This window comes from Coptis chinensis, chromosome 4 (genome assembly GCF_015680905.1).
Source record: "Coptis chinensis isolate HL-2020 chromosome 4, ASM1568090v1, whole genome shotgun sequence".
NCBI lineage: Eukaryota > Viridiplantae > Streptophyta > Magnoliopsida > Ranunculales > Ranunculaceae > Coptis > Coptis chinensis.
Genome location: NC_141459.1, coordinates 30844259 through 30916347, shown reverse-complemented (window position 1 = coordinate 30916347; position 72089 = coordinate 30844259). Strand labels below are relative to the sequence as shown.

The 72089-nt window shown below is 37.2% G+C and overlaps 3 protein-coding genes and 1 pseudogene across 6 annotated transcripts; 1 reads left to right on the top strand and 3 right to left on the bottom strand.

The window, feature by feature from the left end:
• Nucleotides 1-21471: 21471 nt before the first annotated feature.
• On the bottom strand, nucleotides 21472-23117 carry LOC147503169 (putative F-box/LRR-repeat protein 23; annotated as a pseudogene).
• LOC147503168 (putative F-box/LRR-repeat protein 23) lies at nucleotides 23113-23868 on the bottom strand. The gene has a single exon (XM_086604728.1). The coding sequence runs from the start codon at nucleotides 23866-23868 to the stop codon at nucleotides 23113-23115; it is 756 nt and encodes a 251-aa protein (XP_086460854.1).
• Nucleotides 23869-26270: 2402 nt separating this feature from the next.
• Nucleotides 26271-31557, bottom strand: LOC147503167 (uncharacterized). Of its 3 annotated transcripts, XM_086607952.1 has the most exons (12): nucleotides 31533-31557; nucleotides 31302-31418; nucleotides 31150-31210; nucleotides 31016-31086; nucleotides 30386-30450; nucleotides 30057-30101; nucleotides 29852-29932; nucleotides 29533-29600; nucleotides 28496-28544; nucleotides 27156-27313; nucleotides 26550-26637; nucleotides 26271-26453 (listed from the first exon to the last, which is right to left on the bottom strand). In XM_086607952.1, the coding sequence occupies exons 2-11, from the start codon at nucleotides 31405-31407 to the stop codon at nucleotides 26568-26570; spliced, it is 774 nt and encodes a 257-aa protein (XP_086464078.1). In that variant the 5' UTR covers nucleotides 31408-31418; nucleotides 31533-31557; the 3' UTR covers nucleotides 26271-26453; nucleotides 26550-26567. The 3 variants fall into 3 exon arrangements, with proteins under 3 accessions (XP_086464078.1, XP_086464076.1, XP_086464077.1); XM_086607950.1 differs by having other exon boundaries at nucleotides 26271-26637; XM_086607951.1 differs by lacking the exon at nucleotides 31533-31557 and having other exon boundaries at nucleotides 31302-31498.
• An 8306-nt stretch (nucleotides 31558-39863) lies between these two features.
• On the top strand, nucleotides 39864-59141 carry LOC147503166 (serine acetyltransferase 2-like). 2 transcript variants are annotated; one of them, XM_086607949.1, is made up of 10 exons: nucleotides 39864-40234; nucleotides 41161-41358; nucleotides 41479-41538; nucleotides 54836-54931; nucleotides 55021-55045; nucleotides 55875-55973; nucleotides 56856-57018; nucleotides 57282-57355; nucleotides 58278-58340; nucleotides 58872-59141. In XM_086607949.1, exons 1-10 carry the CDS (start codon nucleotides 39974-39976, stop codon nucleotides 58907-58909), a joined length of 1077 nt encoding a protein of 358 aa, XP_086464075.1. In that variant the 5' UTR covers nucleotides 39864-39973; the 3' UTR covers nucleotides 58910-59141. The 2 variants fall into 2 exon arrangements, with proteins under 2 accessions (XP_086464075.1, XP_086464074.1); XM_086607948.1 differs by having other exon boundaries at nucleotides 39865-40234; nucleotides 55875-55969; nucleotides 56852-57018.
• Nucleotides 59142-72089: the final 12948 nt, after the last annotated feature.

Genomic DNA, 72089 nt, shown 5'->3' with positions numbered 1-72089 from the left:
AAACCGGTAACAAGTTAAATATATTAAGGGGAATTCAAAAATCCCCTACTAGGTCTGCAAGAATGATGCACGACTTAGGGCCATCGTTTAGTGCTTTATAAAAATCAGAGAGAGGAGTCTCTGGTTCTTTAGCCATTGATGTAGGTGTAGTGTGTGAAATTCTAGATAGGCGTGTGGTATGACATTTACAAAAAACAAGCATGATTATACTAGAATTAAAACTCCTCTGACAAAAGAAACGAGGAGCGGAAGAAGGAGTACCTGAATGCCTCCTTGCTATGCGTGTGAATAGCGTCTTGTATACGCAATCCCAGTTTATTTAAGAAGATAGAAACACTGAATATATATATAAATATGAACAAAACAAGAGCTGGTGACTAACTTGTGAAAATCATGCTTCCTTGGCGGAAGAAGCTGGCACGCTTCAAGTATAGGGTAAACAAAAGCTGGCAAGGTATCAAGGTCTTGTTAGCAAAAAAAAATTCCATAAAAACCGAGTAGGACACTCTCAAATAATAGGGTTAAGAGGGTGCGGGCGCGCTCCAAAAAATTTGAACTTTTTACAATAGTTTGCTAAGACGTCCAATAAATCTCCTATAAAATTTCAGATCAATCAGAGTTATGAAAGTCCTTCTACTGCCCTGCAAAGTTTGTGAAACAGTTTTCGGACACAACACAAACAACCAAATGGTTAACCAATCAAAACAGAGCCAAAAATCGCCAAAATTTTATTGGAGACTTCTGACAGATCATGTGGGTTCCTATAAAATTTCAGAGCAATTAGATTTCTACAAACCCACCTTATCGGCTGTTGTTCAAGAAATTAAGTGTTGCAAAACTGCAGAAACACATTGAAAACAATCAACTAGTTAGATGGTCAAAGAAAATAAAAAACTCTTCAAAATGTTACTGTAAACTCCTAACTTATGATAGATACTCCTGTTAAAATCTTAGAATTTTTGAACTTGCCTAAGTAACCTTATTCGTCATTGTTTCCCGGAACTTACAGTGTGGAAGCTGAAATACAGCAGTGTAAAGATGGTAATACTTCACTAAGTAAAATAACTAGGAAAAATCTGAAAATATTCCAGTAAATCAACAACACCTTAGATATTATGTCTGAAAATTTTCAGAATTTTTGGAAATTTAGAAATACCTTTACCATAGTATTCTTCACTATGCTCACAATCTTAAGGGAGCACGTGCGCGCTTTGTGCAAGGCAAAAGGGAGGGCTGGCGCGCTCTATGATTAAAATAGTGACCAGTAACGAAAAAACGAGAAACAAGAATGAAAAAGTAAAAGGATGGGTGGGTTGAGAATGGGGGATTGCCCCTTGGATTCAAGCAATTGAATTCTTGTCCTAAAATAGTTTAAGATGGCAGCGGCGCCATTTGATAACCCGTAAAAACTCTACTAGATTTCTCTAACTTTATTCTTACGTTATCAATTATTTATTTCCTACTCTCACATATATATTCATGTAATATATATAGAGTACGGAATCGTTCCACTCTTAACTCTCTAAACTTAACGAATTCAATTATTCAAACACAAGGAAACAATGGTGAGAGTAATATTATGTTGAGAGATTTCTATTCTACGATTATACTACTAATTGATCTTATACTAATATTAACTAAAGTAATTATTTATAGATGAATCAAATATGGAGAAAAACTAGAGAGATATTGAAATCCACTTTTTAATTTCTTAACATGCTAGAATAAATTTGTATAGAAAACCCTAGTCTAGATATTCTCACACAAGGTTAAAATATAAAGACTAGATAGACCTTTAATGATCCCTAATTACTTTATACTATCTCTAGTCATAAACTAATTAGCATGAGAGAAAGCTTGTTCCTATTCTCATGGCAAACTCACTATTCTCTAGTTTAGGTTAAACTCTTCTTATCTCTAAGTCAAGAAAAACCTAAACTTAAAACCCTAAACAACAAATCTATAGTAACAAATCAAGTCCTCTCAAAGCTTCATTCAAACTCCCTCTAATGGGAATTTAGCTATGAATCATGGGACTATCATAGACATAATAATAGAAAGAAGAAGACATAATGAAGAACTACTTTATTAAAGAATAACTTGAATTGAATTAATGGTGTCTAGGCTAATTAACAATAACTAGGGTTTAAAACTTAAAGAAGGAAACTAAATTATTATCTAATGGGGAGAGAGAGAGAGAAAGAGAGAGAGAGAGAACCCTAATTTACAACTAAACTAAAGAGGGGAGTAGCCAAGTTTTGTTTAGCCTTAACCCTCTTTATATAGGAGAATGTTAGGTTTACAATTTCGTGCATGGCCTTTGGAGATATATTTTGGGCCTTTAAATCAAGCCCAAAACCTAATTACTTATGTCCAAAAAGTGTTTCACTATTGAAAATTACTGAAACAGTCTTTTTGTCGACTTTTACTCCTTTGATTGGATCAAGGCCTACACCATTAGAAAGCTCTTTCCGAGCCGGTCGTTTTGACATATAGTAGGCCTAATTCCGAGTTCTTAGTCCAAAGAAACTTTTTGCAGAAGTTTTGTTGACTTTTATGCTCTATTTCTGCCCGCTTGGACTTTGAATTTTCAGCTTTTACTGGGATTTAAAAAGGCTTTTTCTCCTTGAAACTTGGGCTTTAATCATAGAACTTCTTAGCAACCAACCTTTGCTCTTTTCTCTTGCAAAAGTAACATATTTAACTCCAATACCTAAAATATACAAAAGCACGTAAACAGTACTAATTCTTATTTATTATACATATAATTGGTCTAAATGTAATATTATTAAGGGGTTAAAACTACAATTTTGGGCTCTTATCATCTGGTAAGAAAATAAAGTTTTGCCCTATCTCTGTTAATGAAGAAACACTTTTTAAGGTTCCTGTGACTATTCCTCGTTCTGATTTTGAGAAAGTAGTTGTACCCTTCCCAGTTCTAGATCCTCCCACAGGTTCTGAACAAACTGGTGACAATCACTACACCAGAAAAGGCGTTTACTAATGGTTATATCCGTTAGCTCTAGGGCGTCACTCTCAGTTAGGCCAAATTTAGTAACAGATATAACCGTTACTGATAATAATTTTAGTAACGGTTATATCCGTTACTAAAATTCTTTGTAATAGATAGCCAACAATTAATGGCCCGATTAAATTTGTCATTTCTAACGGATATATCTGTTAGTAATGGATGTGCTATTTACTAACTATTGTTTTAACGGAAATATTCGTTAGTAATCTATAGCCAGTAAACAAAAAAAAAGTACAAATTAAATTTCATGGGTCAAATTGTTTCCCCCTACACATCTAGTTCTAGCACATACAATTATTCTCTTATAGAGATATCACATTCGACAAACCTGATCAACAAATGAATAACCAGAAACAAAACCACCAATCAATTAAACATCATCAATTAAATATTATTGTGAGAACATAGCCACCAATCCAAATCCCAATTTACTAATCAAACTTACAAAAAATTGAATTCACCAAGGCACGTGGGCTTCTGAGACACTAGAAAGAGAGTCCTTACTCAACTCTTTGTTGGGGATGTCGTCACATGACATACAATTTTTAGAGAAAATGCTTGTGGACTGCGTGTTTCAATTTGTTGTCGGGTTCCAAGAGCTATATCTTCATATTCAGGTTTGTTAATGCACCCTTGGCATGCACTAGGTTCAGTACAATATGTTCCAGTAACAAAACACCCACAATCACTCTCAAAAAAGAATCATTCAAAGGCATTAGGCGCCTAAATATCTGCATAAGGCACATAGCAAAGAACGTGCAGTAAACTTGCGCCAAAGCTTATATGAACATCGTAACGCAAACGAGGAAGAAGAAAGATCACAAAGCCATTACCCAATTTTATAGGTTGTAGGTCTACCCAGCTCAGTAACAGTTACCCATGAGTCTCCACAAAAAACAATCCGACCTCCAATAACAATTGCTACCTAAAGTGTGTAAAAGAGGTGTTAGATGCAGAAGTGGAAGGGGGAATTGTACATAGAGGATTTTGGAAGTACCTTTACACCAAGGCGACAAGCAATTACAACTTCACTAGAAATCAGCAAGAACATTTATATCAGTTCCAGCATCTAATCAATTACCAACAACAAAGCATTTATGTTTACCTTCTCTCCTATAGTAAGACCTGAGCAACAAAGAACCCACTTGTTAGATAATCCTTTCCGCAAAGGATTTGTATTAACACCATGGTGAATCACTACTTCTGCTTGGTGAGCTTGTTGACTCTAAGTATGTTTTCTTACTCTTTTCCTTTTCTGTTTTATTTAGATTCATTTATGTGTTTTGCACTAGCTCACACTGTCACACACTTACACATCAGTAGACAAAGATGCAAATGGTAATCTTTAATTTGAAATGAAAGGACTCCCCTGACAATCAAAACATTTGCAAAAAAAATAGTAATTTTTTGTTGAAATGCCATAGAAAACAAAAACAATACTAGTAGAGCATCAATGATTTCAATAAAGAGGTCCTTTTAAGAGATAACACTTATGTATAACGTACAACATAACTTTACAACTGTATACTCTTCGGTTTATATGCGGGAATCAGTTTCTTTTTTTTATATTAATAAACATTGCATTATCATAACAATAGAAATTGGCAATGAATAAAGTGTACCACTTTCAGCTGCAAAATGCAATGCACAGTAGCCACGATTGTCATTAGAACTTAAGTTCACAAGGGACTCGTGAAGAAAATCGACGACATTCACATGGCCATTTTTTGCTGCTAGAAGCAAAGCTATTTCTCCTACAACCAACAACAAACCCTTTTCAACATAACAAACACACAAACACAAACAAACAAACAAACAAACAAACAAACAAACAAACTATAATTAAATGAAATTTTACATTCATTGTTCTTCATCTCAATAAATCCCTCAAACTTCAAGTTCCATGAACACCTTATATCATTGGTAAGATCAATTAGATATTCAATAATTTCTAAGAATGTGAAATTAAAACCAATCCAAGAAAGTGGTGCAGATTAAAGGTATACAACCATAAGGCTTAAATTCATAAATTAACAACTGCACTAATCATTAATTCTTTTTAAAGCATAGACAGATCAGAATGAGAAGGGATTTTTCAAGAGTATTTACTAGCATAATGGCACTATACATCATATAGCCCAAACGTGTTCGTTAATTTAGCATATATCTTATCCATTTCATAGCATAATGGCACTATACATTTTACACTGCTTAAAGTTACAGACTTACATTGATGCATATGGTCCTTTTGTTTAAACAATAAATACATATAGTCCTCATTGTGAGTAAGGAACTGATAAAGATGTGTATAGTCATCACCTGAATTTTCCGAGCCTTGATGTTGTGTATGTAGCTTGCGTTAGCAATCCAACTGACAATCCTTGCTCTAGAGTTCTCAGTTCAACAGGAAAAGAAGTGCAATAATAAAACAAAACTACATATGAACTGAAAGAAGACTAGTAGTAAAATAAAGGGGTTTTTACGTTTTAGTCCTACTTATAATAGCGATATTAGGCTTTGATACATTTATACTTGAAAATTAGACTTTAGTCCAACTTTTGCCTTGTATTTTGCTTAATACCTAGAATACCCTTACGCGTGCGTCTCATATGTTTCATGAATTTTAGGACCAAAGCCTAATATCGCTATTATAAATAGGACCAAAGCCTAAATACCCCTCATTTCAGACAGACAAAAGGGATTAATACAAAAGGAAATAATTCTGATTCTTCCCTTTCAATTGCCCTTTTCTTGCATGAGAATTTATCAGTAGCGATATTAGGCTCTCAAGTGTAATATTTGTTGGAGTTCGTTTAGAGCAAGAGTTTGGGTCATGTGAGTTGATAAGAGCCCAAAACTGTAGTTTTAACCCTGTAACAGTCATACTATTAGACCAATTATGTGAGTAATAATTAAGAGTTAACACTGATTACGTGTTTTTATGCATTTCAGGCTTCAAAGTCCATTATGTGCAGAAATGTGCCACTTTAGCGAGATAAAGGAGCAAAGGTCGGTTACTAAGGAGTTCTGTGACTAAAGGCTAAGATTCAAGAAGACAAAGCCTTTCTAAAGCCCGATCAAAAGCTGAAAAGTCGACGCGGGCAGAAACAACACACAAGTCAGCAGAACTTCCGAAGGCCATATCTTTGGACTCAGACCTCGGAATGGGGCCTATCTTATGTCAAAACGACCGGCTCGGAAAGAGCTTTCCAATGGTATAAGCCTTGATATAATCAGAGGAGCAGAAGTGGACGAAAAGTCTATTGAAGACAACTGCAGCTGAAGAGGCCTTTTTAGACTGAAAGAATTGGGTTTTGGGCCTGATTCTCTGGCCCAAAACATGGCTCGAAGCCCATGCACGATTTTTGGATCTGAAAGGATAAAAACGAAAGCTTCACTCTTTGTTAATGGTAGCTAGTTAGACCTAAAACTATAGATAATTATGGATCTAGTTTTCATGTAATAAAATTAAGTTTAGTTTAAATTCAATTCTTATTTTAGATTAAACTCTTAGAATCATTATTCTTAATTAGTTTGATTAATAAAATAGCTAGTTTGTCAATTTCGATTCTTGTCATTACAATTGTGTAGATCTAAATTCCCTTATTACGTAGATAGCTAGACTTAGATTAGTTAGATTATTAATTTAGTATTTTGATCATTGTTTTATTATTCATTATATTAATAAAATAGTGTTCTCCATAAGTTAGTTTCATTTCCATTAATTGTTTAGTTTCAATTCGTAGATTTAAGTAATTGTCATTATTAGTTTAATTCAATTATTGCATTAGTAATGTTGAATTGGGTTTAAACAAGCAAAGTTTCAATCTTTCTATCATGTCTTGTTTGAATTCCATTGGGAATGATAGCGTGATGATTCTCGGCTAAACCTCCGTTGAGGGGGTTGAGAAGCCTTGATGAAAGCTTGGTTCCGATTATCGTAGAGTCGTCGTAATTTCCTTTCCAATCTATAAACGATTAGTTCACCATGAGAATGGGTTTAATAGTTCACATACTAGTTATGAATTGGTAGAAATGACATGTGTAATTAGGGATTAGGAGTAACTATATATTGTTTTGAAGCGATTCAATTCGGATTACTGACGATTAAATTCGTTAGTAGGATTAAGTCGAAGTTAAGGTGGAATCAATCCCCCTCTAACTCCTTATCATAGAATCAACGTAGCATTCCCATAGTTGTTCTGATAGTCGACTAGTTGCATCTTGTGGGTAGTTGCATCGTAGTCTAGTTGCCATTTCGTAAATCTCTCATTAGACTTTAGAGTTAAGTTTACTTATACGTTGAGAACATTACCATGTGGAAGGACTAGGAGTGGAACGAATCATCTACTCCACTATATCTCATAGGATATGAGAGTAGAATCTTTGATAAAATTTAGGCACATAATATAGTTTTAGTTTACTTACGTTTTGAGTTTTATAGTTCATTCCGTAAGTAAACTAAAACTAGACTTAATAGTCTCAATTATCAAAGCTTCTACTCTCGATGCGAATTGCACTAAGTGGAGTAGGAAGTTCGTTCCACTCCTAGTTCCCTAGCATGGATTGTCTTCTAAGTCTAAGAAATCAGTCTTAAGTCAATGAGAGCTTTTTACTTAAATGTTATGCTAACAAGACGCGTTAATTTAAATATCCTAAGATATAATAAATAACAAGATAAAATATAAACTAAAGTTAATCTACGAAGCTACGGAAATACGATTGTTTGAATCTAGATAAATAAATTAGAGGGGAATTGAATCCACCTCGACTCCAACTTAACAACCTAGCGTAGAATGTTGTATCTCAATTCTCACGTTCTTACTGCGAGAATTTCGAGTTCTAATCCCTAGTGTTCATGGCATTCCTACCGGATACTAACTAGCATGTGAGGTCGTCCACCCATTCTCATGGGGAAACACGACCTTCTAGAGTGGAATAGATTCTACAACCAATTCTATACTAAACAACTAAGTCTTCATCAAGGCTTCATCAACCCCTCTAATGGAGGTTTTAGCCTTGAGCCATCAAAACATCATTTCCCATATTATTATAACTAAACATACTATCAAGATTCGAAATTTACTTAATTTAAACAATAATGAAATCTAATTTAATGACTAAAATGAAATAAGGACAGGAATTGAAATTAGATCTAGAATTGGAAATGACAAAATCGAAATTGATAAAGAATACTACTTTATTTATCTAATCAAATTGAAGAGCAAGATTCAAAGGTTTAATCTAATACAATAATTTAAATGGAACTAAACTTAATTAAAACAATTAAATCTAGATCTAGAAGCTATTCTAATGGCTACTTTCTATATAAGCTATCTACCCTAATTCTCTACTAAATAATCTACCATTAACAATGAGCTTCCTAACCTAACTGCCATTAACAATGAGTCAAGCTTTTGTTTTATACATCCGGATCCAAAACCCAAGCCATGTTTTCAGAAATCGGGCCCAAAAAAGGCCTCTTCAAAAGGCCTCTTGACTAGATTCGGTTTCAACAGACTTTTCGTCCACTTCTGCTCCTCTGATTGGATCAAGGCTTGGACCATTGCAAAGCTCTTTCCGAGCCGGTCGTTTTGACATAAGGTAGGCCCAATTCGAGGTCCGAGTCCAAAGATATGGCATTCGGAAGTTCTGTTGACTTTGCTCCTTTATCTCGCTAAAGTGGCACATTTTCGCACATAATGGACTTTGAAGCCTGAAATGCATAAAAACACGTAATCGTAAGATTAACTCTTACTTATTATTCACATAATTGGTCTAACAGTATGATTATTAAGGGGTTAAAACTACAGTTTTGGGCTCTTATCAAACCACCCCCAAACAGCATTTTGCTTGTCCTCAAGCAAAGATGAGAAATTAGAATAAGTGACCAAAATGGAGTTCTAACTACTCGTTTCATTTGAGTGCGATTGCATTGACCATATGCAACAAGGCCTTAAACCACTAGGAATTCCCTAGTGGATGAGTTATAGCCTCATGAGAGTTTTCCAGTGAAGGTACTCACAAACTTCATCTATACTACAACGACTAAGAAAATAAAACTATTGTTTCCTTATTCATGCTCAACTATCTATACATCTCTCTAGCAATTGAATAAGAATAACCAAGTCAGAAACCTAAGTTAATATATGCATAATAATCTATCATCTACAATAAACATATACACAATGAGTAGTACTATAAAATGTTTAGCGAGGTTTGTTTCGAGAACTTCGGAATAGCGTCCTTAAGTAGGTTCTCACAATAATAGTCAAGAAACAACACTGATTTTTCCACTCAAGTTTAAGCTACTCCGATTAATACAGTGGGCACACTTTACCTTACAATCTCAATGACACACAGAAGTTCGAGTCGATCAAACACATCCGCCACTTACTATCACACTAACATATTCCTAATTGAGCTAGAGGTCTTTATTAGGTGTTACGGGGATTAGGAGATGGTTTAAGAAGGAAGGAAATGGATATTCAAAAGGACAAGTCTGAGATAATAGAGTCTTCATATTATGTAACTAGAGAAAACCTTGTTATTTACTTTTGCTTCTACACTTTGTTTCCATCCTTAGCCATATTTTTTTTTTCTTTTCTTTGGCTTTTGACTCCCTTTTATTCTATTTTTTGGAGTTTTTATTTTATTTCTATTTTTATTTTTCTTTTCTTTGGATGGAAACTTATTTTCTTTATTTTCTGAAGCACTAACTAATTTTTGTTTACACAGGTTTTTCTCTTCTTCTTTCTTCATCATTCTATTCTCAGACTTATTCTAAATTGGGTAGGTTGATTTATTTTTATTTTTTATTTTGTTTTGTTTTTGTAACAAGGTAAAGGAATTGTGGTTTATGGAAGGGCTAATGAAAGGCTCAGTGGGGCGACTAGCGGAAAATAATTCATAGGTTTGAATTTCTGGCTATATCGATCCAAAGAGGGCCTAAATTCTCGCTTAGGATATGGTTTAGTGATCAAGCAAGTGGACGTGTGAATTCTCTATCCGGATTTTACTTCTCCCTTGTGTCATTTCTCAAATGTTTCACTCATATAAGACTTTAGGCTATATTCTCACAGGATTTGTAGAATAAGTACTCTAGCCTAGATTTCAGAAACTTATTGCTAACAATCATAGATACTCATGTAATATATTTATAGATAGATGTAAAGATTATTACCTATATATTAACCTAAGTTTCTAACAATTATTCGACGCAACAACTTCCGTGAGACTTCTAGATTGTTAAGAGCATGGAGAAAGAAACAATACCAATATTCCTAAGTGTATAGCATAACTTATTTATTTATATTTTTGAATTTTTGAAATTTTAACTATAAAACAAATGCATATTATACATATTTATATCCTAGCAGATGTCTTAATTACACGTGTTTCTATGCCCCAAATAAGAAGCATGCTTTGTCCTCAAAGCATTTAAAAAAAAAGAGGGTAGGAAAAATACCATTGAAGCGTGAAATTCAGAAACATCTACAAAACAAGGTTAGAGCGTACTAATATAGGAAATAAAACCGACGAACTCTATAAGAGTTCCACCCATTATGGGGTTAACAGAATTAAATTGCTTGGGACATAAGCAGACACTAACAAGAAACTAAAATTTACCTCCACTCCGCTGTTATTCGTCATCTTCATCATCCTCCACTTCTATAAAGAAGTGAGGCTCCTTCGGCGTCTGCCATGCTATGATAATTTGCCAGGCTTCACGCCATTTATCATCTATGGTTGCTAACCTATTAAGTGCCACTTGGTCTGATGGGGTGTAGGGTGCAACCTGGTGAGGTTGTATCCGCCACCCTTGCCAAGTCATTGCACGGAAAGATCGAATAAGACTATTGGTGGGTCGCACCGTGTCTACCCTAATCCAATCCGTGAAACGTGTACAAAAAAAGAGGGAAAGAAAACATAGCATAATACGTGAAATTAGAGCGGGCATAAGAAGGTACTTATGCCTCATGGTATAGGCTCGTGCTAAACTAGACATCAAAGTTACGGGAAGGTCATAGAACCCGGCGTCCCCGTGGCTAAAGCAAGGAAAACGCTGCAAGTGGCATCATTCACGTAAGAAAAGCCATTCCCCTAAAATGTTTAGCATAATCCAAAACATAACAGTTCCTATGTTCATGGGACGGGCTACCGCGGCAACGCGTTATAGTCCCCTTGGTCCTCAATCTGAGGAAAATGCCCGCCCCATAAGCCTCGTGCAAAGACTCATAAGTGTAGACATGCATATTATCGACCCAATAGCACCATGGGTCTTGTATCTCAGCGGGCATAGCAAGTCCAAGAACAAATGCTAGCAAGAACCTGGTAATTTCCATTGGTTCATCGTCAATGTTGATGGAGAATACTTGTTCTCCATCCGGTCTCTCAAAGAAAATGCAGTTATTATAAAAATAAGATGCAAGTGCTGGAGAATAAAGTTCAGCCGGTCTTACCATAAGAGGTTCCCAGCCAACGTATGTGATCACCTCGCGAAACCAAGCACCGTAAGTAGTGCTTTGGAACAAATCTTGAAAGACTGTTCGGTATTATTATAGGAGATGTCATCTCAAAACTACGCCTCTGGAACAGCTGCAAAACAACCGGGCACAACTTCGCGGAAAACTGGAATTTTTCTAGTCCACGGAAGGGCGAAGGCGGCTTCAACTAGAGGCTGAAGTTTTCTTTGTATTTTGGAATTCCGGTGTTTGAGCGAAGTCGCTTTTGACTTGAAGCTGGGCGGCGCCTCGAGCAAAAATTTTCTCGTCGAAGTTGTGCGCTGGCGGCCTCCCCTCAGAAGGTAGGCGCCCGGCCCGAATTCTGAGATTTGCGAAAATGGAGGCGAAAGCGTGGGAATCGCGGGTGTGAAGGGGTGAGTGATGGAGTTTAGGTGTAGTGTGAGTTGTGAGGATAGATTGTATCAAGTTTATATAGGTTTAAAGTTGCTAAAATGGATCGGGAAAGTTCCCAAAACTAATTACTGGCGGTTCAGGAAATCCTAAAATTTCCAAACCAAAGCGGAAACAACTCATTTTCTTGATTCTAATTCAAACCCGATTATCTTTTAGGTTGATTTTATGATTGAATGTACCTATTTAATCTAGATTTCATCCTACAATGATTCTCAATCCTAGATATGCCTAAACGGCCATCATTTCACCTTACTCCGCAATAAATTCTAACACTAGGGTTATATATAAAAATAAAGCTTGAATTGATAAAACCACCCCCAAACAAGTTGGGAAGGTGGGATCAATATGAAACAACCACACATACTGAAAATAACCCCTTATATTAAAATTTCATTGAGTACCTACCTTTCACTACAAAATTCAAAATACGAAAATAAAAATTACATTACAATAAAAACAACAAAAATAAATAAAACAACAACCACTATCAAACCTCAGACTCTCTAAACACCTCGCCACTGGTGGCGGAGGGCACACTCTCTAGTGGTGGCTCTCACGGGCTCGAAGGTCTAGCAGCAGTCGTCCTTCGCCGACGACGGCTCATGCCTCTAAATAGGCTGTGTCCTCGAAGCGAGTCGTATGAGGTGGGAAGCGTGCAAGCATATCCACTCTAAACGGGCTGGGCTTCCATCTCCCTGCGCTGTTCCCATCTCTCATCTCTCTGCGGGTGCGGATCTCGAGTTGTGATGAATAGTCGCGTCGAGTCGGAGGGAGGTCACCAGATAGTGTTTAGTGAACGCATGCCCCTATGAAGCATAGCCATGCGTTCTGCATCAGACCAACACCTCTGGAAGGCATCCGTATCAAAGCAAGTCACGTCCTCCTCATCCTCCTCCGAATCATCCTCATCCTCCTCCTCTATCTCATCCTGTTCCCTATCCGCGGGCAATATCCAGCGTTGTTGGACACACTCCTTATAGATACGCGGGTTACGGTGCAGGGTAATGTAAATCCTATCAGACGCCGGAGCTGCTTTCATCTTCAGCATGATCTTGGTAATTAACACAGGAAGAGGTGCCAAAGACTTTCCGACCCCCCTAATCATGCTCAGCAAAAACTCCAAGATACAGAAATCATACTTACGCTCCCGGAGTACCTATAAGATGTGGAGGCAGGCAGACCGATGTCACCGACCTTTGTCCTTCCCTAGGACATTCGACTAATCCATCGAAGCGGTAGCCCACCGGTTGGTCCGAGGGATGCCTGGCGTACCACAATGGGAGTTTGTATTGTAGCTCCCATTGATGGCGATCCACGCCCATCAAAGGCTCTACCCGTCAAACTGGGGCTCTGTAAAAGTGGCATCAGATGGATTCTAGGCGGAATGCCTAGAATCTCATCCAACGATCCAAATGGTCAACTCCTTCCTCTTCTTCCTTACCAACACAAAAATCCTACTCCCCTCCAACTCCCCGGTGTTGTAGAACCGTCGGACCAAGTCTTCGTGGTAGAAGGCTTCGGTCGAAATACCACAAACTACTCCGGTCTCTACTAGCCATTTCGTCACCGTGAAAACGGCGCGAAGTGGTCGGCGATGAAAACTTGCTCGGTATAATTGGCGTTGTTGAGCCATCTAGTGTTTGGAATGGAGTGGGGTTTAAATATGATGTGGTGGTGGTGGTTTAACTTGACCCACCTGAAAGAACAGTGGTGGTGGTGGAGTGGTGGCGCGGTAGCACCAAAATTTGTAAATTTCGGTGGTTTTTAGTGATTTAAATCGGTGGGGGTTGTGGTGGTTTGGTTTTAGAGAAGATTTGGGGTTAGGATTTGATTTTGGGCGTGGGTTTATTGTATTTTCTTTTTAATTTTTATTTTGTTTAGGTTTGGAGCTTTGTTAATGGCGGAATGGAGGAAAAACGATGAACTGTTCGTGGAGGTAAGGGCGCGGTCGCGCTGTCGGTGGGCGCGGGTTGGGCCCAAGCCCAAAATCGAAATTTTTGATTTTTTTTCGATTTTTTCGCGAACTTCAAATCAAAATTGCCGCTTCGTTACCGGTCCGATTTTTGCGAATGAGATATGGAAATGATCAGGAGAGAATTTCCTATCCAATGATCTATAAAACACTCTATTCCGACTTCAGATGACATACGAGATAGTGGAAAACGCCTCAAAGTCGTGCATGGCGTAAGTTATCTTAACGAATGAACTCTAAATTAATAGATTATGTCAATCCGAATCGTAATACAATAAAAACGGCCTAAGCAACTCTAATGGGACATAAAACATTTTAGTATGCGAAACATTTAACACACCCCACCCCCAAACAAATTTTTACAACGAAGCTTAGAAAATTTGTTTTTAGCAGTGGGTCTTTTAAAGTCAGATTCCCGAGACTTCCTAGATTACTATGTTTATTTTTATTTTTTATTTATTTATTTATTTATTTTTATTTTTTTTTTTTTTTTTTTATTAGAATAGAACACAATAAGCAATAAAGACATAATTCACACCATAGAGAAACATGACTCAAAAATCCGAGAAAAACATGCAAGAGTGGAAAACGTGAACTATGTGAACCGTGGACTTAGGATCCGGTACTTACAGCCACACACTCCATAGGGAGGGCCCGGTTACCTTAATGGTGCACTCACCATTATATTAAAGTGAAAGAAAGTGCACCAAACACAGAAATTGAGTCGTTTATAGTCAGATACTCGAGACTTTATCTAAAATATATGTATGAACATGCAGTTGATCATATATCAACAACCAAAATAGTTGTGGATCATTCCATAAATAAATATCACAGAAAACATATCCAAACACAATCAAGCACCAAGATTTCCTACGACGCAGCCTAGTGGAATGAAAACGAAGTCGGATAACCCTATTGTGTAACCTATCATGCACCTTCTTTTTAATTTTTGAATGAGTGGGTGTTTTAGTAAATAAGTGTGGAAAAGTGAATGGTTGTGGAGAATATGGTGGATATGGATAAGTTGTAGAAAAGGCACTGCATTACACAATGAGGATGTGGTTTTAGCACCGAACTCATTCATTGTGTGTGTAGGATTTGCATCTCAATTCTGAAAATGAAGGTGTCAAATAGTTTGTCCTTCCAAGTATCCGTTTGCTAGGAGGATTTAAAAATTATGAAGCACTGGGGAGAAACAAAAGGATCGAAAGTGCAAACTTCGAGATTCCTTTGAAAGGGTGGAAGGAGGGGAATCGAGGTGGATGTTGTGCAAGGTAGATCTTGATAGGGTGAATCACCACCTACTCGAAGAAACTCATGAATTCCTCATCTAGATTGGTCATATCCACATTACTATGGTAGTCCTCTACATCTTTGAGAAAGTCATCTATCCCGGCCCTCATCAATAATATGTGTATCGACTAGTGTAGGGATGAAAATGTTGGAGTCCGACTTTCCAAAGGAAAGAATTTTGGGCATATGACTATCGGGGAGCGTGTTGTTGAAATAATCTCGGCGAAGCTCTCGATCATACTTACCTCTCCATCCATAGGCGAATCGGGATGCTTGTGTCCTTGTTTTAAAAACATTGACTTCAACAAACAAGATGGCCAAAAGACATGGACATTGAACCATCACGGCAATTAATGAGCGCATTGGCGGTTGCCGAAAGGAAAGGCCCTAAAATGATCGGAATGAGTCGTTAGCGACTTACTCAGATCGAGGACTACAAAATCAATAGGATAGTAGAAATCACGAACTTTTACCAAAGACATTTTCGACTACACCCTTAGGATACTTAATAGACCGATCGACTAATTGCAGCGTCATTTTAGTGGGTTGCATCTTGTCTAGACCTATTTTGTCTATACAAATAAAATGGGAGTAAGTTAACACTAGCCCCCGTGTCTAATAACGCGGTCGTCAGATAGGAATCTCCTAAGGTGCATTATGCTGATAGGGCGACCGGGGTCCCTTGTACTTAACAATTCCATTATTTTCAGGATAAGGTTGGGAATTGTTTCGTTAAAAGGCGTCTTTTGGTATATTTGTCTTCGCCTAGTAGTACACAATTCCTTAAGAAACTTAGCATGATGTGGTAGCTTTTAATAGCTTCGAGGAAGGAAGGTTCATAGTTAGATTCTTAAAAACGTCCCTAATCTCCTCGTAATTTGTATCCCTAGTTAACATGGCTAATTTTTGTGGAAACGATGGTTTTCGTCTATATTTAGCAATGGTATCACTGGATGTTTAACCGTGGCTTTACGTTTCTTAGGTTGTATTGTGGCGGTACCTCTACGGTGGTAGGCTCTTTGGTTTCTATTTGGGTATCTAGTAAAATAGTAGGTGTAGGGAGACTCTTGGTGGGGGTAACTATAGGCATAGTTACCTTGTTATCAACCACTCTGCTTTAAGCGGAGTGTGGTGATGGCATTTATCTCACCTACATTTTCATATTCATTACTAGTATTATCGGTTACCTCAAAGGCTGTGTTTGTTGTTTTAGGATTAGGTATTGCGTGACACGGCAACACACCTTTGGTTTTGGGCTTTATCTTGAGCCAATTTGTTGGGTTAAATTATTAACGGATTGTAGAAATTTGTTGGTTAGATTGAGCCATGGTTTGGAAAAGTTTTTGGCTCACTTGTATGAAGGTGTCAAAGGCGATCCGGTTGTGTGGGTGTAGTAGTCACGGGTGGTGTGGTGGAACTATTTCCGTGAATTATTTATGGGTGGATTTTGATAATTATTATTGACCGGAACGATACCTCTATTAGCATTATAATTATTATAATTACCTTGACCTTGTGCTTGACCTTGTCGAGGTTGCACTTGGTTGTTATAATTATTAAAATTACCCTGACCCTGTCCTTGTCGTAGTGGAGCTTGGTTAAAGCTGTTCGTTGGCCTAACATATTGATTATTGTACCCTTGAGGTGTGACGTGTTGGTTATTTCTCCAACCGGAGTTGGGATTTTGTCTCCAAGGGGCGTTAGGTTCACTATTAATGGAACAAGCCTGTTCATAGGCTATAGAGACGATTGGGAGTCGGGATGCTCGGGACTCAACCGAAACTACATGGGTTTGAATTTACATTCATGACGGGGATAGGCTTTTGTTGTACAGAAATGGCCTCTACCTTTTTAGTGAGTGATTCGATTAGAGTTTTAAGCTCGGAATCGTGTTTAATTTCAAACATACCGGCGGCCTTAACTGTTGAAGAAGAACTAGCGGAGCGGGAGTAATCGTCACTACCCCCAATTATTATTTAAGCTTAATTTGGTCCTCTAAAAATTTATAAGCCTCGAGGCTCCTTTGCTTAAGAAACTACCCCATTTATTATGTCAAGGACTTCTTTATGGTGGTGTAGAAGTCCTTTGAAAAAGGCACGAACTAACGTGTCTTTCGCTAAGTTATGGTGTGGACACTCTATAAGCAGATCGGTGAAATGATTCCAAGCCTCTGAAAATGATTCATGAGGATTTTGTCAAAAGAAATGAATCTTGGAAAGCATCTCATCCGTCTTTAGGGGTGGGTAAAAATGTTCCATAAACAGCTGAACAAGTTTAGCCCACGAGTCCACAGAATTAGGCGCTTGGAATACCCTTAATTTAATTTGTTCCGTACCAACCGTAGGATGGTGGAATGTTGTTAGGACTTGTTCAATCCTACGCGTGTAATGTGATGAGGTTTTTCATGGTCTAAACCATGAAAAGCGGGTAACAAATTAAAAATATTTGGAGGGATTCTCAAAATCCCCGGTCTGCTAGAACGATGCAAGATTTGGGGCTATCGCTCAAGGCTTTGTAGAAGTCCGAGAGAGGAGTCTCTTTCTTCCCCATTATATCGGTGGGTGTGTGTGAAATAGTAGTTAGAGGTGTAGTGGGTGGTATACTAGATAGATTTGATTGTTGATGTTGTTGTGTATTTACGTTCGGTGTTTTTGTTGGCCGGACCTTAATCTCATGCAAGACTAAGTCGAACTTAACTAAACATGCAACACTCCAAACAATTCGATATACTAGTATAAACCTCTAAATGGGGAGATCGCGAGGTGTGGAAGAAAGGAATACGAAGCGTCCTTGCCCGGCTTATGAATAGCGTCTTGTTTACGCTTGTTCGGTGTATAGAAGCAGGTTAGAACACGAAAAAAATATGAAAGATCAAAGTTGAATCAAACCGGCCGAAATCCGATAAATTTAACACGTGTAGCTTCGCATAGAAGCCTTCGGCCTCGGTAATTTTCAAAAATTACGGTGTTTTTAAGCGAAGTCATGGGGCTTCCGTGTAAAGTCAAATTCAATTAACTTAGCTGGTCGCTTTGGTTAGGGCGCTGGTCGCTTCGGTGTAAAGTCAAATTCCAGGTAACTTAGCGGCGGTCATCTCCTGGCTGGGGCATCGCGGTGTATTTTCTCGCGGAATTTGTCAAAGCTGAAATGGGCAACCACAGTATGAAACAAACAAGGGTGGGTGGGTTTAATGGGACTTAAAAATGATTACTTCTACTATGAAAACAATGCTAAAGTGCAACTAAGATGGCAACGGCGCCATTTGATAACCGTAAAATGAATAGTTTACCTACGAAATGAACGATGAATTCAATCCGTAAATAAACTAAAACTGGACTTAATAGTCTCAATTATCAAAGCTTCTACTCTCGATGCAAATTGCACTAAGTGGAGTAGGAAGTTCGTTCCACTCCTAGTTCCCTAGCATGGATTGTTTTCTAAGTCTAAGAAATTAGTCTTAAGTCAATGAGAGCTTTACGAAGGGAATTATACTACGATGCAATATGAAATTGATTATTTGAATTTAAACTACGAATGCTATGGAAATATGATTGTTTGAATCTAGATAAAGAAATTAGAAGGGAATTGAATCCACCTCGACTCCAACTTAATAACCTAGCGTAGAATGTTGTATCTCAATTCTCACGTTCTTCTTGAGAATTTCGAGTTCTAATCCCTAGTGTTCATGGCATTCCTACGGATACTAACTAGCATGTGAGGTCGTCCACCCATTCTCATGGCTTAAACACGACCTTCTAGAGTGGAATAGATTCTACAACCAATTCTATACTAAACAACTAAGTCTTCATCAAGGCTTCATCAACCCCTCTAATGGAGGGTTTAGCCTTGAGTCATCAAAACATCATTTCCCATATTATTATAACTAAACATACTATCAAGATTGAAATTTACTTAATTTAAACAATAATGAAATCTAATTTAATGACTAAAATGAAATAAGGACGAGGAATTGAAATTAGATCTAGAATTGGAAATGACAAAATCGAAATTGATAAAGAATACTACTTTATTGATCTAATCAAATTGAAGAGCAAGATTCAAAGGTTTAATCTAATACAATAATTTAAATGGAACTAAACTTAATTAAAACAATTAAATCTAGATCTAGAAGCTATTCTAATGGCTACTTTCTATATAAGCTATCTACCCTAATTCTCTACTAAATAATCTACCATTAACAATGAGCTTCCTAACCTAACTGCCATTAACAATGAGTCAAGCTTTTGTTTTATACATCCGGATCCAAAATCCCTTGGAGCCATGTTTTGGGCAGAATCGGCCCAAACCCAATTCTTCAAAAAGGCCTCTTCACTAGATTCGGCTTCAACAGACTTTTCGTCCACTTTTGCTCCTCTGATTGGGTCAAGGCTTGGACCATTGCAAAGCTCTTTCCGAGCCGGTCGTTTTGACATAAAGGTAGGCCCAATTCGGAGGTCTGAGTCCAAAGATATGGCATTCGGAAGTTCTACTGACTTTTGCTCCTTTATCTCGCTAAAGTGGCACATTTCTGTACATAATGGACTTTGAAGCCTGAAATGCATAAAAACACGTAATCACTATTAACTCTTACTTATTATTCACATAATTGGTCTAACAGTATGATTATTAAGGGGTTAAAACTACAGTTTTGGGCTCTTATCAATATGTTGATAGTTGGCCCAAACATCAACAAGATATCCAAGCTGAAGAAAGACTTGAGTAAGTCTTTTGAGATGAAGGATTTGGGTCAAGCAAAGCAGATACTTGGGATGCAGATCACTCATGATAGAAAGAGTGGGAAGTTGTGGCTTTCTCAAGAAAGCTACATTGAGAAGGTGTTGAAGAGATTCAACATGGATCAAGCGAAGCCAGTCAGTTGTCCGCTTGGTGGCCGGTTTTGCATGACCAAAGAGATGTGTCCAAAGGGTGAGCATGAGCAGAGTCAAATGGAAAATTTTCCTTATGCATCTGCAGTGGGCAGCTTGATGTATGCAATAGTGTGTACAAGACCGGATATTGCTTTCTCCGTTGGGGTTGTAAGCCGATTTCTGTCAAATCCGGGGAAGGAGCATTGGGAAGGTGTTAAGTGGATATTAAGATATCTCAAGGGCACTTCCAAATCGTGTTTGTGTTTTAGTGGCAGTAAGCCCTTACTTGAAGGCTACACTGATGCAGACATGGCAGATGATGTTGACTCGATGAAGTCCACCTTCGGTTATCTAGTTACTTTTGCAGAAGGAGCGGTTTCTTGACAATCTAAGTTGCAAAAGTGTGTTGCCCTCTCCACTACAGAAGCCGAGTATATTGCAGCCACTGAGTGTTGCAAAGAGATTATATGGATGAAAAGGTTCTTCGACGAACTAGGGCTAAAGTAGAAACAGTTTGTAGTTCTATGTGACAGTCAAAGCGCCATCCATTTGAGCAAGAATCCGAGTTTTCATTCTAGATACAAACACATACACGTGCGTTATTATTGGATTAGAGAAGTACTCGAAGACAAGCATTTGTGTATCTAGAAGATCCATACCGATAAGAACGGGTCGGATATGATGACCAAAGTCTTACCAAAAGGTAAGTTTGATGTTTGTTGTGCTACTGTCGGAATGGTAGCAGACTCCTCCTATTGATTTGAAAATCGCATGGAGGTATCCCCCCTCATTGTTCTGGAGGGGGAGATTGTTGGAGTTATCCATCACATGAGGAGATGAGAGAAATCAGTTTAGCTTGTGTGGAAAAGCAAGACCGCGCCCCACGCCCTCCACAAGCTATTCTGAAGTGCGCCCCGCGCTCAAGTGCCTGGACATCGACTCAGGCAAGAGCGCACCATGCGCCCTCCACAGGCAAATCTGAAGCGCGGCCCATGCCCGTTGTAGAACAATTCTGAGCACGCCACGCGCCCATGCCTAATTTGGCAGGATTCTATTTTTGCGGAAACGCGAGTTCTGTATTATATGTTGGGTTTTTAGCAAAACCTAACACACGAGAGACAACACAGAAGTCAAAGAAACCCCAATCTTGAAAGTTATCAAGATTGAGAGATAACTTTTACAGAAATACAAGCCTGTAAAGAGAGAGGATCTAGTAAGGTAAGAGACTGCAAGGAGTGATTGTAATCTTCATTCCCACTTTATAAAAGGACAAGCTCTTGTGGAAGTAGGCACCATTGGCCGAACCACGGTATATCTTTGTGTTATGGTTTGTTTTTACTGCTTTACATTATTATCTGTTATTAATAGTTGTTTAACGAGTTGGGCATATTAGTTTGGTTGTAAGAAATATTTAGATTGTTGATTGGAGTGGTTATTGTTCAAATGCAAATTATCTGTGTAGTGGGGAATCAATTGGTATCGGTGATTAACCCCAACACATCCATCAAGAATGGCTTTCAATCCATCATTTGACAAACCGTTTCCTATGAGACTAAGTTGACGCAATTGAGGCATGCTTTTTGCAATGGCAAACGCCTCACCATCGTAATCAACCCTTATTATCTCACTTGGTTTCTCTTCTATCTGACTTGGTATCAATCGTAAACACTTCAATTCCGGGCAACGACGACCAACCTCTTTGAGCACCTATGGAGGAAAAGAAAACCATATTAGTTCAAGCTCTTCTAATAAAGGAAGTTTTCTTACAGCTTCAATTACTGTTTCAGCAAATATAACTGCAGATATATTGAGGAAATTTTCTAAACGAAGATGTTTCAGCACATTCGGTTGATCTGCAACATAAAGTAAAAGCTTATCCAGCTCCCAACCATTATAAGATAACGCCTCCAATTGTCCACGGCTTCTAGCCACGGCATCCTTGGCGGAACTTAGAAAAGCAGCGCCGCTTTTATAATGTACCCATACATCTCTAAAATCTATAGAGCGAAAGAGCTGAGGCTCTTTGGCTAGTTCGCGCCACAAGGAGCAGACCCTTTGCGCATTATAATGAATATCAAACGCCCCAAGTTTCTCAAAGATGATAATCATAAGGGACCCTAATCATAATATCGTTGGGCACATCAAGCCAGTTCCTCGTAACTCCTCCTGAAGTTGCAATTGTCATTGTTCTGCTGGAAGAAACTGAACGGTTTTTTTTCTTTTTAAGGATTCAAGGTTCGACGGAAGCTATACCTTAAAATCAGTTTGATAATGACCCGCCTCTTATTTATAAATCATCTGGTAAGTGTGTTGGGTGTTAAATTTGTGGAGCCTGATTCCAAATAGGAATCGGAAACATTAGCACTTGCACAAACTAAACACTAATAGATGTTATAAACACATTACTTAGTTTTTAATATGTATGAAACATGTCCTTGGTTGGGTTTGAGCCCATGAACTTTACTTTTTTTTCTACACTTTGTGTGACTTTAGTCCTATTGGAGAAAAAACTTGAAGTTCTTATGGATTATGTCTTTGCATAGGTGTAGTGGTGTAGAGAGATATAAGGGTGTTCACGCACCCACGAGGCCACATGGGTTTAGAGTCTCCCAAACCCGGGGAAGCTCCAGAAAACTTTAGTGTGCCGGCATGTGTGCACGCGCAGGCAACAACCCTTTTTATCGACTTGCGGGGTATATCCCCTATCTAACCCTATGCATCAGCGCATGTTTATATCTGCACTAGAGGCAAAGTTTCAAAATTTTCTAGAACAAATATAGTGATATTTGACTGTAAATGACGATATATTATGTTAAGTATGCCCACCATTTGTTTGAATCGTAAAGTTAAGCCCAATAAAGATTTTCTTAGTGAAAGATAGAATACTTCTTTGACAGAAAATTCTTTGTGACCCTTGAATTTCATGTTATCCAATGAGATAAATGTACCATCTGCTTTTGTAACAGAGGTTTGTGAGTTGCACTTTCGACAAATTCTTAAAACAACATGTTAAAAGTAACTTCAGAGGAATTATCTAAGTCTTACATCTCTAATTCTGCTTACACATTTCTCTATCAACTCTACTTCAAATTTAATGTGCCACTGTCGAAGCTCAAGATATTCAAGGTAGGGACATCCATCAATAATGGCTCGCAATCCATCATTTGACAAACAATTCACAAGGAGAGTCAGATGACGTAGCTGAGGCATGCTTTCTGCAATGGCAAATGCGTCCTCGTCGCCGGTGCATTTTGCTTCTCCGAATAGACTTGCCAAATTTTCTTCCAACCGTAAATACTTCAGTTTCGGGCAACAGCGACCTAATTCTTTGATCTCCTCTCTCGAAAAATAATATCTTTTCAGTTCGAGCTCTTCCAATAAAGGGAATTTAGTGACATATTTAATCAGTAGAACATCAGATGTCTTACTCCAGTGTTCCATTCGAAGACGTTTCACCATGTTTGGTTGATCTGCAATATATTGTAAAAACCAGCAGCAGTCCCAATCCCAACCGACAAAAGAGATCTCCGCCACTTCTCCACAGCTTCTATCCACTGCTTGCTTAGCCAAATTTGGATAATACTTTCCGAAACGTGACCATTGTCTTCGAGAAATAACTATAGAACGAAAGATCCTAGGCTCTTTGGCTAGGTTTCGCCAGGAAGAACAGACCCCTTGAGCACTATAGAAAACTTCAAACGGCCCAAGTTTCATAAAGATGGTAATCATAACATCTTCAGGCAAATCAAGCCAGTTTGTCGTCACTCCTTCTGAAGCTGCTAACATTTTAGTCATTGTCTTGTTTAAAGAATATATTAAGTAGGGTTTTTAAGGTTTTAGTAGGAGTTTAAGGATTTTGCGGAGTTGAAAAAATAACTATAACAATGGAAAGGAAACAAAACGAAAAAAATAGGATGTAAGGTTTTTTGCTTCACGGGTAAGTGAAGTTGAAACTGAGCTTGCGTGTTTTGTGAGGAAAGAATAAGAAACTTGGAAAGTTATGCCGCACTAAGTTAAGTAACTTCAGATGTTTAAGTGTTTAACCATGCTTTCAACCTTATGGTGCTTCGAATCTTCTATACCCACAACAGCAGGTAGCCACTATCTATAGGGCCAGCATACATGCACAGCATGAAGTTCACCTAGGCAATCTTTACCTATATATCTTGAGTTCTAGATACGAATTTAACTTAGATTTTTAATTTCTAGGAGTGTTTCTAGTACGTGTCAACGAATGCTTATATCAAGCAAACGACATAGAGTTAGCTCTTCATTTTTGGCCAAGATGATCTCAAAACCGTGGAGTTAAACACACGAAAAAATCAGCTCAGTTATGATCTTGCTGTTAAGAATATACAACTTAATTGTACTTACTCTTTACCAATTACCAAACTATACAAACCTTTTGTCTTGTAAGTGTCTTGTACTTTTTAATTAAATCCGAGCCTAATGTAGAGACACTATGTCCTTAAGATGATTTTCCCTCACCAGCGGTGCTTGAAGGTTGATGGGAAACTATCTCCCAAGATAAAACGGATTTCCTTCATAGAAAGCCAAGACTTCAATTCTATGACTCAATGAACACAACATAGTATTTGACTAAGAACAGAGGGAGAAGAGAAAGATCAGAACTCTGTGTGATCTGGTGTCTTTTCTCTCTCCAAATTCATCCACTATTTATAGGTGAGTGGTGTCTTTTCGAAACAACACAGTGACTCTTGGGAAAAAGTAAGCAACTCTTTGAAAAGTCACATGTTTGAAAAGGACACACTATTTCAAGATATAACATCTTTTTTGAACCGGTGCTTATTTCGAAAGGTTGCAGACCCGGCATGATCTGTTGTTTCAAAACCAATGCGACATTTCGAAAAGCGTCGCGACCTTTTCGGCATAATGCACTATTTCAAACAAATGCATCATTTTGAAAAGGTTTTTCTCACATTACGTACTGTTTAAAAAAAAAACCCATTTCATTTTAAGTGGGGTAATTTGGGAGACAAACTACTCATTCATATTTAAATGGATTTGAGCAAATCATTTTTCTAACACTTGCCACATCGATCTAAATCACAGCTTTCAAAAACTTTCATTTCACTTTTCGCTGTCAATTTCAAATATGTGCAGAAGTTCATCCCCTGAATTGAGTTCCCAAGGCTGATATTTTTAGTTTTATTTGAATTTTAGCAACTTCTTCATCCTTAACTTTCTGCCGAATTTTTTTTTACAGCAGAATCATTTTTTTTAGCTCACAAGTAAAAACTGACAAATCGCTAGATTCATAAATATCTAGAATGGAACGCATTTTTTCTTTGACATTCAATATCACTCTTTTCCCAGACGTGTTTTGTTACCAGTTTAGCAATTCAAAAGTTTGTGGTTCCGCCCCTGCTTTTAGGACGACTTTTATGTTCATTAGAGACACAATCTTCCTGGATGTGAAGGTAGTAGGTTGCCAAAAACAGAGCTTAAGGGACGTTGTGATAACAAGATGCACTTGAACAGCAACATCTTAGAAAGTTGGCAGAGTGGAAAGTAACCTGAAAAAGGCAAAACGGGAGAAGACACTTTTAAGAATTTGTCCCAGATCTTCGTTTGGCATTGCCAAAGAACTAGAGTTGTTGAAGCTTTTGTTTGCTTTGTGGTTTTGCTTACAGTAAAACCTCGTTAGGTTAATTTGCGCCGCTTTAACAATTGCCCTTATGACAAATTGCCCTTATGAAAACAAATTTTGTCGATCCCGTCTTCAAGGTACTAACTTCCTTTTTCCATTTTCTCACTCAAAACTATTTCTTAGGCTGTTAGCCTGTTACAAGTAGGAGAAACCCTGATACAGATGTACAGAGTCGATTTGACAACAAATGTATTCTTAAGGACTACCTGAGTAGTTAAATAAATTTGACCCTTGCATGGAAAAGGGACCTGACCCCTATGCCACTGGAGAAGAAGAATGAAGGGACATGTAGGTAGGAATTTAGTACATTGGATGCACTGCTGAAGAATGTGGGAGAGAGTTTTCTGTTTGCTTACTGGTTTTACTACTTTGAAGTTGAAACAGAAGACAGTAATAAGTTCGGATCCACTTGCTCTGTCCTGCTACTGGGGTATGTATTCCCATAAAATTCCTATATCACCTCTAGGGCAAAAATGCATAACCAGTAAAAAATTGAGGAAAAAAACAACTCTGAGAATTGGATAAAGTTCATCAGTTTCAAATTCAAAAAGTGTTTGACTAGTTATATGTTCTTCCATCCTTGCATTGCCTCAAGTATAGGGATACATACATAGTAAACAATCTGTGAGAATTTTTATTCCCACAATATGATCATCTAATTTACAGAACTCCTCAATGTGAACATACAAACACTGTACCACTGCAAAAAAAATATATTAACTGCGCAATAAAATACTTTCCAGATGATCAGTCATTAATTTTGTTGATGTAATGGCGTTAAAGTGGAATAATCAACCTCTGGAGTCTGGAGCACCTAAAGATTGATCTTTCTAAGCGTGTTAACGTAAGTGTAGCTAGAGAATATGACAAACAGTTTCCGAAACCTGCAAAGATGATAGGAAAAAGCCGATCAAAAGGGAGGTAAAAGTAAAACCTTCAATTTTTTACTGGGTTCTAGTGTTCTACTAAAGGCTACAAACATATGAATGCAGTCAATAAAGGCTTACACACAGATAACTAACTAGATTGAAATCGGACAAACATCACAGAGCAAGTTCAGTTGACTCAGCTCAATATATGGGATTCTTTGTCTCATCGGCAAAAATAAAAAATTCATCCCCAAGAAAACAAGAATACAACCCAATTTTAGTTAGATCCACCTTAACGAGGAGCTGGAGAAACAATCTACCACACCATCACAATTTGATACTTAAACATACCACCTTTACACAACGAATTGTTCAAAAGAAAATAATGCATTGAACTTCAAATCCCTAAGAGCCTCCACTTGAAAACTCATATATGGGCTTTCTGACTTCCAACAATGTACAAAGAATGATGAGGATGGAAAACAAACAAGTAAATCTACAAAAACAAATAAAAAAATGAAAAGAATACGTACCAAATCCACTGGCTCTGGTGTTGTGCCATCGCCATGAAGCTTTTTACAGGATGCTCATTAAGCAGGCAATGCATCTGCCCTCTCGAGCTACTAGCAAGTAAGGCGGACAACCAGAGATCCATGGGTCCACTATACTTGCGTATGATGCTTGTACTTAACTGGAAATATATCAACAACAACCAGATAACCAATGATCATTAGCCAAGATCATAAACATTTATTTCACTATTATCAAGAATATACAGGTACCAAAACAAATATAGGTCATTATTGAAACCACAGTTAATCGGTTAATCAATTTTTCATGGAAATATGTCAACCAAATACTTCTATTCTTAGTAACGTGATCCTCCCTCGAGGAGTGTCGCACCTGCCCTAGAACCTCACTCCAATTAATCAAGATCACCTTGTCTAATCTGCCTATCTACTACATTCACTGCTTGTATTGCCAATATGGCAAAGAGGCCTGAGAACATTATTCATGACTTTTTACGGCAGTCCACAGACGAAAACTCGCTTGATTACGTGGAACCAGTTAGCAAGTGAAGTCCAAAGGTATTCTCAACCTTAGAATCCTCAAAGAAATAAAGTATGTTCTTCTAGGGAAATGATTATGAGATTCACCAGGGTCCTAATGCACAATGGAGAAGGTGACAAACGCAAAAGGTCAGCTTCCTTAACATTAAGGCATATTGAAGCAAATATGTGATATTATGTAGTTTTAATCGGAATAGCACATTGGTCGTAAGACCTATTCATGGTTGTAAGAGCAATTCATCTTATTGCTCTGACATAGAGCAATATTACTGATACATCATAAAAATTTCAAGCAACAATTTACATATAGAATATAATAATGTGAGAATACGATTATTATTTGAAGGAAAGATGATTTATTAGCTAGTGATAGACAAATTGATGAATTTACTAGATACTTGAATTAGACAGAAAAAATGAAAAAGGTAATTCAGACTACTAAAGAGTTGACGCAGGCTCAAAATTATTCCATAAACCTCAGCAAACTCCTGAAATAGCTAGAGCTAACTGGAGTTGTGCTCTAAGCTAGTGACAACTTAATGTGACTATTGGTCTTAGAAAACTAAGGTTGAGTGAAGAGGAAGCAATCTACGAACTACAACAGTAGTCTGACATCTTCTTGATCAAGACCAAATTAACTAGTTGCTACCAAGGGGAGAAAAAACTAGTAACCTATTAGAAAACTTTCAGGCGCTGAGAGCTTTACTGGTTTATAAAATAACAACATCAACTAACATAAATATATAGCAGCAGGGAAATAAAATAAAAGAATTATGACAATTCAAAGGAGAATAACAACATACAAGTTCCCAAGCTTCAATACCTCTTTGTGACTCCTCGCATAAAAATGTGCTGTGCACAGATCAATATAAGATATTAAATACGCTTTCCATGGTCATTAGTGCTTATCCCAATTGATTAACTATAACATTTTAATCTGGATCATGCAACAAAAAATGTTGTTCAGTTGTAATCTACACTTCTACAGTGGTTAGCCAACATTTTAAGGCATTATTATTACCATGTTTTTAACTTAAGTAAACCAATAATAAAGACAGTATGTACACTTCTTATGTTCCAAAATGTTGCTTAGTTGAAGCTATATGGAACGATCTCTTTCACATTTCTCTATAAATATGCTCAAATTTATTATTCTTTTCAAATATTTCCCCACTTTGGTGTTTATGAAGGAAGGAGATGATGTAATTGTTAGTCAAAGATATTTCTATAAGATATTTGTTCCTATTTCTGTCTTCTTCCGTGCCAAAAATATAGGAAAAACAAATCTCATGATACTTTACTGGTTCCTATTAGATACTCAATCCTCAATTATTTCATTAAGCAATCTGTGGTTGTATGGGTTGCCCAACTCAAAGGCACGAGTGACTATGGTTTGGTCTGGTTGGAGGGTGCTAGAGGACCATTTAACACCTGTTCTTAGGGCTTGTATGGTGGTGGTTTCGAACAAAGTCTCGCATTACAGAACAGAGCCTCACACTTGGCAAAGGAATTACTAAAATCCTGGTTCCTTACAGTTCATTCTTCAAAGAGTAGCACTTTAATAGATCCATAATGCATTTGACTAGCAGTAATTCATGTCTCACACTTCAACAATGGCATTATTCAAATTCAAACCCCTGTTGCATTTCACCTATCAAAACCTCATAGGACCATCACCTCACAAAGTACTGGTAACAGGAAACTTAATAGAAATATTTGAAATGATTGGTGTTGTGTAATAAATGAAATCAAAATCTAGTCAATGATATTAGCCATCATAAAAGTCAGAACTGAGATTAATACTGTAAACGGAACCCATCACAAAAGAAAAGCAACTTACCAAATCCCATTATGCAAATCACGGTGATTCTGATGACCCGAAATCCCATAGCTATCAAACGTAATCAACTAGAAAATCAACCAAAAGTAAAAATGATAAGCTACATGAAAAGCCAAATCCAATTAGAGTATGTGACTGAATACTTCTACAATTGAGAGAAGGTGAGAGAAGTAGGCAAAGGGAACACACAACAGATACTCAGGTGTATAGTAAGTTAGAATTTCATAATCTTGCACTAAGGTCATATAGATGATGGTCTAGAGAGCATTATGGTTGGGTCGTAACATTAAACACTTAATGGTTCAGACAAAATAATTACCAAGTCAATGCCCTGAGATGCAGTTTCCTCCTGAATAATCTTTGAAATATGGATAGCACTCCACATGTTGTCAAACCCATCCTGTTTAACCATAACGAAGTTATAACTTGACATATAACCAGGCAATACTGTTTTGAACAAACATAAAAATCTATGAACAGCTACGCAAACAAAAAAGAAGTTACATCTAGATGCATGGGATCACCTGTAAATCTGGATGATCTAAGATCTTAATATGTTGACGAGGAACCTGCTCATAAATTTCACAAGAGAAAATAAATTGAGGACCAATGCCAAGGTAGAATCTTCGTTCAATTTTCCCAAAAAGATAGCCAAGTGAAATGACAGTTGAATTCGAACTTTCTTTTTTCCAAGATTAGACTTCATTCAGTTGGCTAGGGTTGTCATAAACAATAAATAAACATGTCATAGATCTATAGCGTTCACTAAAACTTTTAGTTGGTCAGTATTTAATTGGAAACTGAGTTTCCAAACCACCTTTAATGGTTTAGACCAACTTAATTTTAGCATCACCTTGAGACTACTGCAAGCGTGATATAGCTCTTCCTTTCTTACATTTCCTTTGCCATCAGCATTTCCTACATAAAAGACCACCACGATATGAAATACGGGATATCAAAATTAATGTTTTAATCTCAACTTAAAATCAGACTCCATTTGATTCGTAAATGATAAGGACACCGTTAATAGTTTGCAAACTGAAAAAGCATAAAACTTGAATCTCCTAAAAAGTAATTTGGAACTTACACATGATCTTCTGGTGTCATAGCTTTAGCTTTTCTAAAAGGAATTGTCAGCCATACAAGAATTCAAATGACATGGTTCGAAAGGGATGGCTGAAGGAAGGAATCAACAAACAAGTACAAACACGAGGGAACTCCTAGGTCAGAAGTCCTGGTTCAAGTTACCCTTGTACAGTTGTATCTACTATTATGGACAAGAGCAAGCTCTGGGAACCATAACAATGGCAAGAAATTATAGATACTGTTTAGAAACGGCGTTTTCTACCATAACAACCTCATGTCGTACTATACCAACTATTTTTTTCAGCCAACAACAGCAAAACAATGTCAATACAACAATATACAGACACTTACTATTAATACTAATAAGATGAACCACATATTGACGATGCAAACATACCTGTTGACAAACATAAAATGTGTACAGTGTGCCCTTTCAAAGTCAAATAAAGAATAGTTGGCGAAAAAAACCTGCAATAATGTGATATGTAAATTAATTACATCACAAATCACATTTTAAAATTGAGAACTTACATAGCCTCATCATCCGGGTGTGCGACAACAAGCATGACCTTTCTCTTCTGAGCATCTTCACCTACAGTTTAAACAAACAAACATATGGTACTTAATGATCCATATCACGAGAGCAAAAGAATATGAAAATTCACATAAGATAATAAACTCACCTTTAGATAAGAATGAAACAGTGGGTAAGCAAGAAGCATAGATAACTTTGCATAAAGAAACAACCCAAAGTAAAAGTAGAAAGATAAAAACTAAGAACCAATCCATGTAGCGTGCACCTAAACACACCAAAAAAAAATAGCAAGGGACTTCAATATAAACATATTAATGCAACTTATTTATTACGTGATTACAGATATGTACAACAAACAATTTGAATAAAAAATACGCACCTTATTATGATCACTTCTGTAATTCACGGAAATGAAAATGAGAATCGTTATAAAAGGTTAAGCGGGTCAAGAGTACAGCCCAAAGCCCAGCCCAGACTATTGGTGGACTATTTTTTCGGAGGCCCATCCAGAGGATCAAATTTTAAGTCCAATATACACTAGTATAACTGCATAGGCAGTGGGGTGTGAGCGGAGCCGTGTCTTGAATTAGGAATAAAAAAGAATAAAATTTAATGGCTGCACATTAACAACACAAACAAAAAAATCTACGTAGATGAAGGAGTTACTAAGATAGGCACAAATACACAATCGAACAACAAGCTGATTTTCTACTTTGAAGAAACCATGTATCTGCCATTAAGTATCACAGTCCCCAAATAACCTAAAGCTCATCTGCTTCGTACAACTTCTTTAAAGACATGGAAAATCATTCCCAAACAATCTATCTTGTATGTGCTATGGTTGCAACACATGACATAACCAATTAAGCTAGAAAACTCTAAACTAAAAACGTAAATTCTGGTCCCTGTGCTTTACTCGCATCCATTGGTTTGTTTCATTTTCTCCCATAGAATCAATTTGACTCAATTTCATCAAGCGTATCACCTCAATAGAATGGAAAAACATCACCTAGGAATATAAACTCCCCAACACTACTATCAGTGGCTTTCTAAAACCTGTTGAGTGTTATTCACAAACTCTTCCACACAATGCATAATGCCGCTATACATATCCAGGGCGTGCAATGTGCAAGGCTCTTCTCCTCATTTTTTATGTATCTAAGACAGGTAAATTAAACTAAACAACTGCAACATCAAATCAGCATACACACTAAGAAAATGATTAATGATATCGATAAAGTATTGAGCCGGAATGCAAAATCTCTCATCAAGCGACCAACAAAGTTGCAAGTTGGTGTGAGGGAAAAAGAGGAAGAAATAAATCGGGAAAAAAACCTCGAGTAATTGAGAGATGGAGAGATGGGGTGATATCGAGAACCGTGATGGCGGGGGTTTGTTTCGTGAACCAATAAGATAGTTAGATACTACCTAAATTTGCAACACTTAAGAGGTAGTCTAAGACCAAATAACTATGGTAACATGCAATCCTACATTCCACCTCCTTTGATGAATGAACTCTGCCTCTTATTACTAAACACGCAATCAACCAAATCCTTACAATCAACATGTAACTGTTTTAGATAAGTAAAAGGGCTAAGAAATTATTTTACCTCTGTAACAGGAATTGCTAACCTCAGTAACTGGCATAATTTTATTTTATAGTTAAGGTATCTCTGAAAAATGGGCCGTTTTGTTTTTTTTTTTAAGTGGATTGGGCTTTAGTTGGGGGTGGGGGTGCTTTCTACGTAGAACGGCTTAGACAGCATAGGCCCTGGGAGGAGCTAGTGAGTATGCGTTGGTATACTTAAGCTCAGCAAGACTAGCTATGCAATGTCGCTAGTCGTTTTGACGTCCACATACAAGAGTGCAATTGGACTAGAAACGACAATATGTCCTCCTTGGCTTTTCGTAGTAAAATTATTCCATGTTGTACTCTATTTGTAACAATACAAAAAACAAAAGGGGGCAATAATTGGCGTGACAATATCGTAAGTCGATTAGGATCAGCTGACCTTAATGCCCTTAATAACATATCACCTAATTCTAGTCCCCCACCTAGAATATCAATTCGTTGGTATGACCATGGATTTGGTGATAAGCAGACTGCTCTTTATTGCCTGACTGCATGTGTATCTGTAGTGTAAACAAAATGATCCGTTGTACACAATTAGGATCGTACCACAATTACCAGGATGATGATGCACATTTGATTGAACAATCTCCACTGGAGAAGTCTGAGATGCATCCTGCATGGTGAATATGAGATTGTGAGCAAGTGATTTTGCAGTGGTGATAAGTAAGTAATGAATGCTGAACCTTGATTGATACGAGCAGGGGCGGATCTATGAGTTGGCTGACCCCGGCTGTAGCCCCTCCTAACTTTGCTCAAAACCCAAAAGTACAGTGGTAACTGTTCACTCCAAAAAAAAAAAAAAATAAATAAAAAAATAAATAAAATAGTAGTGAGAATTAGTGTTAGTAGCCCCCCTATTGTTGAATCCTGCATCCGCCCCTGGATACGAGTGGAGTCGCTGGTTTTGTTGGTTACGCAATAGAATAAGCAATTGGTACTGGTGAAATCCTGCAGGCTAAAACCCATCAAAATGGGTATAGTTCGTACCGTGTACACCTCTACACAAGTTTGTGGTAAAGTAATTAAAGCACGTTGATTAATATCAGGGCCGTCCCTGAGATTTCCAAGGCCCTGTGGAGCAGTGGGGGCAAGGGCCTATTGATATTAAAAACCGATTCGAAGATTTTATTCCGATTTAGTTAAATTTAAAGAGTTACCAAATTAATCTGTTTAAGGTAAAATAGAAAGCCAAAATCTCTAAATATTTTCAAGTTTTTCGTATCAAACACTAAATTAGCGGAGTGAAAATAGGAAAAAGTGATAAATATACAAATAAGTTTTAGTATTTTTACTATCCCACTTTCATCTACAGTATTATAATAGTGAAAAAATAATAAAAAATGTGACTCTTGATAATTTTTTTCTGGACAGTTTTATCTTTACTTTATATAATGAATTTCTAGAATACTATGAATATATGATTGTAATAACTGCTTTATTGTAGGGTCAAATATGTTATTAACATTGTTATTATATTTATTGTCAGGTTGCATGCAAAAAGTAGGTGGGCTCTATGTCACAACATTTCCGCACATCAAGTTTCTTTCACTTGTCCTGATTTCATCTTGAGTTCGTCTACCCCGGGGATATTCTCATAGGGACGACATCTGATACCATTGGATCCAATGGTCCGAAAATCAAAAACAAATTCACATCCCTATAGGGATATCCTCACATCTGATACCATTGAGTTCGTCTTCCTTTTTGTTTTTGATTTTCGGACCGTTGGATCTCGGATCCAACGGTATCGGCACACTCATCCCTATAGGGATATCCTCGAGGTAGCCCAAATCTTTCATCTTTGACTTTTTAACAAAAACAATTATTTTACCATTTCTATTCCCATAAATTTTACAAATTCTAAAACTCTATTTTTTTTTTTTTTTTTTCCATCTTCTATCTTTTAGTTGTTTCCATTTTTATTTACTTATTTTTTGTTAACTATCTTTTTATTTCATGTTTAAAAAATAATATAAAACTTTTTTTTGGAAGCCAAAATGAAATAATAATAATAATGTAATATTTTTTGTTATTATGTACAAAGTTTTTTGTTATATAAATATATTAAATTTAATCTAATATATAAATGTATACGATATATAATATTTCGGTTTTTGATAAAATTTGGTTGACACGTTCATGGCGTATAAATACACGCTCATAGAGCATGCATAATACTAGTATATATATATGGAACTTATTTACACGTCACTGTTTGATTGGACACTAGTTGTGGTTAGGAATATTTTTGGGACCCTCACAAATATGGCCCTGTGCAGTCGCGCTCTTACACACTTTTAGAGCTGACCCGTTTAATATGGTTTCCTGCAGCCTTGAACGAAGCTCGTGGATCAATGTAGTTTCACGTCACTATTTGATTTGACACTAGTTGTGGTTAGGAATATTTTTGGGACCCTCACAAATATGGCCATGTGTAGTCGCCCTCTTACACACTTTCAGAGCCGACCCGTTTAATATGGTTTCCTGCAGCCTTGAACGAAGCTCGTGGATCAATGTAGTTTCACTTCAACTATACGGAAGTTGTGCATGTGCGCCATGTCACATGTTGCTTTCCCAGCTTCACTTCAACTATGTACGCTAAAGCCATAACCATATTGCAAGAATCAATTTTTCCTTCTTTCAGTATAAAATACACAGATAAAGATTACATCACAAACAAATATTGAAACCTGAAAATGAATACACATTGATAAATGACCTAGAACCTGAAAATATATATATACTAGTGAATGCCCGTGCCAGTCGGCACTCTAGACGCATTGCTTTTGAACAACACCCCAAGGGACTATCTCTATGGTAGCATAGAATCGATGATATAACAATTATCAACAGTTTTATACTTTATAATCATTTCATTCTCATACTCAAGTGAGCTTAATTATTGCAATTCTATGCATTTTATTTCTCACAAACCAACTCATTACACATACCCTTACACATTTATTAATTCAATACATATCATAATGAGCCGCATTAGATATTCAATAGATAACCTATTAGGAGCCGCATTAGATATTCAATTAGGAGGCACAACAAATAAAATATTGAGAGTCGCAGTTAATCTTCGATTAGGATGCACATATAAATTAGGAGGCATAACATTTCTTCGATGTGGAGGCACATATACCAAATTGGGAGGTTCAATAAGATGACGTGCTATGGAATTGACTGGGTGAACTAACGAATCTCTTTCTCTCTCTTCCATACGCTCTTTAACCATGCATGATTGCCTAGGAAGTATCAATTCGCAAATATTTGGAAACATGCAAAGTTAAATAATCAAAACGGAGATCTAATCAAAGAGCATGACGAAGAGTCAAAGTAGTAAATTGTTGGATACCTAATTAAAAAGCATCGAGATACAGTTATATAATTAAATACAAATTATTCGAAAGATTAAATTCGACGTAAATAGAATGGTATGAAGAAGTTAAGAAAGACATAAAAACTCGAAAGCAGTCCAAATTGCTCCCCATGACCCATGTTCATTCATAGCCCATGATACAACACGAAACTCTAACAATATTGTTTCGTCGTTGCTTTAACTAATGTAGATTTTAACAATGAATGCTTGTATCATAAAATACCATTCAAACAACATTTTAACAATGAACCGATTTTTCACGGCGGAATCAATTTTATGATACATTTATATTCAAAGTTACATGATACAACATTTTTAGAATTTGCACCCAGTGTAATTGGGAGAAAGATACTTCAACCCCTGATATGGGATTCACTGCTACTAAATGATAAAAAAGGCCTCTAACATAGGGGGCACGCTGTTTGTGAAAAGTTGAAATCCACTATGAGGCAAGCTGAATGGAACTTGTACCAGGGTTCTACTAAAATGGACTTTGGCACAGGGGACACGTTGATTTGTGAGAAGTTGAGAACCACTGAATGGAACTTGTGCTTGCAAGTCTTGCAAGCAAGTCGAGGAAGGATTTTTTCATTGTTGCTAAGGACATGAATGAAAAAAAACTGAGATAGTTGGCACTTGGCAGTATAGCGCAAGCTTATTATTATGGTTATTTATTCTATATTAGGGTTATTCATTCTATAGGAATCACATACATAACTTCCCACCATTCACTTAACTCAAGTCTACATTATCAATCGTATCATCATCCTCACCACATGATAGGCCCCGTGTCTTAAACTATGATGAAATAGATCGACCGGTGGATGTAGAAAACATTAAACATAAAAAGATACTAATGCAAAAACAAATAAAAATTGAGAAAACCTGCATCAGTGCATAAGATGCACAAAGTTAAAAAAAGTGATAAACCTAAAGTGTGAAAAGAAACATGCATCAGTGCATAAGATACACTGTAAGATACGAAATAATATGTTAACTAACAAACGCAACTCATTTGGAACAAACGGATTCCTAATTCCCCACATGACATTAAGGGGAAGAAAAACATAGGTCAAATTGCCTACTCTAATATGCCTACTTACTCCAATAGAATGACTAATATCAATATACTCTGCCTCCAACCATCGGACTCCTGTTATCACATACACTAAGTTAATTTTCACATACACTAAGTTAAGCAGGTCACCTTCACTTGAGTTCAGGACTTGGAAGTCGGTATTGTTCAAGTCAGAAGAGAAATGAGAACAACCTCGATCTGCTTCTTCAGTTGTAGCTGTTGTTCCTTTTTCAATGGCTACTCAATCAAGAAGACATGATGATTCACTTTTTGGGATTTGGAGATTTTAGAATAAAGGGAGTTCGAGTGCCCAACGATGAGGAGAGAAATGGAATAAAACCCAAGCGAGAGAAATGGTATAAACCCTAGCAATGATGAGGTGAGAAGATGTTTTTTTGGTAAAAAAACCGAAACTAATGTTTTTTGGGCTCGAACCCACGCCGTTAGATCTTGCTCAAAATGATCCCGACCATCCTTTATTATAATTTTGTCTTTTAGTGTTAAAAAAAACCCTATCTTATTAGATAGACTAGCGAAAAAATCGAGATCGTTGTTTTCCAAATCATGGGGCAGTTGTCTCATTTCTCTAACAATCATATCGCCGGTTTTTTCGGTCGCCTGTAAATAGCAAATAAGTGATTTCATTGAGTTTAATTAGTTTTTCTTGGTCGATGCGAATTCGTCTTTGTCTTTTATACAGTTTGTAAACATTTTTCCCTTCAGCATTTTGTTGAGTGTTCGTAGCCATGCACATGCACACACCCCCATCAAAATGATAACGCATACAATTGTCATTGTGAACCTTTAGTAGCTGGAGCCAAATTGTTTTGTTAATCTGCTCAAAATAAACACGAAACAATGAGTTAGTAAAAGAAAAAAAAAAAACTAATTAAAAATAATGAGATAGATTCAGAAGATTTGGGTATTTGGCAATCGGGGCCTAAGCAAAGTTCCAATAAAATTGTTATATCTTATAAATCGATATGATTTGTTTACGTTATTTCATATGAATGCAAATGCTTAGTTTATTTAACAAAAATTTAGAAAATAACAATTATTGTAAAAATTGATCATAATATTTTATTTTTTCTTTCTTGAATAGTCTCCTCCACAAACATTTTTTTTTTATAACAACAAATTTAGAAGATAACAATTATTGTAAAAATTGATCCTAACATTTTCTTTTGTCTTTTTTGAATAGTCTTCCCCCACAAATATTTTTTTTTATAACAAAAAATTTAGAAGATAACAATTATTGTCAAAATTGATCATAATATATTTTTTTTTATTTTCTCTTGAATAGTCTCTCCACATATTTTTTTTTAATTGAATTTTATTGATAAAAAGAACAAAAATACAAAATGAAGTATAAACATAGGAGTGTTGTGAGGGAGATCCTCACATACGGAAATATCTAAGACAAAACATCATAAATATATGAGAAAGAGTGAAAGAATAAAAAAATGTCCTACACCTGTAACATCGTAGCAGATCATGGCTAAACAACAATATCACAAACTTAAAATTTCAATAGATTTATTTAACAAATAATTACACAATAGAGAGATAGAAAATTCTACACCAAATTAAACAATATAGAAAAACCAAATAAGGCAAAAGAATAATGGAAATAATATTGAAGTGTAGGGTGATGAAGAAATTTAATTAGTTATGGAGGCGTGCCTGTTTATTTATTGGAGAAGGTGAAAACGCTAGAAAAACAAAGTGATTTAATGCGTTTTTTAATTTTCAATTTTCCAATGTAAAACTGTTTATCTAACGCATTAAAATAAATGAAAAACAAATAGTGAGTTTTTTTTCACAATAAAACAATAATAGACTTAGTACTGTAGGTGGGCTATGATATATTGGGCTCCTTGTACTGCGAGCCCTAAGCGGCTGCTTATTTTGCTACTAGAATATGCCCCGTGTCTTAAAGACACTCACCGGCATGCCTTCTGCACATTTCACCTATGCATTAAAGGCCTTCGGCACTGGTTGCAATCATGCTTGGGCATGCATACAATACTTCCATGAGTAAATTCTAAGACAACGAATAGGATGACTTTACTCCAAGATGGTTGCATCAGTGAGTATTTAACACTGGTTTGACTGCTAGCCTTTGGGAACTGGTTCCCGAGTTCGATTCACCCCAACAACAATATTTGTTTTAATCAATTTTATGTTGTTGCAATAAACAAAACAAAGCAGAAAATGATGTTAGAGCGACTCGAACTGTTGACCTGTTGGCATTACAGCCGTTTCGGCTCATGGATCAACTTTGCGACACATTTAGTTAATAGCTGCCAACACGTATCTCGGGGAAAAATAAGAGCACAGTAGCCATTTGATGGTTCTAGATTCGATCTGGACCGTCCTTTATTATAGTTTTGTCCTGTAGTGAAAAAAAAAATCCTATCTTATTAGATAGATATATATATATGGATAAAGGGTCCATGGAGCTCCTATGCGATCACCATCAACCAAAATCCTCACAATGCCATGGGCTTAATATGGGCCTTTTTTTGAACAAAAAGAAGGGTAGTATCGTCATTTGACAACGTGTCAACGTGCACGCATTGATAGGCATAAATGATGAGACGACACTTGGTTTCTGCACTCACTCTCACTCTGCGTTTGGCACCATGCAAATTTGAGTCCCTTCCTCTTTTCTTCTCCCTCTCCATTTTCTAAAAAACTCAAAACTTTGAAACCATAGCATAAATGGGCTGTGCAAGAGAAGAAGACGGGAACTCTTCTCTACCAGAAATGTTCTCAAACGGTTTAGTTCTTGTAGAAGAAAAGAAACTAGAATCTTGTGGTTCTTCTTCGGTTTCAAAGTTTGTTGAGTTTGGATTGGAGAGAGTGTTTCCTTTATATGCAATGGGGAATCTGGAGCCAGATGAGAAAATGGGTGAGTTGGAGTCAGGGAAAGAGGCTGATGATCCTATTTGGGAAGCAGTTAGAGCAGAAGCCAAGTTTGAGGTATTGAGTTTACCTGTTTGATGTAATTATTATGTGTTGGTTGAAAATTTTGTTTGATTGTGAGTAGCCCCCACGTTATTTATATTTGATAAAGATTCTATTTTTATTCAAGTTTTAATTGAATGTATTGTGTTTTGTGTGTTTAGTTGGAAGTTATTGAGATTAGAGAGTTTAAATTTAGAAATGAGTTATAAATAGTAAGAGGGTAGTATGCGTTGTTGGTTGTATTCGATGGGGAGGGATGGGCCGAGAGGGAGAGTAAGTAAAAGGAAGAAGAAGTGAGGAGAGGCCCGATAGAATTCCCAATGTTTCAGATTCTTTAGCTAAAGATAGACAGACTATTAAGGAGTAGGGACTCCTGCGCTGTGCATTGTGCGCACTCGATTTTCAATAAATTCAGCGCTCTAACTGCGGAGCAATGCTCACATTTCTTTGTTATACTAAAAAAATATGTGGTTGGGAAATGAGGCTGGTTGAATGCATGACATATATTCATAAGCAGGGAAGGACTGAAGAAGATGGTGTTGAGGAGAAATGATTATATTTTGAACTTAATTTGACTGTCTTCTGCGCTATCTATGGACAGATATTGGGTGTATTTAAGTTATGGAGAAGATTAGGAAAACAATTAACAATGTCTAGTTATGATGATGGATTTGTTGAAACAAGCCATTATAGGAATAGTTAGTATCAGACTATTGGTTGACATATGTGGCTTTAGTTTCCATTCCCTCAATGATTTGTCTATTAATTACTTGTTTATATAGGTTAGTATTTCGTACATAATTACCCTTTATCAACTGGTTACTTATTGAACCCGATGACCTGGGCATTCAGAATTTTATATTCTCCCCTTGTCTGTAGTGGCTTATTAAAATGAAGTAAAATCATAGAAAACAGATTTTAATACTTGATGATTGTTTCAGGCTGAGAAAGAGCCGATTTTGAGTAGCTTTTTGTATGCCAGTATCATGTCACATGATTGTTTGGAACGAGCATTGGCCTTCGTCCTTGCTAATCGGCTCCAAAATCCTATCCTCTTGGCAACACAGCTGATGGATATATTTGTCGATGTAATGATGCATGATAGAGGTATTCAACGCTCAATTCGCCTAGATGCGCAGGTGATTTCATTGCCATTTCAGGGCATCTGAGTTTCACCATGCTCTTTAAAGTCTCCAATTAATACCTGAAACGAAGCACTGTTTACTGAAGCTATATCTGCTTGCAAATTGTCTTTACAGGCTTTTAAAGACAGAGATCCTTCCTGTTTGGCCTACTGCTGGGTCTTATTGTACCTCAAGGTATAGCATAACAATCACAAGACACATAAGTTACAGAGGATGCAAGTCTGGTTGAATTTTAGTACTGATATCGTGATTAAATTAATATTTGCTGTTATTTGAACATTGTTTATGTATTTGAATTTTATGGATAGTAGCTTAGATGTGATCATGGAAGTCCTGACTCTCTTTTAAGTAACACTAAGGCTTGGACAGTCTTTTGCAATTTGGAAAAATATTTTTTTCCCACAGATTTATGATAATTGACAAGTGCCGACGTCTGCTAGTGGTCATGATTAGTCAATTCTTGCTTCTTTATACTCATCTATACATTGTCCTGGTTCCCTTAAGGAAATGAAATGTTAATTAAGAAATTGCGAACGAAATAAGAAAACTCGCGTCATGAACACAAATCATAAAGCAGAAAAGGTGAAAAGGGAAGATTGTATAGTACAAATTTACAACAACATTTATAGGGAGGCTTTGTTACTTTGAGTTGCTATAATGATTTTCTGAGGGTGTGTGTTGTTTGTTCTTTCTTTTGTATTGCTAAATATATTGATGATGTGTTCTTCTATTGGTTTCTTTGCATTTGAGTTTGCGATGGGGAATGTGAGCAACATAATCGCCTATGTTTGTAATCTTGCCACCGTTGTTAAAATCTGATTTTTTAAAAAAAAAAAAAAGAGGTGAGAGGGGACAGTAAAAAGGGAAAAAGAAGTTACAGGCGTTTGGTATTAGTATAAGTGCAGTCACCTAGGCATGTCTAGCTGTTTGTCCCTAGGTGCTTTGACTCTCATTGATACTGCAAATATATAATCGTTTTAAGTTCCATTTATGTGTTTGCAAGCTAGGTTAGTTGGTAAAGTTTGTGGGAGTTGTGACCACAGACCTTGGTTCAAAATCGTTCAAAATCCCCCAGCGCCATAGAAAATTTTATCTATCCAGTAGAATATAAATATTCATGAGCTGCTTCACTCATTGCAAATAAATTTTGAGTTGGATGCTCCAAAGGTAAGGTGGTATTAGAGCAAGCCCAAAAGTGCCCATTTACTCTTATGTCATCCAAGTATGTTAGTCCACCTGTGAGGCTCAAGTAACACCACTGTTGAGGGGGCATGTTGAGGTGTTTAGTACAGTCTCACATGGAATGTTTAAAGCCTTGCAATATAGTATAAAAGTCCATTGGGCAGCTCTGCTCATTGTCAATTGGTTTTGAGTTAAATGCTTTAAGTTTAAGAGTACGAAAGGAAGAAGTCAAAAGGACGGCAAGCAAAACAATGAGCGTATATGAGAAGGAGACTCTGCTTCAATTTGGGGAAAGATGGAGTCCTCAGCTTAACTCGAGAAGGAAGAAACTTAAAATGTTGATAGCTGGAGATGACAAGAGCCTAGAGGCGTATAGAGGAGGATAAGGCTATTGGGACTTTGGTGGACAACGAGGGTTTGCTGATATTGATGAAGAGACGAAGTAGATGAAAACGGTCGTCTAATTTTCAGCTCTTTAGAAGAAGTGGATGAGGTGTAGGGTAGTTGGTTGGAAATTGGTGAGTTTTGTACATAGGGGTTGTGGGTTGTGGGCCTGATGCTCTAATCCTAGTCCTTGGACTTTGCTTCAATTTGGGTAAAGGTGGAGTCCTCAGGTTAACTCGAGAAAGAAGAATTCCACAATTTACAGATGAAGAGGAAAAGAGCCAAGAAGCGATTAAAGGAGGATAAGGCTACTTGGGACTTTGGTGAACAACGAGGTGTTTTGATTATATTGATGAATAGACAAAGGGGATGAAGATGTTCATCTACTTTTCAGCTATTTAGAAGAAGTGGAGGTGTAGGGTAGTTGGGTGGTGATTGGTGATAGGGTGTGCACGGGTCGGTTCGGGTTGGGTTTGGAGTGAAACTGGCCACTGAACCTACCTAGTCGGTTTAACAATATGGAGAACCGAACCAGCCCGACCTTAAATTCGGTTCGGTTCGTCGGTTCTAAAACAAATCTAAAGAAATTTCTAGTTTTAAGTAAAAAAAAAATCTAAATCAATTATGATTTGATTCTTTAAATCAAGAATTTGAAAAAATGGCTAAACCCACTTTATTTGAACATTGTTCAATATACAATCCATTAAATTTCTTTACACGCCAATAATTTCCCCTCCCCCCCCCAAAAAAAAAACAAATAGAGTAAGGAGGGAAATTAAAAATATATATATATTTAAAGAGAGAGAGAAGAATAAGTAATTTCAATGGTGTATTAGAGAGAAAAGAAGAAGAGGAAGATATTTTAATTGTAGAAGAGAAAATGAGAGGAAAGAGGAGGCTAGGTGAGAGTGGAGTAGAAAGTATGTTTAGGGTTGGTGAGGTATTAGTTGTATATTGTGTCCATATGAAACTATTGGATTTGACATCAATGGCCGTCATAAAAAGTTATATTAAAACATAAAATAATAAAGTCAGGTCGGGTCGGTTCTCACATGTTTAAAATGTTAAAAACCGATGACTGAACCGAACCGTACTTGTCGGTTATGAACTTACCCAACCTGAACCGAACCGGCAATATATAAAAAATTGACCAAAATTGCCTAGTTCGGTTCGGTCGGTTAAGGCGGTTCCTTCCGTTTTTTGCACACCCCTAATTGGTGACATTTGTATATAGGGGTTGTGGGCTTGGTGGTCTAGTCCTAGGACTTTTCCTGTTTGTGATTAGTTTTCATTTTTCTTTTTGTGTTTGTTTTCCTTTTGTTTTCTTTTTTTTAAGGGGGTATAAGACCAACTTCGGTTACTATTTGATAAGTGCCTAAAATTGTATATTTGATTTTGTCAAATTCTTTATATATTTAATTTTGTCATCTAGAACTTGTCAATCAACAAAAATCTCAAAAACTGCAAAATAATCAATAAAATATGATTAGAATAACGGTAAGTGAGGTATCAATCCAGTGAATAAATGGGGAAAAAGAGATTTCATAAACCAATAGCTAACTTGGTAATTAATATTAAAACAATTGTTGAGAATTTCTAATTTTTTATCTATACTAAAATAAAAGTAACTTGTAAGGAAATAATGACTAACTAAAACAATTAATTTTCAAAGATTAATTTATCAAAACCCTTGGTAGAAAGTTACTAACTCACCAACAATTCTTGTATTTCATTTTTATACTTCTTGTTAATTTCTTCGAAACTTCACTAAATCTTAAACGCTAGAATTAGTGGAAAATATAACTTTAAGAACATAATAAAACATTTCAATATTAAATTAAATTTTCTATTCTCTTTGACTCCAAATGAGGAATTTTTAGGAATTCAATATCCACAATAAGAAGTACAAAAAATCTCTTAATCTATATAACAAATTAGAGAAGTGTAGGGCCCACAGGGCCTCTCATCCTATGACAAACAACTTTTCACGTTCTCATGCTGTTTGTGACATGGCGGAATTTAGGGCTCTTTGGTGGTATGTTGTTTTAGTAAACTTAAACCGGCTCATAGGATCGTCTATTTTTCTTTAAGCCACACTGTGAGGGGCTAATATACACAACCAATGTATATTATACACGTGTCCAGTACAACTCATCAAGAGAGCACTCCCCCCTCATAGCAGCTCGCTTCATAGCGAGCCAAACTGTCTCTCCGTCACGAACTGACACCATCAGAAGACACCTTTACATTCCCCAAACGAACTCATGACAAATTGCTTTACAGAGAACCAGCAAACTCACTTCTCCTAACGATCTTATACACTCACCCCACGACCTCACTTCAAAGTGACTCGAGTCGAATGGATGACCTCGTCCTGGAGCGACCTCCATAGTGCTTGCTCACCCCGTTCCATAACGGCTAGTAACGTACGCTTTTACTGATGCATTCAAGGCCGCAGCTTCAGTCGCGCATCTCATCAATCGCCATAAGTCGCCATCATGACCTGAAGACTAGGATCTGACCTGACGCTAAAGAAGAGGAAGGACCGCCAAGGTTTTTAAAGGGGACAGGAACTACGTCTGATATGATTCAAATCATTCAAGTCTCCCCCTAGAGAAAGAACTTGATACGTAGGCAGTTCGTCCAAACGAACTCGGTCAAACCCAATCAATCAACCCATCTCCTTCCAATTGCCTACTATAGTAAGGTTAAACGAAATACAGCCTTTACATTGGCGCGGTCTGCGGAGCGATTTCCTAGAGAAAACAACACAATCAAGTCGTTTTTCTCAGGCCCATGAAGCATGGAAATCCTCATGGATTCAGTCAAGCAACTTGTCTCTGTTGTGAGTATAATGCAACAAGCAATCTCAAACTTAGAAGAAGACAACCAAACCCTGAGGAGAATTTCACTCCTAACCGGGCGCCCTGCATTTGGCATCAACAACCTCAACACTGACGAACCACTCCAGCCAGAAGATGACTCAGAAGACCGAACCAGCACAACCACAAGGAGTACGCTGTACATTTCAGTTCCATACGAACCAGAGAACCATCACAGCCATGACAACAAATATAGCACGAGGAACGCAATACCCAAAACCACCAGAAGAAAAGAACACAATGAGGGAGCAGACAGTTCTACTCGCTATCCAAACCAATGGAAGAAATCCTCGAGGAAATCAAACGCATTCCATTTTTTCAACCCCTCCCCCTGAGAGCAGACAAGCTCCCCAAGAAACCAGGCAATCGCTTCTGCCATTATCACCAACTCTGCAACCACCACACCAATGAATGTCAGCATTTGAAACGCCACATTCAAGACCTTCTCGATAAAGGCTACCCATATGAGTACCTAGCGATTTATTCCAAATCGGCGGATTTACCCCCATGGTGGCACAACTTCAATCCATGAAACTCTCCAGATCGTTAAGCCACATTTTCAACCGCATCAGAAACACTCCATTTTTCAAACCGGATATCAAACTAATACCAAATGTCACCGGTCAACTGTTCTGTCAATTCCACCAAGTTCACTCCCATCACACCGACAAGTGTAAATGCTTGAGAAATTACATACAATACCTGATCAGCAAAGGTCTCTTGAAGAAATTCGTTGACAATGAACTGCAACAATCTAGCAGAGGTCCATAACAAAGGGACTACATCCACCAGTACGCCAACAGTGGCGAACCACAAAAATAAAAGAGAGGTCAAACTACTGGGGCTTTTACTTAAACACGCATCCTAACAGTCAAGACCAGAATAGAACATGACTCCCCCCATTCCACACTCCCAGTTCGCAAATGGATTCACCCATATCATCCAGATTCACCGACCTACGATTCATTAAACACCACAACGACGATGTATGGCGAGGATTGGCAAGCGCCACACATCGGCTAATCCGGCCACGGTACACCACGGTTAAGCAAAGCACCGCCATCATCTGAGCAAAGGAGTATCTATGCTTTCTCAAAGGTTAATTCAACATGTTTTCTTTATTTCGTCAATGTCTTACCTCTATTCATCAATAAAGTTATCCCTCTTTCATGGAACATGTTTTGCTCCGTACTTACAATTCAGTATAGAAAAATCCTAGTTCACAATGTCAAACCAGTTCACTTCCACACACGTAAGAACGACTAACGAACTGCGATAACCACAAAGTCACACTTTGACTCCCCCATAACAAGGGAGATGAACATTACACCAGGACGATGTACCCAAGAAACTCTGTCCAAACGAAAAACACATTAACTAACTCAAAACTCACTCTTACTTAAGAGAGACGTCACCAAACCACATAGTACGAAGCGTACTAATCAACTAGCAGTACGCTCAAATACGTCCTGGCCACAAACAGCCCCCGATCTCACATACTCAGAGCAGATCAATACCAGTCATATTCCCACACCAAGATCAACGCGTAATCATAGTCGCATAGCGCAAACCATACACTAGGGGCTTCGCCAATAAACAAATGCACCGATAGAAACACCCCACCAATCCGGATGGATATTCTACCATTAGTCTGTATTAACAGCAACGTGCAAGGCCGCATTTCTTTTGCAGGATCAATTCCACACGTGATTACCTCACGAGTTCACTCCAAAGTGACTCCAGCCGGGTAAATAGTCTCGCCAGCTGGGGACCTATATTTCTAGGACCAGTTCAGGATCGAGCTATCATGGTATCATACTAGTGGAGAGCGGAAGCTAGGAGCAACTCAATATGAACTTACCTCACGAGCTCACTCCAAAGTGACTCCAACCGGGTAAATAATCTCGCCAGTTGGGGACCTATATTTCTAGGACCAGTTCAGGATCGAGCTATTATGGTATCATACCAATGGAGAGCGGAAGCTAGAAGCAACTCAACATAAACTTACCTCACGAGCTCACTCCAAAGTGACTCCAGCCGGATAAATAGTCTCGCCAGTTGGGGACTTATATTTCTAGGACCAGTTCAGAATCGAGCTATCATGGTATCATACCAATAGAGAGCGGAAGCTAGGAGTAACTCAACATGAACTTACCTCACGAGCTCACTTCAAAGCGACTCTAGGCGGGTAAATAGTCTCGCCAGCTGGAGACCTATATTTCTAGGACAAGTTCAGGATTGAGCTATCATGGTATCATACCAATGGAAAACAGAAGCTAGGAGCAACCCAACGATGGAATGGCCACTCAGTCTACTGAAGCGCCATCCAACCTATAGATCGGTCACTCATACGACGATCTGAAGTCAGGCACAGCTCATCACGTACTCACCCCACTAGCTCACTCCAAAGTAACTTAAGCCGGGTGGACGACCTCGTTCAGGAGAAACTATTGTTTGGAATGGCCACTCAGTCTACTGAAGCGCCACCCAACCTACAAATCGATCACTCATTTGCAGGACGATCTGAAGATAGGAGCAACCTAACGATGGAATGGCCACTCAGTCTACAGATGAGTCACCGACCCTAAAGATTGCTCACTCATACACAGGAAAATCTAAAGCTAGGCGCGTTCCAGCACAAAACTACAAGCTATGGAACTATACTTCTAAGATCGCAAAAAGTACATACTTACCACCTTCCGCCTCACTAAACGAAGTCTCATAAAGATTTTTATTCAACTTTGCTGCCGACTTGCATCTATTTGGAAAATCTTCAACTTTTACCAACTTAGCTCGCTCTATATCGAGTTGACGTACCAGATTGCTATTTTCCGAAGCCAATCTGAACTTCTCCGCAGCCAAATCTTTAGATTTTTTCTTCAAAAACATCCAAGTCAAACTCACTAAGGTCAATAGTTTTAGAGAGAGATGGACCATCCATCGCCACCTTCCCATCACAAGTTCCTACATTCCCCACATTATCAGCAACATCACCGACCTTCCTTTTCAAATTTGGCGGTCAAACTGCCACAGTCACCTCCTCTAGATCAAAGAAAGAGCCTTCTGGGCGCAGAAGACATTCCCGGTCATTTTCACCCACAGGACGCTTGCTAACAGAACGCAGCGTCAAATTATTTCCAGCATTCGAACTGCCCCCAAGGCTACCACCAGTCCTCATCCGAGCTGAAAGACACACACCTCTCGATTCGTTCAAAACAGCTTTAACCACCTCGTTCCCCATGACAAAGTCCGAATCAGAGTCCGAATCACTCACAAGTAAAGGATGTATAGTCATTACCTTATATGCTTCCCACGTGTGAACTTAAACTCTCATCAGCTCGCCCTAATGAACAGGAATGAACTAATGAGAGGGGGCTGTGTGAGGGGCTAATATACACAACCAATGTATATTATATACGTGTCCAGCACAACTCATCAAGAGAGCACTCCCCCCTCATAATAGCTCGCTTCATAAAGGTGTCTTCTGATGGTGTCAGTTCGTGACGGAGAGACCAAAGCTGTCTCCTCCGACACCATTAAGACACCTTACATTCCCAAACGAACTCATGACAAATCGCTTCACAGAGAACCAGCAAATTCACTTCACCTAACGACCTTATACACTCACCCCACAACCTCTCTTCAAAGTGACTCGAGTCGAATGGACGACCTCGTTCTGGAGCGACCTCCATAGTGCTCGCTCACCCCGTTCCATAACGGCTAGTAACGTACGCTTTTACTGATGCATTCAAGGTCGCAGCTTCAGTCTCGCACCTCATTAATCGCCATAACTCGCCATCATGACCTAAAGATTAGGATCTGACCTGACGCTAAAAAAGAGGAAGGACCGCCAAGGTTTTCTATATAAAGGGGACAGGAACTACGTCTACCTGATTCAAGTCTCCCTCCAGAGAGAGAACTTGATATGTAGGCAGTACGTCCAAACTAACTCGGTCAAACCCAAACGAACTTGCCTATTTACACCATTTGGGCTGTTGCAACGTCAAACCCCTAAACACTTTGTGATTGGACACTAACCATTTGGTCTGGGATTTTCATGTTATGGCTATTTGGGTTGTTAGGTTTTTTAAGTTGGCGGACTTGGGTTGGGCTTTTTATAGTTGGGTCGTACAACATAAGCAAATACTAGTAACTAATAAAGCCGAGTCTAAAAGATTTTTAACAAAAAAAATAAACTAACAATGGAAAATACCCAATATTTTCCATGGTGATAGAAACCATGCACATTTAACCTTAGTGTAAAAATCCATTAAAAAGAGATATCATTGGATTTTATGAAAAACACATATAGTGGAGATTCTAACAAAAAGGACAAAAACAAAATAACAAAAAATTTATGGAGAGCTTTCACTTTCCACCATGGGGTGGAAATTTTGCCCTCCATGCTATTAATTAACATGAAAGAATAATTAAAGACAAGGGATATAATGAACATTGAAACTGCCTTTATTGTTTTGACGTTTATCTTCGGAAAATTACACACTCTAGAACACTTTTCCTCACTAATTAAATGAACTAAAACTACAAAGCAAAATTTCTACTAATTGAATACTAGAATGGAGACGCTTTCAATGCCAATTCTCTTATCTATTTATAGCTTCCACAAACAAAATCTTGGTGTATGTAATATCTTCACACAAAATGAAAATAATCTTTGTTATATGGGAAGAAAATATAATAGAAAGGAATTTAGGAAATGGAATATGAAAGAGATATTATCGAGGCATGAAGAAGGAATGAAATATTAATTGGTAATAAAATAAAAGATAAAATGGAATGACATGGTTTTGAATTAGGAATTGAGTGATTGGCAAGAATATGGTGAGGATATGAGAGAATATATATGGTGGCAAGAATATAAGGTATTAAGGAATGATTTGATATAATGAAATCAAGGAAATAAATAATTAATGAAAATGAGGATATTTAATGTGGTGAAAATGGTAAGAATATATGGTGGTAGTTGCAATTATCCTTTCTTGATTTTCTTTCATAATTATCAATTCTCTAACATTTCTTTCCATTCTTGATAACACAATTTATTCCATGAGCTCTCACTTATTGATTCTTTAAATGATCTTCTTTGGCTCATGGGCTTGGGCTTTGACCAACATCTTTATTTCCTACAAAAAATATTAAACCAAATTAATATAACTTATTTTGCATTGGGACCAGTGGTGGAGCCAAGGGCTGGCGTACCCTCAACCTTATATAAAAAAAAAAGTACTTTGGCTTAACTTGCTTTCAAAGTAAACCAAATAAAAGGTGCACATTTACCGTACTTATGTTTATCAGTTAACTTGCTTTTGAAAGGAAACCAACCAAAATTACAAAAGGGCACACATGCATGATGTACTTGATGTACAATCGTACAGACGTACCAAAAATGCAAAAAAAGCAAAATAGAAAACCCAACAATCACTCAAACTAGAAAACCCACTCATATAAACCCAAACAAAGAAACCCTCTCGTATTTATCAAAAAACAGAGAGGAAAAAAAAACCATCACGTACTCTACTTCTCCATTCTCTATTACTTTATATTAAAATTTAAGTCTTTTACTCTCCTACACAAACAAATACCTTTACACCTACCAGTTTTGTGGAAGTAACTAGGTAATCTTTATATTATTTAATTTTTTATCATCTTTTTGATTTTTTTTTTGTACTGATTCCTAAACCATATTATTTAGATTTTTATATGTTTGTGATTATTATTTTATTTTATGAACATCATTATTGGTGGTTTATTTTAATTTGTACAATTTCAATTAAATTGATTGGTAGTTTATTTTAATTGTTTAAATAGCTATGCTAAAGTATTTGATAAAAAAAAAGTTGTTGCGCGCTCAACCAACTAGTAACACAGATCATGTTGTTAGTGTTGAAGTAGGATCCTCTTCAAAGTGAAGTCACCAAGAAACTGAGAATGGTGGTGTTTGACAATCTACGTCAAAGCGGGTTCAACATGAAAATCGTGAAGAACTTGACTTGATTAGTCTTCCGGGAGACCCTGGATTGAGGAACAAGATTTCAGATTATCATCCTAATGATTATGACTTGGTGAGAAGAGCATATTTGTTTAGGGGTCCTTGCCAGCCTAATCATACTTTAACTCCAAGGACAATAGGCAAGAGGAACCATCGCTTTCAGAAAGAGTGGTATGGAGAGTTTAGTTGGTTGGAATATAATATTCACAAGGATGCCGCATTTTGTCACTATTGTTATCTCCTTAAACTTGATCAGGAGGCACAAGGAGGCGGAGATGTTTTTCCTCACAAGGGGTTTACTAATTAGGAAAGTAAATCCAAATTAAAAGAGCATGTTGGAGGACCAAATAGTGCTCATAATATTGTTTATAGGGCAACATGGGCATTGCTAAATCAAGAACAACATATCGAAACATTTCTTGAGAGACAATCTGACCAAGTTCGAAGGGATTATCGAATACATCTAACTGCAATAACTGATTGTATTAGGTTTCTTTTGAGACAAGGTTTAGCTTTCCGTGACCATGATGAATCAGAGGAGTCGATCAATAAAGACAATTTTCTTGAACTTATACGATTTTTGAAAGATCATAACGAAGTCATTAAGAACGTTCTTGATAATGCTTCTAAAAATCGGAAATTGATCTCGCCTGATATACAAAAAGAGATTGTGAATGCAGTTGCTGTGGAAACTACAAATGCTATTTTAAAGGATTATGGAAATTCATTGTTTCCTATTTTAGTTGGTGAAGTATGTAATATATCAATTAAAGAGCAAATGACAATTGTTTTGCGTTATGTCGACAAGAAAGGTTGCGTGATTGAAAGATTTTTTGGAGTTGTGCGTGTTAAGGAAACTAGTGCAGTAACACTTAAAAAGGCAATTGATAAGTTGTTCTTTAAGTATGGATTAAGCATATCTAGACTGCGTGGACAAGGGTATGATGGGGCTAGCAATATGCAGGGTGATTTGAATGGCCTAAAACCACTTATAATGAAAGAGAATGAGTATACATTTTATGTTCATTGTTTCGCTAATCAATTTCAATTAGCCTTTGTATCAATTGCAAAGAACCATGAGTCAATTGCTAATCTTTTTCGTGTTCTCTCTAATGTGGTAAATACTGTTAGAGCATCATGTAAGCGACGAGATATGTTACGCGAAACAATGAAGGCTAGAGTTGTTGAAGCCTTACTAAGCGGAGAAATTTCAAGTGGCAAAGGGTTGAATCAAGAGACTAGTCTTAAACGATCTGGTGACACTCGATGGGGCTCGCACTATTATACATTTCTTGGCATGATAAACACTTATGGTTTAGTACTTGATGTGCTTGATAATATAGCGGAAGATGGTTCAAACTCGGAACAAAGAGGTGAGACTTACAGATTATTGAGTTTAGCGCAGTCTTTTGAATTTATCTTAAATTTGCATTTGATGAAAGCAATACTAGGAATTAGCAATGATTTGTCAAAGGCTTTGCCGTGTGAAGACCAAGACATTGTCAATGCCATGACTCTTATTAAAATAACAAAGGTACGCTTACAGACAATGAAAGATGATGGGTGGGATAGTTTCTTGATTGAAGTTTCTTCACTATGTGCCAAACATGATGTGGCTGTTCCAAATATGGAAGAGAGGTATGTGGCTCGAGGGAGGTCTCGACGAAGAGCGGAAGGAAGCACCAATTTACATTACTATTGTGTTGGATTATTCTATCACTGTATTGATTTGCAGCTTCAAGAGTTAAACGACCGGTTTAATGAAGCAAACACATAATTACTTCTTTGCATGGCATGTCTTGATCCTTGTGAGTCGTTTGCTGCTTTCGATAAGCAAAAGTTGATCCATTTTGCTCGACTTTATCCCGATGATTTTTCAGAGATAGATCAAATAGAATTAGCGGATCAGCTTGAGAATTATATCATTGATGTGCGTTCCGATACTAAGTTTGGTAAAGTAAATGAAATTAGTAGCCTAGCCAAAAAAATGGTTGAGATGGAGAAAGACATTGTGTACCCACTTGTGTATTTGTTGATTAAGTTAGTACTGATTTTACCTGTTGCTACTGCTATTGTGGAGAGAGCATATTCTGCTATGAATATCATAAAAAATCGTCTGCGCTATCGGATGACGGATGAATGGTTGAATGATTGTTTAATAACATACATTGAAAAAGAAGTTTTTGATAGCATTGATACCGAGTTGATCTTGCAACACTTCCAAAAGATGAAGAAGGATGACAAAAAAGGTCGCCGAGGACAACTATGAAGAAGTGCTTGTTTAGATTGAATTCTTTTTTCTTTTCTTATTTTTTTATAATACATTTATTGTAATCATTTTATATGATTTTTTTATGTTCAAAATATACTTGTTTTGTGACCAGGTTTGAATTTTTAGTTAAAAAAGAAATTAGTGTATTTTTTTTTATGCTTGGTTTCTGGGTAGCTCACCCTTACTTATATTCGTGGCTCTGCCACTGCCCCAAAAGACATGCACATACATACAAATAATAATCTGTTATGACAAAAAAAATGTGCATAATACTATGGAATTATTAGAATGTATGGTTTTTCGTAAAAAATACGCAATTAAGCATGAATGTTATTATAATGTGCGTATAAAAATATATATAAAACAATTTTAGGCACTTATCAGTTACATTGGTACTTGGGTTGGTATTGATGTAATAGCTGTAGCTCCTAGCCTCCTACTACCAATATAATACTTAGTACTTATCAAAAGAAGAAGAAAAAATCGAGAGTGATGGCGTGTCAACCTCCAGATTGGCAGACCTCCATAGTTGAACTTGAACTTAACAATTGTTTTTTTTTTGGTGGTTAGAACAAGAAAAAAATTTGGATTTGATATTATCTGATCGGCGGGTGTGTGCGTGTGTGTTAGATTAATTTTTGCTGCTGCTGCGTGTGTTTGGGGTGTGTGGGGGGCGGGGGTTTAAACAGAGAAAATAGGAGACATTTTTTTGCGTTAAATGTATATTTTTCTTTCTTGTAGGGTTTCCATTCCTTGCAGTCATATCGAGTGGCACACGCTTTGTGGAATAGAGGACGCAAAGTGTTGGCCTTGGCCTTGCAAAGCCGAATAAGTGAAGTAATCTTTCAATGCCTTACTGCTAAGCAATGTTGATGTTACTGATTTTTGGTTTCCCATCTAATGCATCTATATTCCTTTCTTGTTAGGTTTTTGGAGTTGATATACACCCAGGTATGCTTATATACACCTTAAGAACATGATCTACAATTTAAAACTGTCAATAATCCCATAAGTGAATCACATGATATTAGCCCATTGACTATAGGAACTCTATTATAGGATACTGCTTTCTGCTAGGATATTTCTTTGCACGAACATTTTTAGGTAGTGCAGTACTTTCTATAAACACCAAAATTAGCATGGTCACTTTGAGCGTCAACTTCTAAAGTTTCAAACAAGCTAATTTGATAAAAGTTTGTAGTACCATGTTACCTTTGTCCATGTAAAGCACTCCATTTTATCCTTCCCTTTTTCGAAATTTAGTATGATGGTCATTTTACTCTTTTGTCCATTCCAACGTATTCGTCATTTACAAAAGTATTTAGCAGATTATATGACGAAACATAAATAAGGGAGATCTCGTATGTATAACACCATCTCTTATTAAATGTTCCTGTCCCTATCATTGTGATAAGCTGCTCCACTTTAGCACCACATATTTCCCCACTGTACCACCCCGCAAGAGAGGTGTGTGGTTTTACTCAAAAGTCCTCAGTTATCAGTACTAAGTAGTATTGATGTTATTATGTGTCTTATGGTGGGCTGCATTTTCCATATTCTAGATTCATACTCGGGTTTAAGTAGCAAATTTAAAAGTATCTGTCTTATTGTGGATTTATCTCGTATCTATTTGTTGTTCAACAGCATATATCTTTTAAACAGATGTATTGATATTCAAGCTGCATGTAAAGAATTGCTCTTCTTCCCTTCTTTCATTTCAAGGTTCTAGGAGATGATATTGTGAAGTCATTTTTCTGGTTCTAAAAATGCTATCTCACAGCTGCCAAAATTGGAGAGGCAATTCTTTTGGATCACGGGACGGGTGTAGTTATTGGCGAGACTGCTGTTATTGGAAATAGAGTTTCACTTATGCAGGCAAGTGGACTTCAATTTTATACTTTACTTTCTATGTAATAAAAGTAATTGGTAAGTGGAGTTGCAGCTATGCGAGGTGAGTCATGCCAGAGGTCAATGTAGAGCCATATAAATTTCCATTCAATTTTTGTTCAAGCTGAACCAACCCAATTTTAGGTCTGTGGTTTTCAATTCAAGCCCATTCAGATATGCCACTTGTGTTACTTTTTAGTTATTAATTATTAGAAGAGAAACTACCCACGTTGCTTATATATTGTAAGACTTATTTGCCTAACAGCGATTGAGTGAGGCAGGCAAATATATTATCCAATTTTCAGCACATGGGAATTTGGATAGTAGGAGAAGTGTGCCTTACTGAGTACTTGTCTGGACTTCTGTATATAAACACACTTTTTTTACCTAATGGAAGTAGAAGGGAATATTTGGGCTTGATTTTGGAGTTCACCTTCCAAAAACAAAATATAAGTATTGTTTTACTTCTACTTTTGACTATGAATTGCTAACTCTTCTCCAGAAACTGAATATCGGTATCGGACATGTGTGGGATACTGACACTCTCCCCACAAATGTCTGACACGCGATTTGAAACTACCCGCAAAAGTTAGTTGTCGTTAATAGGCTATTGATATAAAAAAAATGCAAAATGTTTTAAAAAATGAAAATAAATAATGAATAACATTCTATATTACAAGACATGTTCTTATGTAGAAGATATTGGCCGCATCACACTTTGGTTTCTGACTGAGCATCAGTCAGTAGATTTTGGTGGACATTGATTAAATAAATTTGCAATTATGCACGTTTTTTTGCGTCTTTTCTAGGAGACTTTGCTTGAGAAATTTTCAGTTGGATTTACTGATGAGAGCTATTTTTTTTCTTCAGGGAGTAACTTTAGGTGGAACTGGTAAAGAAATTGGAGACCGCCATCCAAAAATTGGTCAAGGAGCATTAATCGGTCCTAGTGCAACTATACTTGGAAATATCAAGATAGGTGATGGAGCTATGATTGCTGCTGGTTCTCTTGTACTAAAGGACATCCCTCCACACAGGTAATATGCAACCTATTACTGCATTAACAGGTTCCAATATTTGTCCTCGGGTATGTAGAAAGTTCTATTAGTTTATATGTTGAAGTGGTTACCTGTGTTTCCAATATAAAATGTCAAATGTACCTATGCAAACAAAAATCAGCACATATTTATGATTATTCCAGGTCCATGACATTCTTTTCTCACCCAAGTCATTGGGATTTATTATATAGAATCTCTTACTATTTATTAAAGTGGTGACACTCTTTCTTTCCTTTCAAAAGCATCGTTGCAGGAATACCGGCAAAGGTGGTTGGATATGTTGAAGAGCAAGACCCATCTTTGACAATGAAGCATGGTATGCTAGAAATTATATGTACACATCTAAAATAAGTCAGGGTTTGAGGATCCATAGTTCCACTTATTGCTTCTCCCCTTCGCTTTGATATGAGTGTATGATTGTACAATACTCACCATTTGGTTAGTTGGTTACATCGTTTGACAGCACCTTCTATATCATATTTCTGGACATGGAGAATTGTGGGACAAAAATCATCATCTGTTTGGTTGTTTTAACTAATCGAAAAAAAAAATTACATTCTTTGGACTTAATTGAGTGTTTCTGAAAATTTAGCGAAGATGAGGTTATTTTGGAATTTCGGCTTGGGAATTAGATGTCCGTGTGTCAGCCAATTGTCTTATTTGTGCTTTCTGTTTTCCACACATGCATGTCAGATTGGAGGATAGTGTGATGCTTTGGCCTACTTGCAGACATATACACAACTGATTTATCTTGATTCAGAATTCTTGATTTGTATTTCAAGCGTCACATTGTACCTAAATGGTTCATCTTTCTTTGGTTCGACAATGATGGTTTAGATGAAGGCCATAACTGTCATTGTAACATTTATTCCAGGAAGGGACTTGAATAATAGTTAAATGAACCCAACATCTTACAGATATTTTGATTTTAGTGATTTACTATTCTCCTACAATTAATGGATGTGATGGTACTGCATTGATGTTACTCTAGCATTTTCTAAAATTAAGTCCCTATATTCATTCATTGTCCAGTCTGGTTGAATGCATATTTAGTTTCAAATATAAATTTAGATGTCTTGTTTAGTTACGTATATTCATACCTGTTACATTAGAGATCCTAAATAAGTATGGTAATATACAAGGTCTTGCTATCATACACTTTTATGAGTTTTATCCCCTTAAAACTGCCCCTTCTAAACAAAGATTATCTCTTATTTTGTTATTCATCAAACTTGCAGACGCTACCAAAGATATTTGTCTGCGTGATGCTGCTGCTGATTCCAAGGATGGAAGGTCCCGTGGTGAGTTCTGAGTAAGGATCTTTTAGAGCAGTAGACCGTTAATTATAGTTTTAGGCACAAATTTTGTCACAAGACTGTCAAATGATTCATTTTACAAGGGCTGTAAGAAAGACCGAAAGTAGCTCTGTATTTCCATTCACCATGTGAAGTAAGAGTTGGGCGGTCATATGATATTAGTAATTCAATGCTGAGTGGTCCAGAATCTCTGACCCATATACGATAATTACTCCAGAATCATTTTTTGGAATCTTGTTCTTTGAAAGATAGAGAAAATAAATTTTCTTGTACATGGCTTGCCCTCCTTAGGACCATGTTTCACACAGTAGATATTCTGTGAGCCACTCCCCAGAAGTAAGGCTGATTACATCTCATGTTTTTCAAGTCCCTGTGTCCACGTTCTGCAAGCTGTTGCTTAAACGTATGCCATCAAAAAGCATGTGCCCGAGCCTCTTCTGAACATAAGATATATCGCTCTTAATATTTTGGTTAATTTTCTCAAGTGCTGACTTGTTTATTCAATCCATCTTGCAGTGAATTCGGTTTCAAAAGAGAACGGGAGAAGCACATGATCATCAATCTCTTTGATTAGTGCATGTATACTTGAGCATACTTGTTGTACTTTGTAATGGTTCAAGCTACATCAGATGACATATCTAGTTCTGTAAAGTTATTTTCTTGTTCAGCCAAGAAAAATGGTTGTTATTTTCTTCTGGTAATTGTAACATTATGGAAAGTAGGTACATGTAGTGACTCCAACATTCGCACATTTCAAAATAGGAACAAAGAGAAGATTTATAGACTGGTGATAAGCTGTGAAACTGATGATTATCAAGTGAGCGGAGTGAACGTTTTTGCGCGGCTGGGGGTTATGTGGCCTAGTTGGTAGGTTTCTGTCTGTCCGTCTTCAATCTCACCGCCACTTTCCCTCTCCCTCTCCCTTCTTCACTCTCTGCTCACTCCCACTGCTAGCAGTTAAACTAGTAGATTTTGGTTTGTGAACAAAAACAGGGGAGAAGCCAGTAGCTATGAAGTCAAACTCTTTATTCAAGTCTTGGCTTATTAGGAAACAATGTTCTTCTAGGTAAGTATGTAGTGGTTGCTCGAATGTAAATCAAATGAGCATCAAAATCTTGGAAATTAACTTCTACAACTTACTTTCTTTGGACGTGAATTTTGTATATTAGACGAAGGAAAAAGAAAAACAGAATTCCGTTGCCGGGGGACTCTCGGGTGAGAGCCGAGTATCCTAAGCGGTTGTATTATATAAACTCTTACATTTGATAATGATAGTGAAAGTGAACATCAAACAATCACTTTCCAGGTCAGTGATACGTATTGCTTTACATTCAGTACTCTTTTCTTGCTGAATGTTAACATTTGGAAGTATGATTTTAGACTTTGAGTAGATGGGAAGACTGTAATTGATAAGGCTGGTATTGGACTTTGCTGTACTTTGACGTATCAGAGTTACTGGATAAGCATCTATGATGGGTTGATTACTATTGGCAATGGCCAACATCCTTTTCAAAACCTCGTCTTCGAAATCCCAATTGTAGTGGTCAATATGTTGTAGTGGGTCAATATGTTGGGCTTGGTAGCTGGGATAAACATATGTATTGGCTATCGAAATGTAAAACTGTGTATCCTTGTGGAAGCGTGTGGATCACGAAGGAAGTGAAGTGAATGAGGATGACCGAGATGAGTTTGGAGATGGATGTGAAGTGCTTGATAAGTGGGGACTTGAATAATTTCTTGAGGATTGTGACTTGTCAGATTTATACTTCGTTGTTGGAGCCGAAGAAAAGACTGTTCCTGCACATAAGGTTATATTGAGCATTTCAGGAAATTTTCATTTTAGTTCATCCAATGAAGCTGTCATCCGGCTTAGTGAAATATCATATCAAACCCTCCATGCTTTTCTTTCTTTAGTATATCTCCACGGGCGACCTCAAGAGAGTTTCAATTTGAAAAAATTATTGTAGAGTGGATTTTACATTATAGATAGTGTATTATTTTTTTTACAAAATAGGATACAATATATTTTAAATATTGCTAATATGGGTAATGGTTATGTACGCTCTTAAGTATTTATACGCATTTGATGATTTGACAAATTGAGTCAACTAATTTTGCAACGGTCAAAATTTGTTTGCTTCATAATTGTACAACGATAAAAATTGATAGCCGTCAAAATTTGAAATTAATTGACTCTATTTGCCAAATCATCAAATACGTATAAATACTTAACAACGTGCATAATGAGTACCCATATTAGTAATATTTGAAATATACGGTTTCCTATTTTGCAAAAAAATAATAATACAGTATATGTAGGGGGGATTTCCCGTCACTGAACATATGACACGTGTATGAGAAATAACCTAAGACTATAGATGTACAGAATGAGACGAGGACCATCGGATCAGTTTTGTGAATAAATGATCTCGTGCTTAGCACGAGTATTTAGTGGACATGTGTCAGGCACATGACTGACTGCCTTCAAACATAACAGTTACCCCACTCGTTAGGAACTGATATAGACAGTTCCTGAACAGAAAGAAACTAAAGATAGCGATTGATATTCACCTTTAGCATATGTTAGAGATTTGAATCTCTTCTTTGGCCAAAATGCGAAAACAAAGTATTTCCTTAGTCACGATCTTCGTGTTCATATATTTTTGAGTAGGGATTCGAACCAACCTAAATTCTAGGACCACTTACAACTTGGGTTTACTCTTTTAGGAAACTAGTGAGTGAGTTTAGCTATAATTGTATAAATACTAAATATTTGGCTTCTTTACTACACAAAAATTGAAAATATTAAGTTACGTAAATATGCAACTAAGACACGATAAAATTTTACTTAAAACGAAAGTGGAGAGTTAATTCTCCTCATGTGAAAATAACTTTTGTTATTTGATTTTAGTAAGTACATCTTAATCTTCCTAGAACTCTTAGATAAGTCCTAATAAAAGAAAACTTGATTCCTAACATATATGACTCATCTCTAAGCTTTATACATGCTAGCATGTAGAACCAAAGCAATGATTTATCTATAAGCTCATCACTTTGATCCCTAACTAGACTCTACATCAACTATCATTTTGGGATAGGATGTAGGTTTAGTTGTTCTTCCTATAACCTTACTAAACTAAATGACAAAGACTTTCCCTCACATGAGTATTATTAACTCTCCACAAATTGAAGGTTAGCTCATGATCCTTGGGATAAAGGATGACAAGTGTAGAATGTAAAAAGAGAGAGAAAGAACAAAAAGAAGAAACTATCTATATAAGCTCACTTGCATTTAGATTTGTTTTTAACTAGCAGAACACAAGGTTTCCTCCATTAAAACTATTACAAGCTTTCTATAAAAAATAAAAACTCAATAAAACTAAGACTAAGGAACTAAAATAATGCATGGTAAAGGAAAAGAAGTCAAGGGAGTAAATGGAGTGTCTCCCCCCTTGTTTGTTTTCTTCCTTCCTTTTTCAATTCTTCCCCTTCATCCCACGTGAAACACCAAACCTCATTTACTTCATTTTTATCCACCACATTAAAGCAAAGTGACACCTTGTTTTTTTTCACTATTAACACTTAATCCAATTAATTACATGCAAGGTGTCAATTTTGTACAAATAATTTGGCATTTTTGTCTTGACATGCTCCATGATTGATGACTCATCAAATCTTACGGGCCCGCATAGTGGGTCCACGTGCAGTCCAATGGCGGTCCGGTCATATGTAGATGTTTTAATTATTGAATATATATTAACTTGAGTTTCAAAGAAATCAATCCTCGTTCCCTGCTAAGGAGATGTATGGATATCTGAGATTAATTTAGGAAATGAGTTTTTGTCACTGAGTCGTTGTAGTATAAATGAAGTTTGTGAGTATCTTCTCTGGAAAACTCTCACGAGGCTATAACTCGTCCACTAGGGAATTTCTAGTAGTTTAAGGCATTGTTGCATATGGTTAATGCAACCGCATTCTGCGAAACGAGAATTAGTTAGGACTACACATTTTTGGCCACTTATCTGTTTTAATGTATTTTCTTTGCTTGAGGACAAGCAAAGTGCTGTTTGGGGGTAGTGTGATAAGCACCCAAAACTGTAATATGAAACCTCATTGAGACATATAAATTTGGTTAATTATGTGTTTAATAATCATGAAATAAGTATATTTTCGTACTTTTGCAGGTATTCGCAGTAAACATGAAAATATTGGTTAAACCTGCGTTAAAGCACGGGGAACGATGGATATATGAATTCTTCCAAATCAGCCATGTGAAGCCCAACAAATCCGCACAGAAGCATCAAACTTCCAAAGCTCCTACCTCTTGAACCAGGACTCCGAATGCAACAAGTGAGCTGCTTAGACAATCAGGGTGATGAACTCTACGCATAGGCGGAAAGTTGTAAAATTACCAAAAAACCGGACCGCCACTGGACTGCATGTGGACCCACTATATGGGCCTGCAAGATTTGATGAGTCATCAATCATGGAGCATGTCAAGATAAAAATGCCAAATTATTGGTGCAAAGTTGACACCTTGCATGTAATTAATTGGATTAGGTGTTAATAGTGAAAAAAAAGCAAGGTGTCACTTTGCTTTAATGTGGTGGATAAAAATGAAGTAAATGAGGTTTGGTGTTTCACGTGGGATGAGGGGGAAGAATTGAAAAAGGAAGGAAGAAAACAAACAAGGGGGGAGACACTCCATTTACTCCCTTGACTTCTTTTCCTTTACCATGCATTATTTTAGTTCCTTAGTCTTAGTTTTATTGAGTTTTTATTTTTTATAGAAAGCTTGTAATAGTTTTAATGGAGGAAACCTTGTGTTCTTCTAGTTAAAAACAAATCTAAATGCAAGTAAGTTTATATAGATAGTTTCTTCTTTTTGTTCTCTCTCTCTCTGTTTACATTCTACACTTGTCATCCTTTATCCCAAGGATCATGAGTTAACCTTCCCCTTGTGGGGAGTTAATAATACTCATGTGAGGGAAAATCTTTGTCATTTGGTTTAGTAAGGTTTAGGAAGAACAACTAGACCTACATCTTATCCCCAAATGATAGTTGGTGTAGAGTCTAGTTAGGGATAAAAGTGATGAGCTTAGAGATAAGTCATTGCTTTGGTTCTATATGCTAGCATGTATGAAGCTTAGAGATGAGTCATATATGTTAGGGATCAAGTTTTCTTTTATTAGGACTTGTCTAAGAGTTCTAGGAAGATTAAGATGTACTTACTAAAATCAAATAACAAAAGTTATTTTCACATGAGGAGAATTAACTCTCCACTTTCATTTTAAGTAAAATTTTATTGTGTCTTAGTTGCATGTTTACGTAACTTAATATTTTCAATTTTTGTGTAATAAAGAAACCAAATATTTAGTATTTACACAATTATAGCTAAACTCACTCACTAGTTTCCTAAAAGAGTAAACCCAAGTTGTAAGTGGTCCTAGAATTTAGGTTGGTTCGAATCTCTACTAAAAAATATACGAACACGAAGATCGTGAGTAAGGAAATACTTTGTTTTCGCATTTTGGCCAAGGAAGATATTCAAATCTCTAACATATGCTAAAGGTGAATATCAAAATGGCGCCGCTGCCATTCTAAAGACCAAGGACTTGTGCTACATACTGGAAATTGCTCCAAGGGGAACCCCCAACCTCATCTTTCCTTTCGTTTTTGCTGTTTTCTACGTTTTTCTGTTATTTTCAAATTTTTGCCTTGCAAACGACTTGACGATCATCGGATTTTTTACTGTACTTCCAGGAACAAAAAGTTAGGTCCGGGAAAATAAACTACACAAGAATCTAAAGTTGCTGTGAAAATTTTAGATCATTGTGGGAGAATCCTCCGCGTGCGCGGTACCGGACTCGCGTCCGCAGGTGGAACCCGCGTTCATGGGTGTCTTTTCTCTTTTGTTGCTCATGTTCTAGCTCCAGCATCCACTGATATATCTTGATCCATATCCAGGCCTAAGTCACTGGAACGGTAACAGAAAATTCAAATATCTTCTGGGATTAATTACGTCGACGGATTGAAACGTGTGTTTCATTTCTTTGGCGACTAGCGTGACGCTACAGGTTCCAAATTTTTACTGTTTTTGTATGAATGCCATGTACGTAGTTATTATGTACTAGTTTATGGATTATTATTTATGTATTAGCCTAGAAATATGCATGAATCATGTTCATATACCTGTAAATATTTATATAAGATTAACTGGGCATGAATTGCATATCAATGTATATATACATGTAAATGGTACTATTTTGCATGGTTATATGTTTTTCTACGTATAAGTGTCTATTGTTGCATGTTTAGTATTTCTCTACGTATAAGTACACGTCTTGTATAATATTTCGATTTTGCCAAGAAAGAGGAGAACATTCCAACGAGGGTTAAAATCTGAATTGGGTAAGTTGTTTTTAAACCCTACGGGGTGAAGCTGCTCTCTATATGACACTCGCAATCTCAATGAGTATTGTCGAAATCGATTTATTATGCAATACAAGAGTCGTATTTTAGTTTATGTATAATACGTTGCATGTTTAGTTTTAGCATTGTTGTATTTATATGCATACGTATACTATATTCGCATGCTACTCAGATTTATTTAATGCATTATGAGTGATTCAAATTTGCTCATATCGTTGATATATCGCCTACGTAATATCGATCTACAAATTAGAGTACATATACATATTACTGATGTATATTTACCTGTACGTATGGAAGTATTTATCGATGATACAACCTTGCCTATTCGTATAGCTATACGTATGAGTAGAGTATCTTCACATGCTACTACATCTAGTATTGTATGAGTAGATCGTATTTGCATGCTTGTAATTTCACCCTTACATAAATCTTAAAAAAAAAAAAAAAAAAAAAAAATAAGAACGACCTTGCATAAATTTTAATTCCATAAATCTTAATCATATTCCAACGGTGTCTAGGAAACTTGAAAGATTGAGGTTACTTAATTAGAACCGTGCTTGCACGGAAAGCCTCCCTCATATCTCTCTTGTAACTTGGCCGTTGGTTTATACACACGTATTCCTCGCTTCACTGCTACATTAGCATCAGCTTAGGCCTACGTTGTTCAACTCCAAAATCTTTAAGAGAATCATAAAATTCAAGTAATAATAAGTTCCTTCAGTTAATTAGATCTAATTTTATGCTTGCATGAGATTAAGGTCTGGTTCCACTAAAGAATTTGAACATACCTATCGTCGAAAAAAATACGATAAGCAATTGCGTAAGTTCTCACCTAATTTTTTTTCTTCTTCTGTTAATTACCTTCATCAAGTTACTTCATCGCCATTAACTTCTGCAGTTATGGCCAACGATCCTCCACCAGCTGAGAAGCCCCTGTCGGACTTCTATACTGCATTACAGGAAGGACCTTCTTCCTGCATCAAACTTGAGGACATTGTCGGTGATTTTCGTATCCCACCAAATGTTTTTAGTTTATTACCTGTGTATCATGGTTTGGATCACGAAAAACCATACAATCATCTTCGTAGGCTTCAACAAGTGGCCACGACATTTCACCATCCAATTGTCTCTAAGGAACAACTCTTGCTTCGTCTATTTTCATTCACTTTAGCAGAAAAAGCGTCAATTTGGCTTGCAGGACAACAACCACAATCCATAGACACATGGAATAAACTTGTTCAAGCTTTCATGCTTCAATTTTACACTCAAAAGAAAACTACTGAAATGCTTCAGAAAATTCAATTCTTTCGTCAAAATCCTCATGAATCCTTTACGGAAGCATGGAGTCGCTTTACTGATCTTCTTTTAGAATTTTCTCATCACCAACTAGACAAAGCCGTCCTTGTTCGTTCCTTCATTAATGGACTTTTTGATCATCAAAAAGAAACTCTTGATATAATGAACGGCAGTTGCTTCATGGACAAAGGAGCTACTGAAGCATATACTTTCCTTGAAAAACAAGCGAAAAAAGGTACACACTGGGGTAACACTGAATCGTCTAGATCATCAAAGGATACTGTTACAAAAGCTACATCTATTTTTGAGGTAAAACCCGATCTTGAATTAAAAATTTTGATAGAATTCCTAACTAAAAAAGTAGATGCCCTTGCAGTTCAAGTAAACGATCAACTACCAAAACAGGCTATGAACGTTGACACCTCCCCATGTGTTCTTTGTCTTAGTCCTGACGATCTTGATGCATATTGTCCCTTGTTATATGCTTCCTCTACTCAACCATTGGAGGAGGCATGTGCATTCAACATTCCTAATGCACCTTGGAGACAACATCCGAATTTCGCTTGGCGCCAAAATAACCAACAGCTGGGGGCTCCTCCAGGTTTCGCTAATCCACCAGTTCGACCAACCAACAACTTTATTCCTTAACGCCAAGGAAATAATTAGCAATACCAACAAAGTCAGAATCAATTTCAAAATACTTCTGATGTTAACTATCAAACTAACCGCAGCCTTGTTCCAGCCAATCCAAATCCCAACTATAATCAACAATAATCGTGATCTAGTACCTGTTGCACAACTTGCGCCACTCGTTACGGATAGGACAAGTGAGACTTTCTTAGCTTACATGAACCAACAATCTCAAATTTTAACGTCTATCCAACAATCACTTCAACAATTGGCGCAAGAAAAGAGTCAGAAAGGCATGTTTCCTGGACAAGCAGTTCCAAACCCTAAGCCAGCAAACACTGCCTTTGAACTCACCAATGCACCTGGTACAAGTACTCCCAACCAAGGTGAGGTGCATGCAATCACTACTCTTCGATCTGGAAAAACTGTAGACAATCAAATACATATGCCAGATGATCAACCAAAGGAATCCGACGGTTCCAATGAATATATTTCCAATAATGAACCTACGGAGGATTCACCAAATACAACAAAGTCAACATCTCCGAATTTAGGAAACAAGCAGGCGGACCCCTTTGCCAAATTCCGCCCTAAGGCACCGTTTCCTACACGCTTGGCAAAGAATAAACCTGATGAGAATTTTGATGAAATTCGAGAGACTTTTCAAAATTTGACAATCAACTTACCTTTTCTCGATGCCTTAAAGCTATTGCCAAAACATGCAAAATTTCTGAAAGATATGTGCACCACAAAAAGGAGAACTAATGTTCCTCAACAAGCGTTCCTCACCGAACAGTTTCCATCCATCACCGAACACAATGGTATAGTCAAATACAAAGACCTTGGTAGACCAACGGTTCCATGCACCTTAGGTGACAAATATACGACTACTGCGCTACTAGACCTAGGAGCTAGTGTGAACTTACTTCCATATTACTTATTTAAACAACTAGGTCTTCATGAGCTGAAACCTACCACCATGACTTTACAGTTAGCCGATTGTTCCATTAAGTATCCAAAATGAATTGTGGAAAACGTCCTTGTAAAAGTCCAAGACTTTTTCTATCCTGTCGACTTTGTTATTTTGGATACAGAAGTTGCTTGTGATTCCATTCCTATCATCCTAGGACGTCCGTTCCTAGCAATTGCTAATGCTCTTATTAACTGTAGGGATGGTTCCATGACCATGTCCTTCGGAAATCTTTCGGTTGAGGTAAATGTGTTCAAGATGATGAAACAAATTCCAGAGCCTGACATTGATGGTGAGGTGAACAGGGTTGACAGCATTGTGCAAGAGTATTTAACAAACACTTTTCCTGAAGATGAAGTATACCAATTTCTTTCCTTTAGCGATTCTGAATTTGAGAACGATGATTATACACAAGAAGTAAACGAGTTATTAGAGTCAATACTATTATTTGGCCCTACGACCGTGCTGTCCAGCGATTTGGATGAACATCAATCTGTTTAATTACTATGGAAGATGACTTTCCTCAAGAATCTTTAATACCCACTCCACCCGCCCCTGACTTAAAACATCTTCCTTCGAAATTAAAATACGTACATCTTGATCTAGATGGTAGTCATCTAATTATTATATCATCTCAATTGACTGATGATCAAGAACCCCGTTTAATAGATGTCATTCAACAACACCGTTCTGCATTGGATGGTCCCTCGATGACATTAAGGGCATTGACCCTAATGTATGCACCCATCGCATACATCTTGAAGAAAATGCTAAGACGTCACGTGAACCGCAGCGTCGTCTAAACCCAACCATGAAAGATGTGGTACGGGAGGAAGTTTTAAGATTACTCGATGCAAGTATTATTTACCCTATATCCGATAATATTTGGGTGAGTTCAGTACACGTTGTTCCAAAGAAATCTGGCATTATAGTTGTGCGCAATGATAAAGATGAAAGCATCTCCACTCGTATTCCAATGAAATGGCGAATATGCATTGACTATCGCAAACTTAAAGCAGTCACTCGTAAGAATCACTTTCCACTGCCCTTCATCGATCAGATGCTTGAACGGTTAGCCGGTCATGCGTATTACTATTTTCTTGATGGTTATTCAGGATATTTTCAGATAGTCATAGATCCTGCTGATCAAGAAAAGACTATGTTCACCTGTCCTTTTGGTACATTTGCATATAAACGAATGCCTTTCGACCTTTGCAATGCACCTGGTACTTTCCAACGTTGCATGCTTCACATTGTCAGTGATATGGTTGAACGTTTTCTAGAAGTATTCATGGACGACTTCTCAATATATGGAGATTCTTTCGATAGCTATCTATCAAATCTTGAAAAGGTTTTTACATGTTGTGAAGAGAAAAACCTTGTTCTTAATTGGGAAAAATGTCATTTCATGGTTAAAAAAGGAATAGTTTTAGGACATATCGTTTCAAAAGACGGAATCGAAGTCGACAAAGCTAAGATAGAAAAAATTGCTTCACTTCCTATACCAAAAACAGTTCGCGACATTCACACATTTTTAAGGCACGCAGGTTTCTATAGGAGATTTATTCAAGATTTCTCAAAGGTTGCTCGACCTTTAACCAACCTCTTGCTTAAAGATGCCGCTTTTGACTTCAGTTTCAATTGCAAACTAGATTTTGAGACTTTAAAATCCACCTTAACTGCCGCTCCCATAATTCAACCACCTGATTGGTCTAAACTTTTTGAATTAATGTGTGACACGAGTGACTATGCTATTGGAGTTGTACTAAGGCAATGCCGAGAAGATAAGCCAATTGTCATTTACTACACGAGTAAAACCCTTAATGAAGCTCAACGTAACTATACCACCACTGAGAAAGAGTTTCTCGCCGTTGTATATGCCTTGGATAAGTTTCGTCCTTACCTAGTGGGTTCTTCCACGATTGTCTACATTGACCATGCGGCACTTCGTTACCTATTAGCGAAAAAAGATGCAAAACAAAGGTTGATCCGCTGGATTCTCCTCTTGCAAGAATTTACTCTAGAAATTAGAGATAAAAAAGGTTGCAAAAATGTGGTTGCAGACCATTTATCAAGACTTGTCAGTGATATTGATACTGATACCGAACCTATCTGTGATTCCTTTCCAGATGAACACTTATATTCCATTTTTTCGTCTCCCTGGTACGCTGACATAGTAAATTACTTAGTTACCGAGGAAGTCCCTTCATCTTGGTCTCATAATGACCGAAAAAAGTTCTTATCCACTGTGAAATTTTATTTCTGGGATGATCCCTACCTTTTCAAGTATTGTTCGACCAACTAATCCGTCGTTGCATTCCGTGATCGGGAACACAATGACGTGTTATCCTCCTCGCCATGAACAATCTTGTGGTGGTCATTTTAGTGGCAAGAAAACAGCGGCCAAGGTTCTACAATGTGGATTTTATTGGCCAACACTGTTTAGAGATGCACATGAGCATTGCAAAGCATGCAACCGTTGTCAGCAGCTAGGACGCATTACTCAACGCAATATGATGCCCTTAAATCCCATTTTAATTGTGGAAATCTTTGATGTATGGGGCATCGACTTCATGGGTCCCTTTCCAAATTCTCATGGTTTCCTTTACATACTGGTAGCAGTTGACTACGTGTCAAAATGGATTGAGGCATTGGCATGTCGTGCTAATGACCATAAAACTGTCGTTTTTTTCATAAAAGAAAATATTTTCTCTCGATTTGGCGTTCCAAAAGCTATAATTAGTGATGGGGGAAAACATTTCTGTAATTAAATTTTTGAATCATTAGTAAAGAAATATGGAGTCACGCAAAAAATGATAACTCCGTATCATCCTCAAACCAGTGGCCAAGTAGAAGTCTCTAATAGAGAAATCAAATCCATTTTGGAAAAAACTGTTAATCCATCTAGAAAAGACTGGTCTCTACGATTATTTGATGCCTTGTGGGCATACAAAACAGCTTTTAAGACACCTATAGGGATGTCTCCTTATCACCTCGTTTTTGGAAAACCTTGTCACCTGACGGTTGAACTTGAGCATTGTGCTCTATGGGCCATCAAAAGCCTAAATTATAATACTAATGCGGCAGGCGCAAAGAGAAAATTGCAGTTAAATGAGCTTGAGGAAATTCGGAGTGATGCCTATGATCTCTCGAAATCTTATAAAGCCAACATGAAAAGAGTGCATGACAAGCACATATTGAGAAAAGATTCAAAGTTGGTCAAAAAGTTTTGTTGTACAACTCAAGATTACACATTTTTCCTGGAAAATTAAAAACTCGATGATCTGGTCCTTTCATTGTCTCTGCTGTCACCCTTTATGGGGCTATATCTTTGAAAAACAGAAATGATGACAGCGAATTTCAAGTAAATGGCCAACGTGTTAAACATTATCATGAGTTGCGCTCTCCAGATGTCGAAGAGACTCTTCTCAAAGATCCAGTCTACACAGACTAATAGATTCACTGGTGTACTTATTTTCATGTAATATGAACAGGAAAAGTACGCCATTAGGGTAGTCGGGCCCTCTTCTATTTTCTTTTCTAAAAATCCCTAGAGTGTGTGGTTGCAAGCGCCGGAACCTTAGTCCACAAAAACTCTACTTCAGAACTGAGTATAAATGTCTTCTGTTAATCGAGCAAACGTGCCTTCTGGTAAACAATGGGTACCAAAAATTTCAACTCCTTCCTTCTCTTCCCTTTTCTATTCTCTTCCTTGCGAACTTCAACTCATCATTTGGTGTAAATCTCACCCATCTCGAATAGGTAATGGTCGTAGTACTTTTGCTCGAAAGCGACGAGCAAAAAAGATGGGGTGGTGTATGAATTGTCAAACCTTTCTGTCAAGGTCTTGATCTACTATTCGATATGAGTCGGTATAAGGTATATTATTGTTTGACACCAGCTCAGCAGGATAAACTTCGTCGTTGTCCTGTTGCTCCCACAGGTTAGGATTCGTCTTGAGGATCTGACGTTAAAAGACTCACATTCGTCTTGAGGATCTGACGTTAAAAGACTCAACTTGTTTATACTCGTGTCTTTTATTTTCACCTTTGGACTAAGTGTTGTGCACAAAGAGAGTCGTGATATACAACATCGGATGGTCCCTCGTTTGCACGAGCAATGGATTTCACCAGGCCAACCCCGAATAGTTTTCTATTTGATGATAGTTCGGGGCGGTTTGAGGCTATACCATATGTACTAAGGGTAATATTATTATTAGACCATTGCACATTGGTCAGGGATGGTACCGTCCTGAACCCTAGGCCCCCAAAACATAAAGGTTAAGCTCTGATCCGGTTTGGATTGGGTTAGAGCTTTGAGCCGACATGACAGCTTGCCCGATTTTACAAGAATGATTTTCTTCTTGAAACCGTGTTGTTAACACGTTCATCTCCCCTTGTACA

What these genes read in the sequence shown, in the direction of transcription:
- LOC147503168 (XM_086604728.1), bottom strand. Translation starts at nt 23,868, where the DNA reads ATGTTAGCAGCTTCAGAAGGAGTGACGACAAACTGGCTTGATTTGCCT.
- LOC147503167 (XM_086607950.1), bottom strand. Translation starts at nt 31,407, where the DNA reads ATGGATTGGTTCTTAGTTTTTATCTTTCTACTTTTACTTTGGGTTGTT. An exon ending in CATTTTATGTTTGTCAACAG is followed by an intron (nt 30,451 to 31,015) that starts GTATGTTTGCAT and finishes TCTTTTATGTAG; the next exon opens with GAAATGCTGATGGCAAAGGA. An exon ending in CATCTCAGGGCATTGACTTG is followed by an intron (nt 29,601 to 29,851) that starts GTAATTATTTTG and finishes TTGATTTTCTAG; the next exon opens with TTGATTACGTTTGATAGCTA.
- LOC147503166 (XM_086607949.1), top strand. Translation starts at nt 39,974, where the DNA reads ATGGGCTGTGCAAGAGAAGAAGACGGGAACTCTTCTCTACCAGAAATG. An exon ending in GAGCAGAAGCCAAGTTTGAG is followed by an intron (nt 40,235 to 41,160) that starts GTATTGAGTTTA and finishes TGATTGTTTCAG; the next exon opens with GCTGAGAAAGAGCCGATTTT. An exon ending in GGGTCTTATTGTACCTCAAG is followed by an intron (nt 41,539 to 54,835) that starts GTATAGCATAAC and finishes TCTTTCTTGTAG; the next exon opens with GGTTTCCATTCCTTGCAGTC.